This window comes from Manacus vitellinus, unplaced genomic scaffold (genome assembly GCF_001715985.3).
Source record: "Manacus vitellinus isolate BGI_N305 unplaced genomic scaffold, ASM171598v3 scaffold_67_pilon, whole genome shotgun sequence".
NCBI classification, from domain to species: Eukaryota; Metazoa; Chordata; class Aves; order Passeriformes; family Pipridae; genus Manacus; species Manacus vitellinus.
The window spans coordinates 1223269-1295357 of NW_021940737.1; positions in this window are offsets into that span (position 1 = coordinate 1223269).

The window sequence follows — 72089 nt, forward strand, 5'->3', positions numbered from 1 at the left end:
CTGCCTCTGACAGATTCCACAGCAATTAACATTTTAAACCGTGGGCAAGACCGAAATTATTTGACGGGCGCTCACTCCGGCCCCCAAATCGTGAGAAATCAACAAATTTGAGGGGTATTCTGATGAAGTGAATAGGCTGGGGAGGACAATGTACCTTTCAAAAACCCTGTCAGCGTTGCTTCATCTCATTACATATCACTATATCTCCAAAAAAAGGAGGGCTTCAATTGTGCGACGGTGAATCGCGAAACTTCACAAACATTCAAGGAACACACATGCCACTACAAATTAACCATTAGCACTGCCTGGTATTCATCCTTTCTGTCACACACTGTGGGAAGCACGCCTTATTAGCATGGAAGCATGGAGCAACAGCATCTCAGTGTGCTTAACATTCGCTTACCTTGGAAAAAAGAGCACACAATTGCAGCCTGAAACAAAACCCCCAGCCCTCAAAATGCTGCTGCTCTATTCCTCCCCACATTTAATCCTGGGATTTAAAAATTACAAAATTGAATCCCAAATCCTTTTTCTTTCCACTCTTCCAGTTCGCTGTTTTTTACAATGAAATGTACTTTTTGCATTTTTAATCAGCTTTAATCATAAACAAGGCAGCTATTGCAGGGTTCCCCCTTCACACACTCCTTTCCTGGTTTTGAATTTCAATAGTACCCTCGACTGGGGGTCTTCCTAGATCCCAGATGTCGAATTATATGGTCTGTCCTATTCTTCTTGGAGGGGCATTCCCATTCCCTGTTCAGTCTCACAGGAATCTGAGTAGCTATTCTGAAATCACCCACTTCTTCCTTAATTGTATTACAACTGAACTGAATTTTGGTATCTTGATTATTAAGAAATAGTTCTCCCGAACTTAACAATTTCTTAGAAATTCTAAAAAATATCCGTTCTTTGTTTCTTTCTTTTTGTACTGTGAAGCACCCTGTGCAAATCCTTAAAAAAATATCTACATTCAGCATCAGTGTTCCTGTTTGAGGTCCTGTGCGGTCTATAAAACCTCGAGAAAGGGGCCCACTTCCCATACCCATCCTACTTACATGCTGTTTTATTTAAGAATCAAGAGTACATTTTACAGCCACTTTGCCATGTTAAAAAACAAGAGAAACATAAAAGTGACTTTCAGGGGGAGGGTGGACTTATGTTTTGTTTCACTAGCTTCTTTCAGAGTAAACTTGTAAAATACAAAGATGTAAATGCCAAAGGATCCTGTAAAGGCTAATGCAGCGGGAAAGCAGAGCCTCCCGCTGACCCGGGAGCAGAACTGGGATTTTAAGGTTGCACTGCTTTGGTGGACATTTTGTACAGATATGGATTTGAAATTTCATGTTTTCCCAAGTGTAACCCAACACCAACATCTCAGAAATGACTCCCAGTTCAAACAGCAGCAGAGGCAGAGAAGGGTAACACTGTGTGAGGTGTTTAACCAGCAGAGCAGTTCAGGTATGTAACAATGCACCACAAAGGCAAGTCATGGCCCTTGGCACCCCTGCTAATATTATTATTAATTATGTATTTCCTCATCTTATTAGTGTTTGAATGGATGTAAAAAGTAAACAATGCTGCTCTGAAGGATATTACAGCCATAGTACAGCCTGACATCTTTCTGGGATTAATAAAAGAGGAACCAGTCCTACGAGTGAACTTTGTCTTGTATGTCCTCAAGACAATTTTGTTTTTGGATGGATTACATGGTCAGCAGTTATCTGGCTTTGGGAGGGATCATTTCTTCAGAGATACTGAGGACCCTGTTGAGCTACATGGCAGCAGTCATAACCTCCCTTGTTCTTACAAAAGAAAAAAGTAATCTTTTGAGGCTCAACCATATCAGCAACCCATTGAGTTATTGAATAATCTCAGGCTACCTGCAGACTCAGGCACAGCTCTTAGCATTCATTACACTGTGATTGTTGTTTCGTAATTTGCTTTCAAATTATAAAAATATAACCCCCTTATACTTATCATAGTTGTAAAACTATCACGTCAGATAAGGTAGGAGCTGAAGTTCATCTCAAGCTATCTGAACTCGCCTGTAATGTTATAGACCTGTAAAGTTCTCTGCACTTGTGCAAGAGTGGCAGCTCCCAACGTCGGGTTTCCCAAGCAGGCAGCTTTATTAGCACTATCAAAGGGGGGAACTGAACTCCCATTGTTCATGCTGCACCAGTTTACAGCAACATCTGCTGGGTAACCCAGAGCTGCAATAACAGAAACCCTGACACACTGAAGTGACAGAACAATATGAGGCACGGCCATGGGAAGGCGAGGGTTAGATAAGAGGATAAGGGAAGGCTTTCACATCAAAGACTCTGCTTTGCAGTGACACCTACCCCGTGCTACTGCCTGGGCCATTGATTTCGTGTCTGGGTTGCCAGTTCATCTACAAGGCTCCCCAGCTTATGAGGGTTTGTATCAGAAACAATAAAGTCAGGTGGCAGTTTTGTATGCCCTGGGGGAGAAAATAGATCTGTACGCTGGAGAAAATGAGAGAAAAGCTAGAATGATTTTACCCTATTCCACAGCCATTTATTGTTTCAGCTGGCATATAGTGTAAGTGCAGCTTATGACGTTAGTACCTCAAATTTGACGGTCAAAATTTCTCCCCTCCTTAAGAGGAAAAACGTTTAAAAAGCCACATTCCCATTAGTTAGTCAATAACAAGAATATTTGCTTTGATAGTCCTGTTGACCAGTGAGGCAGGGTTTGTTGTTTTTTTGTTGTGGCAGGAGTATCTTTAGGGCAAAATCTCTGGGAGAAACACTATTAAATACTTAGCCTGGACAAAACCTTCTTGCAGAGGAAATTTCAATTGCTTTTCAGCTGCACTGTGGTTTATTGTTTGCTGTAAATCATGCCAGAGCCTGAGCTACATACCACGGTGTCTGTTAAAAAATCATTATGGTGCAATTAAAAACAATGCTAAAAGTGGAATTCCCCCCCTCCCCTTTCTCTGTCCAACTGCTGCACGTTTCCTCTGAGCCTTTCATGATTATCTGCTGCAGCTCTGGTCAGGAGATACAGCTGTCATGAAACACTCAACAGATGGCAGTGCCTGGGTGATGCTTCATCCATTTTTGGATGCTCTACTGACATTTGAGCTCATGCCTTCTATAAATGCTGTCATGCCCCTGACTCTTTTTAGCCAACACAAGCCTACAGTGTGCAGTGACAATATTCATCTTTCCAAAGGAATAGAGATAAATTGAACTGCCCTTATGAAAAGCAATATAAAATACTTAAATTTAGTGTCCTTTAAAACTTTTAACCGTTATAGATAGATATGGCTAGAAAATAGATAGACTGATAAATTGGTAGATGGATCTCCTTTCTTACTGCTGTTTTATCCTTAAGCTATTTTATTCTTATAAGGCTCTTCAGAGATTGATTTAGCTCACAAAGAACAGCAATTTCTCTCCAGTTTTAGGAAACTGCCAGGAACTGGAGTGCTTTGAAAAGGAATTGATTAGCACAACTTCTTTAAAAAGAAAGGGAAACAGCCAAAAGATACACAATATCTTTAAGCTTCTCAGGTAGTAAAGGCTCCTTAGCCTTTTATCTAAAATTAAGTGTTAAAGCTTATTCCTACTGCATTTTTATATAGTTAGAGTAAAATTGGAAGAAGTATCAGCTTGTGGAATGGGAGATCCGACTGCCTTTGTGTTTGTTTTGGTTTCTGTTTGTTTTAAACCAGCTTTATAATAGTGCCACCTGATATAATTGCTCGGTACAAAGCCACTGTGGCAATCCCCACATAGGACACCACATTTCATGCTTCCCAAGGTTCAATCCCAGTCACCGTGGCTGCTGATATAAAAACAAACAAGAGATAAGAGATGGAGGGAGAAGAGGTGGATGAATTCATGTACTTAATCATAGGGATTAAGAGAGACATCTTGGGAATGGCGGGTACTGCTATTTTGTCCTGACCTAGGAGTGGTGGCTGAATTTTTCTCATGCTGTTTCAAGCACAACACACTCTAAATGCAGGATGTTCAGAGACTATCACTGCAAACACAGCTGATGGGTTTCATTGCAAACATTTGATGATGCCCTTCACTCTGAGGCCCATTTTTTTCACATTGTTAAGAACGATGTGCTGTACAAGTTAATTTATACCCTAACAGTGATGAAAGAAAATGTAAGGGTTGGTTTGCCAACAGCCCTTGCTGAGCACCCAGGAGATATTTAACCAAGCACTTAGGTAAGCAAGACACACCTTCTAGTGTGATGAAAAGGAAACCAAAGTTAGGAAGTATGATCTAATTCTTCAAGCCTAAACTTATATTTAGCACTGGAAGTATTAGCAGGATGATGCCATGGCAGTGTGGGGGTACAGTGAGAAGCAGGACTCACTTTTTACAGCTCAGCAGGAGATGGTATCCCCTGTGAAGTTATGCAAGTTACTGATATCTCTTAAATGATCTTAGTAGAAACTAACTCCCACAAACACAAGTCATTATTTACTAACACCAGCCATGTTTGGCTACTACAGAATACAGCTGACTGATGTAACTACTTACAGATTCCCAGTTAGTCAAAGGACCTCCAGATTGCTGCCTTTTCACTCTCTCAGGTTTAAGGGCAATGACTGGGCATAGGGTGATTTCAGTCCCTTTTCATACTGTATTCCTGTTATCCCTCAAGTTTCAGGACAGTAAGGGAAAGGGGCACTCTGTCTATACCTGAGCCTATAATTAATCAGTGGGATCACAGCCACTTATTTTCAACATAAACAACAGGGTTTGCCTGTTCAAAAGCTTCATTTATTGAATGTTTGATTCCCAAACTGCACCTCTAGAGACAGCAAGGTACCAAGAGAATCTAAAGCTGATATCTTAGCAGTGCCTATTGCTTCCCTGTCCTTGGGCTGTGCAGGCAGCATCCTTGCTCCATCAGGACAGCCAGAGATGGCCAACTAATCTGCACTAACACAATTCATAAGCCTTTGGACCTCAGAGAGCAGTAGGAACACACACTGTTCAGGCTGGGCACAATCACATATATACCTGTATGTCTGGGCACTGGAAATGAAAGAGATGCTAATGCTGGATTTTAGGGGGTTAATCTTCTCCCTCAGTGCTCAGAAGTCCTCTGGATCCTGTTTTCACTATGCACCCACACCTGCAGACAGTGATTCTCATGAGTTTCTGCCTTTAAGACAGCACACTCCTCTGGTGCCTCAGCAAGTATCAAAGAACATGTAATATATGCATTTATTATAGGTTCACATCCCCTTCAATGCTCTCTTACTTAAATAGTATTTATCTCATGTTCCAGAAAAGCATGTGCTCTAGCTGCAGCCATATCATTTGCTGTTTTGTTGATTTGTGCCAGGGCATTCATTATCTAATATATGAAGAGAGTGAAGTAAGAAAGTATGGTTCTTGGCAGCACTGACTGCAGCATTTAGAAGGGCTTTTGTACCAGTTGCAGACACTTTATCTTACATCAAGAAGAAAGAGAAGGATACAGAAGAAACTATGGCAGGATTTTGATCTGTAATTTTTCAGCTGTAGCTATGGAGAAGCCTGCAGTGCATCTGTAGGTCTGGACAGCATTACTGTTGCACGAAGCATTCCCCATCCCATATGCTTATCCCACACAGTTTCATGGAGATATATTAATGAGTGGAACATTACCAGTGGTTATAGTTTCATTCTAAGTTAAAACCTCAAGAACCACCTGTTATGCACTTCATACAAACAGCAGCAGAACACTGAAAGCTTTCACATAAATTCTAGCTAAAAGTCACCACATAAGACATTGATTTTCCTTGTAAAAAAGGGTAAGAGTAATCCCTTTCTTTCATATGTACATGGCTTTGCCTTATTTCAGCATCATTAACTTGGGGAGTGGGCATTTCACGTTTTTCCTGGCTTTTGGTAACAGATGAGGTTATAGAAGTTTGAGCCAAGAGTTGCATGGTAATGGTTACTTCTTTTCTTATATCATTCTTGACCATATGACAATATAAAATGATAAAGGACTGACAGCATAAACACTGGAAAAAGCAGTAACAAACACCCTGCAAACACACAAAACAGCAAAGCTGAGTAAAAAAAAAATCACACTGCAAAGATTCACAAGCCACAGCTGATCTGTTTGAGACTACACACAATAGGGAGCTTTCTACTACTAATCTGTTGTGACATTTTATAGAAACTAATTCTTTCACTCAAATAAAGGTCTAGTTTGGAACAATTTTTATTCAGGCCATCAACAGCATTCCTGATTTGACGTGATTCTCAAATAGCATATCTTTTTTTCTGTTTGTGGTCTTCACATTCTGCATAAAAGCAAGATAAAACCAGCAAATGCAGCATTCACGGGAAACCCAAGATACTGGGCATGTACAATTGAAACAGATTTTAAGGCAGGACAATCACATAACAGAGAGAACTTGGAACAAGAACAGAATTACCAATTTCTATGGATTTGATACATTTGTACGTCTATTCGCACATATGCTCGTGCAGCCAGAATTTTAACAAAACATTGTTTCATCAGTACTCCAGCTGCCTATAAGCTGATCATCAGTAACTGGGTGAAACCCTTAAAAAAAGAATGATGTTTGACAGGGGTTTTTTGTGTGTGGCTTGAGCAGTAGCCCTTCTGTCCACGTTTCACTGGGTTACTCTGAAGAGCAACTCTTTGCATGTGAGGAGGCAGATGCTGGTGACTTAGGCAGCCCACCACACCACAGCACTTTTACTCAGCTGATAGTTAATGATTTACCATTTAATGCAGTTCACATCTCCTAACCCTGGGTTCAAACAGAGGCAGCTGCTCTGAGGGGTGCAGGGATATTGAACTTGGGACCACAGGCATGGCAGAGCTGCCTTTAATGCTCTGGCTGCTGGCCCCAGCTGGCCCCTCACTTAAGCACTGCAAAGGAAGGAGAGAAACACTTTGCTTCCCATCAGAGAGGTCCTGAACAGAATGCCCAATTATTCAGAATAAAGGCTTTCCAATCAAAATTAGCTGCATTAACAGCACGTTCCCAAACTTTGGTGGATGCAAACAATTCCATCCACTTTATCATCTAAAGAAAACTCTGATGAAATTAGAAGCATATAAAAAAGAGAAATAATTTTTAATACCAACATCCCCCAAGACTGATCATGAGGAAACTAGGTCAGGGTTTCTAAACCATTTTCTTCTGGAAATGAAAGATTAATTTCTGATTTACCTCCACTCTTAAACACATAGGAGGTGAGAGGGAAGAGAGTTTGTAGGCTTGTAGGACATGGCAGAAGCTCAGGTATGGTCTCTTTCTAGTAGGAGACTTGCATTATTGAGGCAGGAGGTTTGCTGTTCCCCAATACCCCAGCTCCAGGTGCTTAAAGTAAAGTAGCATTCCCTTTCTCCAGCAAACTCTAATGAAATGTAAGCCTTTAGACTTGCTTTAAAATATTCTTTCCATTACTTTGAAGGAAGCAGCCTGCAAGTGCTAGGAATGTTATCAAACAGCTCACTTTAAAAAAAAAGACATCTTAAATAAAAAATCCTTTCCTAGTGCAATAATCTATTTTCATTTTTATTGTGGAGATCTGACAGAAAGTAGATTAAGGCAGAACTGCATTTACCTCCAGTTTCTATGAACATCTGTAAATTAGGATTTGCAAGAAAAGAAGTGGATTATGGACTTTCATTACAATTACAGAGCTACAGAACAACAACTGTTGCCTAGTTATGATTATAGCTAATCCTTTCATTGCCCACAGTGGACCAAAAAATGTTCATCTCTTAACTGTAAAAGTTGGTGTCTTCTGTTATCAGCAGCTTTTAAAGCAGAGATATCCAAGCCCAGATATCCAGAGATATCTGTGTCAGGACTTCACATCTTTTTGGTTCTTTCCACATGTAAGAATACAAAATCACTTTATAATTATTACAGGATTCAGTCTTGACATGGGCTATAATTTTGGTGTTACTATTTTTACTACTGAAATCTCTTCAGAGCATATGGCAACAAGCATTGCTAGAATTTATGTCCAAATGCCAAAATCATTTCTGGGTGGGTTCTCCTTTGCTTATTATACCAGATATTATTACTGTTCTAGAACAGTGGGAAAAGTAGAGCCAATTCACTTCCCTTCTCCATTAACTTGCAGTTTTTACTCCTTCCTTTTTCCCCAAGAATACTAAATCTAAATTGCATCATTTGACTCATAGATATAAATATTTATAAGAGACTTGGAAAGAGTTTGGCTAAATCTAAAGTTTATTCTGAAATATCAGAATATCTTTTTGTAGTCTAGGTTGATTCTCAAAGACATGACTTTACTTCAAAGTGTTGTTTTCCCTTAAAAGCTAAACAGGATAACCACACACAGCTCCTTGCCAAGCTGTACCAATTTTATATTTCCAGAATCAGGTTATGTTAAACTTGGACTCTTGTATTTTGTAAGCACCTCCCTGTCCTGTTTTTCCCTTATACTTCAACCTTCAAACACAGATACAAATGAACAATTGGGGAATCCCTGGGATGTGTTTTCTTCAAAGAGATACTGCCTAATAAATATGACATTAAATGCCAAGTAAGTTTATGAAGAAGTTCTATTCAGCATCCATTGTTTTTACTCTGGTAGCCTCCAAAACTCAGATGCTTCTTTAAATGCCTTTTTTGGTGTGATCAGTGGATAGCTGTGGTGCAAGAAGTACTTGCTGTGTTTGTAAACAAAGATTGCAGAAGAAAGCAGAGGCTCTCCCGCTCCCTGCTGTTCCTTGGCACCCCAAGGATCTCACACAGCCAATTCTCCCACACAAGATGGACTAATGAACACTTTAATTTCTGTTTTATAGTTATCCCTGTCCAAAGCTTCAAAACCTGCTCAGGTGATCCCTAGCTCCTGGGGCACCTCAAGTTTGGAGGCATTTTCAAGTTAGGCAGCAGAAGTCCACAGAGGTCAAAATTGTTGTGTTTTTTTCTCACCTAGGGCAGCCAGTGGGGAGAGCCCACACAGGGAATTGTGATCCTTCAGATTTCCAGTCAAGGCAACCCGTGAAGTTCCTTACAAAGGAGCTGAAATACCCCGATACCCTGGGGATTTCTAAATTTTCCTTATGGAGAAGGACTCCAAGTTCTGGATCCTCACGTCCTGATGCAACGAAATACCCTCTCAGTAAAAACCCAACACCTTTGTGCAGGATTCACAGAGCCTGGTTGCTTTGGTAACTGCTTAGCTTAAGGGAATGTTGGTATTTTCCAGGTTTTGCTAGCTATGATTAAGTGTATTTAAGTTGGATTTTCAAAGTAGGTACTTCCCAGCTTCATAGCTAGACAGGCCTAGTGGATTTATCTGTAAGAAGTTAGTTGAAAGGGGAATAATAAGACATGCCCTGATTATAAGTCACCAAAACATGTCAATGCTGAGGTCCAGTTATGTTGTCCTCAGCAGAAAGAGACAAGTTTTCACCTCTACAGCAACTTAAGAGAGCTTAATATCTCGTATACAGGGAGTGAAAAACCTGAAACTATTGGATAGGAGCAGGAAAGAAAATGCTGTAGGGATAGAAACAGTTTTGCTTTTAAGGGCCTAACCATTTAATTACAGAAGATGAATCAAGGCTGCAAATGCCATCTGGAAAATAGTACCCAGGACTGGGATTACCTGTTGCAAAGTAGGACATAAATAGATCCCTGTGACACAAGGAGGTGTCAGCTGCCAGGGAGCACCTGAGCATCAAGGTTTGACACACATACCAGTGCTGTCCTGGGCCACTGAGCAGGGGCTCCTCCTGGGCACATTTTATTCACACAAGCAGGCATTAATTTTTGTGATAGCATCAGATCCCACAGAGGGTGGGGGAAAGGAGAGGGAACACACCAAAGGCACCCAGGCTGTGAGCCTGGCACTAAAACCCACCCAGCCCCTGAGCCTGGCACAATAACCCACCCAGCCCACGATTCCCTTCCAACTGTGGGAACTTTCATAGAATCCCAGAATCAGCTGGGCTGGAAGGGACCTCCGAGATCATCCAGTCCAACCCTTGATCCAACCCCGCTGTGGTTCCCAGCCCATGGCACTGATGCCACATCCAGTCTGTCCTTAAACACCTCCAGGGACGGAGAATCCCCCACTTCCCTGGGCAGCCCATTCCAATGGCTGATCACTCTCTCTGGAAAGAATTTCTTCCTAATATCCAACCTAACCCTCCCCTGGCACAGCTGCAGACCCAGCCCTCTTGTCTTGCTGATGGTTGCCTGGGAAAAGAGACCAACCCCCCCCGGCTCCCCCCTCCTGTCAGGGAGTTGCAGAGAGTGAGGAGGTCTCCCCTGAGCCTCCTCTTCTCCAGGCTGAGCCCCCCCAGCTCCCTCAGCCTCTCTTCCAAAGCCAGGCAGTCTACGTGCACAGGCCTGACCCATCTATGACAGAGCAACTTATCTCTCAGGGTGCTTAAATTCTTCCTCAAACACCTTCTCATTTGCTGATGTATTCGCTGTGCTGATTAAATAGTTTTGTTGTTGTAACAGAGACACTGTCACACTTCCCAACCCCGCTGCACTGACACCAGTGTGTGGGCAGACAGAAATGACTCATTCCTTACCACATACTCAAGTCTAGCTCGCTTTTCACTAACCTCAGAGATAATAATTTCTTGAACCTTTTAATACTCTTGTGCTGTGTTTTATTTTTGCCAGATGTATCAGCTTTAACATTGTCCAAGTGTGATTTTTCTGCCTCTGTTTGAAGTTCTCAGGTCTCGTTCCTAAGAACTATTCCTGTCCTTAGCAACATTCATGACATTTTCCCATCAAATATATATTAATATAAACTCACAGGCTTTGCTATTATTCTCTCCTCATGAGAGCAAAATAAAATTTCCAACCCACCATACATCTTGTAAAGCCTTTCTAGAGAACTCTTAACCCTTCAGCCAGATTTCATAAAAAAATAATTTTTCATTATTGCATGTGATTTAGTAAGACTATTAAGTGATATAGTTCTGATTTTTGTAAAATACAGCCTCTGAAAACGGGCCAACACACTAATACAAGCACATTAGTAAATATATATATAGCATGGTTTTGTAAAGAACTCTGTCTTATTAACATTTTTTCCTTAAACTTCTAATCACATTACAATCAGGATTTTGTCCACTGCTTCACTACTTGGTCCTTTGTTTTTCTACAACTAGATACTAAACACAAGAAGTAGAACTACTAGAATCATTTGACAAGTGGCATACTTTTTCATTTTCTAGGAGAAAAAAACTGAGTCCTAAAATCAGCTCAAAGTCTTCATATAAGCACTGCCCCAAGAGTATATTTTCTTAAAATTTCTGCACACTAAGGTTCCTTCCAAAATAATTATCCTATATGCTAATTTTCTGCAAAGTTTCCAAACAAAAGAGAACTTTATTGATAATTTACTCAAAAAAAAGTAAAGACATAAAACGGTGTTTAACATTTTAACAGTTGGATATACCCTGCTCCATCCCAATAAATTTTCTCTCCCAAGTATTAATTACTGTTTCTGGTACTTCTCAAGGAAAAATTTTGCTCTGTTATAAGATTTCTTGGAAGTAAAAGGGGAAGTAGGGGTATTGAATTTTTTTGGCAATGTCACCTCTAAAGATTGACTGTTTGGATCTTCACTGTGAAGCAAAATGTGACCTTTGACAAAAATAATCTGACATCTCAGTTGCCACAGAGGACCTCAGTTCTGTTGTTACCCCCTCCAAATATTAGAATCAACCCATGACCTCAATTAGAAAAGTGTGGACACTGGAAGCAAAGATGAGCATAATTAAAATTGAGCATGTAGGGGAAAAAATGTGTGTCCTTAATGACACTTTTGCAAAGTGTTTACAGGCTGAAGAGACCACATACTTGTCTGATTCCTATCAGATTGTTTCTAAGGAAGAAGCTAGAAATATTTGTTTGGCAACCAGTTATTTTGTAATGAGGTCAGTATGTTCACTGCATTTGTTTTTCTCACTGTAATAGTCGCACACCTTCGACTAAAGGCCAAAGACTATTATTCCACAATATTAGCAAGAAGATTATGAAAATACTGAACAGAGGTTGCTTAAGACTATAATACACTGGACAAAGGCATTTGGAAACACTGAAAGTTAAAAGGTTTATAGATAATGGTAAGTATTTGATTATGCAAAAGAAATATTCTGTAAATATATGTTAGTTACTTGATATAGCTGTATATGGAATAATTTATATTGAATCTGAAATTCCTCATATACTATCCACAGCAGATAATAACATTGTTTGGCTACACTGAAGATCACAGCACTTCAGGAGAAGTTTGGTTTGTGAGTCTGCCTTCGTTTCATACACACAATTCCCGTTTCCAAGGACTCAGGGCGGTGTCCTTCCTCAGGGATGGAGGGACAATAACCTGCTTATCATGTGCATTTGGGCTGGGGAATGCCATTTGTGCAGAAGGAATTGAATGCAACAATTTTCATCCCTAGCTAACATTTTCCAAGGCAAAATGTTACCTTGGAAATACTGCAATGTGATAAATGTATTATTGGTCAGATGTGACTGGATAAAAGCAATATGGTCAGGCAGACTTTCAGAAGTAATATGAGTAGAAGAAAGGGGAAACCAAAACCAACTCTGAAGACTTTTTCCTCTCCTTGAACATCAGGTGTCAACCTCAGTGTGATGATCACAGGAAATACTTTCCATTTGTGATTGAATAACAGTGATATCTCCTCCTTTATTTAGGATCCTTTCATCTTTTCAGGTCAAGTGCTTTACAGGCTTTAGATGAAGATCACTCCCTCACATCCACCTCCCGGGGACATGCAGGCAGCCTCTGGGATGCCAGCAAAGAGTGCCAGCACTGCCAAAGAGCAGGTTCCAAAAGGGGAAGGAAAAAAAGGATTAATCCAGCTGAAACTACGGGGGAACAGCAGAAAGGACAACATAATGACCCAAAATGGAACTTGGCCAAGACACCAGGCTTAACAATCACGCGAGGAGCTGAGCAAATGCTACAGTTTAGTTTCGTGTCTCGTCAGCCACAACAAACCCAGCCAAAACACCGCCGATGAACTCATTTAGTCCTCCTCCTGCTTCTGCAAGTGGCAAGAGGTGTCATCTATTAATTTGCCAACAGCCCCGACTGCAACACCCAAGTTTCTATTGTTCTCCTTTCCAAGCCACGCACAACCCAGTTCACTTAACAGAGTGTGACAAAGTCGCAGGGCAGGATGGCTAAAGAGACAGGCATTTGAGAGGATAACGATCTGTCAGCAGGGCTGTGGCAAAAGGAATTTACAGGAAGATTAATTGATGTTTATGGCTCTTCTCATTCATGAGAACAAAGTGCTGTTCCTACCTGCCACCAATTCAGTGATTTCGAGAAGAAAAAAAAAAGAAAAAGAAAAAGAAAAAGAAAAAGAAAAAGAAAAAGAAAAAGAAAAAGAAAAAGAAAAAGAAAAAGAAAAAGAAAAAGAAAAAGAGGAGCTTCACTTTTTAGCTGAAGGATGGGAATATTGTTCTGTATACTGTGCAAGCCCCAGTTTTAGTAGGTATAATTCCATAGTTACTCTTTAGTGGTGGACCAATGTTTAACAGACACTGGATGCCTCATTTATACATTGCTTAAAAGTAATTGCATATTATAGTAAAGTTATCTGAGAAAAAAACCCAACAAACATACAGAAAACCCTCACCAACAAAAAACCCAAAGCCCCAGAAAACCACACTCACAATTTGCCTCCATGAGTTACAACAACTGTCATGATTAATGGTGGTTTGAGAATTGAATAATCATTTCTTTCAGAGTTTCTGCAATTCAAAAAAGGAAGTGAAAGTGACTTTTTAAGAGACGACACACAATTAGAGGTGATATGACAGAACACACAGCAAGATCTGTACAAAGTGGGATATAAGGAACTTCTTAATAACCTGAAAACTGGAACACGAGTTAAAAGAATGAACATATCGATTTCTACATCATATTTACAAGAGCTAGTGTTGTGAAATATGAATTATAGCTTCCTGTGCCAGGGTAAGCCCTGAGCCCCGATGGGATCCATCCTAATGAGAACAAGGGGGTCAACACTGCTGGCTTCATTCAGTCACTACCCAGTTAGGATGACAGATTTATACTCTAATCTACCTAATAGGAGTGACTCTCACTTATTCCTGTCTCAGTCTCCCTTGGCCAGAGCACCCAGGGTGGTGGCATCGCAGACATTAAAGCTTGCTGCCTTCACCCTCCCCTCCCACGAGGGCGGCTCTGCACCACACACTAACCTCGGGGTGGAGCAAACCCGGGATAACTCAATTACAGCTGATAAAGTTCCTCTAGCTCATTAAGACAGGAATCTCTCATGGGACAAGCCAGCGTGGAATGGGACTGATCTGGCATCGGCTTAATAGGCGGGTACGCGAGTTGGCAATTTCTGTGTTCCTGTCTGCCCCGCGGGGTTCGCGGCGCTGGTTGGGAAGGTCCCTGTGCCCCTGGGAATTGCCTGCGAGCCTCACCCGGCTGCTTCCCAACCGAGCAGCCTCTTCACCCGCCCTTCCCCGCGATAAACTCCTCTGCAAACACCGAGTCAGGGCAAAACAATGGCAAGTGACAGTGACTGAGCTGTATAAACATGTTGACAACTGATTAAGCAAAAATAAAACACGACTCAAATAGCTCTTCTGCATAATTCCCGATTTGCATAACCAAAAGGGTGGCAAGGCTCCAGCCACCGTTCCTTTCCTGCAGCAGCCAGAATAATGCAGTTTGGAGAGCTCCTTGGCCAGGAGGCATTCCCGAACTCTGATGGGCACAGGGAGCTCTGGGCAGAGCCCCTGCACGGTCCCAGGGGCAGCAGAGCTCTGTCCGAGCTGCTCCTTGGCAGGGTCCCAGCACTAAAGGCCACAGCAACAGCAGCAGAGATCACATCTTGCACCCCCGGCCAGGAGACAAACTGCAGTGCAGCAGCCCCGGCCAGCACTTCATCTGTGGAATGACCTCAGCCAAGGGAAGAAGGCATTGCGAGGTGTAATAAAGCAAAAACGTGTGTCTGCTGCTAGACAAAATCCTGTGAACTGCTACCCTTGAGATGAGAGGTTACTGAGATTATCTAATGCTACACTGTGGTCTCTAAAGCATCTCTACATTTCGGGCAATAATTGCCAGCTCTGTTCCAACCAAACCAAACAAAGCTGGAGGGAATATAATCGCTTTGCCTCGCCTATGAACTGGTTGGGGCTGTGCTTTCCCGCAGCCTTTGGTGTCTCCCACTCTCTTCAGTGAAGTCTTACCCCCAAGTTCACAGCTGTCAGCAGGGAGCTTTACTTTAGTAAGGCTTTGACTCTCACAAAACTGACAGTGTTTGGGGTTTTTCTGTTTGTTTGTTTGGTTTGTGTTTTGGGTGGTGTGTTCTTTTGTTTTGGCTTTTTTGTTTGGTTGTTTTTTTACATTACAATTTCCACACGTGGCATTACCATATCTAGAATAAACTGTTGCTTACAAAGCCACCAGGTTGTATTTATGATGATTATTTGAAAGCAGAATTTTAACTCTCTTTGCATATAGGTCCAAATAAGCTGAGCTGAAACATGACCATTTTTCAGGGTGTGCCAGTGTTGGGCCAAACCTTCTTCCTCCTTTAAAGCTGCTTTAAACTGCTTAGGAAGCTCAGTTCAACATAGTATTATTGAAAACTATTAGATTGATGATCTCTTTCCTACAAGGTAGTAGGAAAACATTCCTGCTAATGCATTAGAACATTTCAGATCCTCAAAATAAGGCAAGAACACGCCACTTCCTGATGCTCCTGACCACAGCAGAAGAAATTTGCAAAGTCACAACAATATAACAGTCTTGACTGCATCATTAATTCAGTTCTCCTGGACAAGAAATGAAGGATTTTTTAAATTGTTGTTGTTTTTAGAGAGGATCTTTCTTTCATGCATATTTCCAAGACATCTTTTATGTGAGAAAAAGGGAGCTGGGTTGAGTTTTCTTCCTCAGCCAGAGGCAATGTGTCATAGTAATCCTCTCCTTTTAGCTTTCTGGAAGCTGAGATGACACAATCCTGAAAAGAGTCTGGCTCCTTCCCATGCCTGCTGCACCGGTGCCAGATATTGAAACTAAGTTAAAAATAGTATTGGACTCTGTACTCCCAATCTGTACAGGCTGCTTTGTTTTCAGGTTTCTGCTTTTTTAGGAACTCTGCTAAAATTTAGGATCAGTTCTGTTGTGTTCCCAGTGTTTAGGTTTGTTGCCCCCTCTCTGCAGTGGCTTGTCTTGTCCTTTCCCTGGAACACACACCCCTCCAACCCTTGCACCCCAATCTCCAGCGCTTCACTGCTGGCACAAAGAGCTGTCTGTCCCCACTGCTTGTGCAGAGGGCTCCATAAAACCAGCCTGGATTTGTTCAGCTCAATGTTTCCCCCTTGTCCTTCCCCCCAGAGCCCTCAGCATAGCTCACCAGCCTTCCCTAGCTGGCTGGTTGCCTGTACTGTCAGATCAATCCCTGACAGCACCCACGTGCCTGCTGCATTCCTTATTTCCCTTGGCTGCTGATTTCTGAGGGGTGATCCCCTGGCACGATATCACTTTGTTATCCCACCTCAACTCCTGCATGAAGAGTCTAGACTTCCCTGGAAACAGGAAACACAGATTGCCTATGGGGTTTGGGCATGTGCACAGACACCACAAGTTCCTTGGGGTCAGCACAGACCCCACAGTGTGCAAGGAGGGCACTGACAACACAGGACAGCATTTGTTTGCCTGTGAACCCGCTGTGTCTCCTCCTAAACCACCTCACTCACTGGGATGGCCTCACATCCCCTGCTGCTGCCACCACAGTTGGTCAGAACGAGTGAGTGTCCTCTGGGATCACAGACCCCAACCCTGCTCTCTGCCAAATCCAAGCCAACAGCTCTCAAAAGGAAAGGGAGTGGGAAACAAAGAAGATACAGAGGGAGAGGGGCAATGGATAATCAAGTTCCTTGGAACTTCCTGCAGCCCCATCTTGAAAGCTTCCAGGCCCTCAGAGATGCCTTTTCCCTACTTCTATGGTTTGGTGTGAATTCTTAGAAAATGAATGTCAGAGCCCCTGCAGCAATTCAAACAAAGCCCTGAGATTGTGATAGTGGTGACTCACAGCTGGGGTAATGAAGATGCTTCCCTGAGAGCCACGAAATATATCCGACATTTCCTGTTCAAAGTTATCCTGAATGAGCAGTATTTCTGATGGGAGAGAAAGACAAGCTGATAATTCAACATAATTGAGGAAAATTGCTTAAACTCAAGTACTGAGAGTGAACTTCCCCAAGTGGTTTTATCAGTGGTCTGTCAGTTCAAGAAGAACAGCCATTAACAATGAGATAAGAGCCTGAGATAAGAGAGAAGGCAAACCCCAGTTATATTTACCTTGCATGTGTGTGCATTTGCACACCAGTGCATGGATGTATATTCTCAGACAACCCCCAGTGCAATAAAGTCCTGCATTTAGCACAGCTCTCTAGTGATGAGGGTTTTCTTCCCTTAGATTTCTGAGGAAAATGCACATTATTAGTGTCTGTGCTCACAGTTTGGAGTTTTTAACATTAATTAGTATGAAATCTTTGGACTCCTGCTTTCATATCTCTATTATTCAAACGTGGGAAGGAAACTGGCAGCAGATCTCTAACAGCCAAATAAGTATGACCAATATAAATTATTAGATTTCCACGTTCTTTACAGAGCAAAATTATTAGAGAAAGTTCATTTGGATTTATTTTAAGGAAAAAAAATAATCTCTTAAGCCATGAAAATGTCTGTTTATTTTTGAGCAAAGTGAACATATAATTTGAACTGTAAATAACAAATTGACTTTTTTACTATTTTTTTTTTTACCACTTTTGCAACTATTTCTTTATTTTGGAAAAAAAATTCTCAGAGGTAAGAAAGTGAAGTAATTGGAAAGTCTTGATTTGCTAAGAAACACCCCTTCTGTCATGGACACCGACTGCCTTTCTCTGTTTACACATTCACAAACACTTATTCCATTTCTGGATCTTACTCTGGCTGAAGAAGATATATGATCCATAATATAGTTTGTTGTGGTTTGACATATCACACAGCTGAATACTTTGCTCTGCACTGGCTAAGCCTGAAACAAATTATTGAAAGTTAATGCTGACTTTGATATTCTCCCTTTATATCCTCACCAAAGCCAGCACTGGCTTGAAGCTATTCATAGAATGCCCTTGGATAATATGATACAGCCTATAATCATTTGGAAGGCAGTAATGACAAAAGAAGGCTGTCCAGATCCTGGACCAGGAATTACTTTTCTTTCTGTTATTATTAAAGAAAACTGGCATCCAGTTTTTTCTTGCTGCTAAAATAGCCATGGAATAAATCACACAAAGCTGAAGTCTGGCTGTATATGTAGTGTACATTTACTGACCAGGGAGACAAATCCGAATCCAAACACACTCCAAGCCTATTAACTCTTGATAAATTAGCAAAATGCAACGATGATTTTGTTGATAACTTAAGCAATACTCTATAATTATTAATAAAATGGCTCAGTATTTAGTCTAACTGGAAAATAAAGATACAGATCCCAGTGTTATTCCTTACAGTTGCTAACACCAGGAGAAAGGCTTTGGGCCATCTTTGAGCTGCATCTTTTAGGAGAGGCAGCCCAGTGAGAAAAGAAGGGAAAGAGATCTGAGACATGTCCTAAAAAAGAGCTGTTTGTGTTTTCCTAGTGCAGAACTAAGTTAGCCCTCTTAAATTTACAGCAGCTCTGGAGGATCTTAAAAGGAAGTTTCCCACACCTCTGTGGCCAACACATCATTCCAAACACCCATTGTACCATTAGTCCCAGAGTAAGAAAAGGGAAAATACATCTTTTTTTCCCACTCTAAACCTTTGCTCTGGGAATTCAGGGCTTTGTGCACAGAATAGAACTTTTATAAAGACAGGAACAAGTAAAATAGAGACTATCTCCTTGTGAGGAAGAGTCCATACATAAGGCACAATTTGAACTGTTTGAGTTCAGATATCTGAATATTAACCATATGCAAAATTAAATTTAACCAAATAACATCATAAAAAAACCCCAAATTTTGAATTCTTTCATCTACAGAAAAAAAAAAAGATAAATTTGGAAAATGCCATTTGTTGAGACTGTACCCTCCTAGTCCATCCAGAACAAATACATTCACAGCAAACAGTGCAAGGGATAGAAAATACATGGCCTTTTTCTCCCAGATTTCTCAGAGAAGAAATAATGAGGCACAGGAAGACAGATTTACATTGTTTCATAAAAACAGTATTCTCTTTCTTCCTCTCTTAAATTTGCTTTACTCCTAAGAACAAGAAAAAAGTCACTGAAGAGTTGACAAGAGGTTGTTCACCAGATACACAGAATTAATCAGTGAACAGGACATAGGCTTGGATTTCAAGGAACCTTTTGTGGCAGTTATTTCACCTCTCTGTGCCTCAGTTTCCTCGACTGTAAGTAGGACTAAGTCTTAGATTTCACATCCAGGGAATGTAAAGTGCTATTATGCTAATAAGTGGAAGAAAGTTTTGACCCTTACATATAAGAAAAAAAAAATAAAATAAAAAAGGGCAATTTTCTGTTTATTTGAACATGACCACTTGGTACCTTTAGCATTCCAATAAAAATTGAGAATCAAAGCCTATTTTTGATACATATGTGGCATTACAATCCCTTGTTGCTGATAGCACTTTTTAATGTTAAGAGCCTGTTGGCTAACTTATGTTTCCTCTGGGTGCATTCCCATATTGCTCTCCTCTTTGGGAGGCAGGCCCTTGCTGCTGCTCAGATGTGTATCCCACATCTTGCAATCATTAATGTGCTCAGGGGAGAAGGAGGGGGCAAGAGGACGTTGTTTCAAAGTGTGTTCCTGCCCAATTCATTTTGGCTTCATCTGCAGAGCAAAGCCGAGCTGTCCCGAAGCACGTCCTGTCCTTCCTCAGCCATTCATCACCCTGCCCCTTCCCCACTGCTGAGCCCAGGCACTGAGCAGTAATAATGCAGCCCTGGGCAGATCAGAAAGTCATTTCTCTCCTCGTTCTTATCCTAATTTTTCTTTAGGTTTTGAAAGTTTCTCAGTTCTTACAAGTGCCATTGGATTGGCGACATAAAGGGAACAGCAGAATTACGAAGCTGCTGCTTTGTGTGGTAGCGAAATGTACACAGAGAATATTTCACTAATGTCTTTAAAGAGCAGGCAAGGATCTAACTCAAAGCTTCCCGGTACGGGGGGAGGAGTAATCAAAGGAAAAAAAATTCCATCCCTAGGATGATGGGATAGATTCGGTGCCAGCCAGTTCAGCCCTGATAAGGGTAATGGACAAAGTAGCTATTTTCCCACTCTCCACCCCCCCAGACCACTTTTTCCCAGTGACAAGTCTAGTTTTCAAGGGCTCTGGGACAGACAAAATAGCAGAGGCCTTGGCTAACTCTGCTTCCTCTGGAAACCTTCTGACCTAAGATACCACCTCCTTGGAGTTTATGGCCCTGGCCCTGGGAATAACTGCATCGGGAAGGGCTGAGAATGTGGCTGGGGGAGATTTTCAGTGCTGGGGCCCAAACAGCCGAGAGCAAAGCTCCAGAGAAGGGCAGGGCTGCCAGAGCGAGGGCACCAAACCACACAGACCTTCTGGGCTCTCCTGCTGCAGTTAGGAGGGCAGCTCCTGTGCCTGTGGTGTTTATTAACCTGTTCCCCCCAGCCTTGCTCTGTTTACCCTTGGCAATATGTACATCCCTGGAAAGAGCTGCATCCCTCTCATTAGGAAAAAAATATTGTTTGGCAGCGAGCTTGAAAATATCAAAGAAATGATCTTTTCAAGAAGACCTTTTCCTCCCTCTCTCGAAAACTAACGTTCTGCAAAGGCCTCCTGTAAAAGTTCCTGTTGAACGGGGCCTCTGTGCTCTTGTTTGCCAATAGATAGGCTTGTTTTTCTTCCCTTCTATGATGTGTTTATGCCAGTAACATGAAATATAATCAATAAATAAACCAGAGGGAGAAATTACAGTCCTTTAAATTAAACCAGAAAGATTTTACTGATTGCTTCTACACTGTGCACTGCATCATAGAAAACAGGCAGACTACCTTCAGAACATGTCTACTCTGAATATGGAGTTATTAAAGCTGATTTTATTTGTGCACTTTACTACCCGAGTGAATTTTAAAATGACTGACAATTGATTCTTACATCTCGCTCCGGCAGGTTTTTAGAAAGTATAACTGCATTCTTTCCATAAAATGTCTTGACTATTTCCCCATAAGGAGGATCTAATGTTTGGGATAAAAACCACAGCAATTACAAAGACAACAGGCTTACATCTCTCCAAATATGATCTGAACTCCTGACAATTCAAGGAATCTCCTTTATTTTTGTGTTCACAGTTTGTGCCAGATCCTCACTGTGTACTGAAACTTTTTACTGTTGGACTGGGCTTGTCCCAGACCGAGAATGAAACAAAGCAATAGTTTTGTGGAATTGCACCCCTACCCATTTTAGCTACTCCCAATGCAAAACACTAGCTGGCACTGTGTGGTACAGCTAACACAGCTGCCCAGCCCCCTTTTCCTTCTCCTTCCTGCTGTTAAGCTGCACCTATCTGCAGATCATCCAGTCTTTTTGGACTTGTAAAAAAGATTTGTGCCAGACTATGTTTCTTGGCTTTAACGCTCAGCTTCCCTTCCAGAATATACATGCTGCTTTACACATACTTTTATTACTGACATCATGAGAATACATCTCTGCCGTGGTTAAATTTGGGTGTTAACCTGATTTTGCTTCTTCCATATGTGAGTGATGTGAGACTAAGAAAGCAAATTAAGAAGCTGTTACCTGCTTGAGCCATTTCCCCCTGCCCTTTCACAGGGGAAGTGATAATCATCTGAAGCAGCAGGCAGCCTCTAGCCAGGACAGTTTTCCAGAAATCTGAGTTTCCATGTGTTGGAAACATATCACTGATGCACTCATATTGACTTTGCATTTTATTAAGCGATTAAAATATTGCTAGACACAAAAATAGTGCCTGTCCAACTTTGCTTGAGTCTCAGTTGGAGGTGCTAAGAAGCAAGTTTTCAGAAGTAACTATTAACAGTGGTAAGTTCTTGCTGAGATCTGTCTCATCAGGACTAAATAACAGATATTTCCAAATGTCAAACACATGAGGCATAGGGTGGTCCCCATTAATCAGGGCACATTTAAAACTATTACTGTTGCTCCCTATGAACTTCTTGAGCTATGAGAGTTTCTAAAAAATGGTCAGAAATAAGCAGTACTTTGTGTAAATCCACATTCTACTGAGCGAGTCCAGATGAGGGCTCAGGCATTCAAACAGCAGATCCTGGTGTTCTCAATGAGCCATAGGGGAAGGTTTATTTAGTTTATTCCTATTCAACACTCTCTCCACACAGACTATTTCTAAGGATCTCACTACACTTGCCTTGACTGGTGAGCTGGAATTGGATTGAGCTCCCAGAATGGGCCTTTTATATATCACTTTCTGCAACCACAAGAGTCCAACCCGTTTATTTCCCAGACCACATGATTTATGGGATCAAGCCTGGATCAGCCAGTGGAAGACCAAACTTCCACTTTTTCACAAGGGAACACTATCATTCTGTACAATTGGAATTTATTAAAAGCAAGAGATATTTTTCTTACTGTCCTTTGGAGAGGTACCCCATGAACATTAGGGACACAGGCAACTGGCTGTTTATGGTCAAACAAAGCCATTTCTGTGGCCATGATTAGACAACATGAAATGCTCGGCAGCAAAAATGGTTTAAGCTTTCTGTCATCCTTTTATTAACCTTTCTTTTTCCCAGCTCTTTGTTGTAAAAAATATTCTGTCAAAAAATCTAGATCAGTTCCCAGGTTCAATTCCCTCATGCTGATGCTGGTACAGCTGAGAAAAAACCTGCAAGGGCATAAACAGAAAGCAAAGAATAGCTAAAAACTGTTTACACTGGTATTGACTCCAAAGATTTCATATCAAAGGACAGCCTAAATTTAACTTCTTATCCAGGCTTTAATCTGAACCAGCCACCCTTCTTGTGTCTGCAGAATTACTCAGGAAATGTCTAAGATTAAATTTACTCCCACATAATTCTCCAACTCTCTAGCTCGCTCTGGGACAGGAGACCTGAAAAAGTGGCCCTTTTGACAATTCTTTTACATTTCTTTCTCCAGTAAATTGTGGCAGAGAGAGGTAGCAGAAGTATATGAAAACAAGGAGGACTCTTTTAAAGGAAATCAGGTTCTTCCCATAGACCTGAAACGAACGAGTGAGTACTGGGTTAAGTCTTGGAATAATTCTGCTCTGCCTGGCATTAATACCCAGGATTTTCTTTTTACATGCACCACTTTGCCTGGCAAATAGCCACAAATTTCAGTAATTCATTAACTTGTTTTCATGAATTTGTGGTGAGGAAAAGAATTTCATAGCAAGATATACCATAGAAATATTAATACCCAATATTAGTACTATGATGAGATTAGATTGCTGTTTGATGTTATGGATCCATTATACATAATATAGGCTTTTCATGGCAGGGTACCTGAGGACTGGGGAGCACCACAGGTGATTAGGGTATTAGGAGCTAGCAGGATCCCAAATACAAACCAGCTTATGGTAGGACTGGATGTTTGTGGTTCATGGGCTCTTGGCTGTAGTACAGCTCAGGAACAGACTGAGCCAGGACCAGCTGTGCCATGGCACAGCCTTTCTTTCCCAAGAAAAGTCCAGTCAGAACCCAGTTTTGATTTAAACAGACTGAAATTTGTACCCATTTGAGATCTTGCCACAAAGACAGAAAACATGTCAGGGAGCACCACGTCATCTTGGAGGTGTTGCAGTTAGTTAATACTGATCACGAGATGAGAGAGCTCATCACACAATTTAATGGAAAGCAGGGGAGTCAGAGTTCAAAGGACCAGGTTTGAAAGGATAAAATGAGATAATTCTTCCTAGTTATAATTAATGTACTGAATCTCAGTGAAATCACCTTCTGCACCAGGTAGGCAGCTCTCCTCTTTCTCTGTGCCACTCCTCCCCCTGCTCCCCTCAACACGAAAATGAAAAAAAGTCAACACAGAAGAATTCCTCTATATCTAAATTCCCAAATCCTGCAGCTTTAGAAGACCTTCAGCGTTTCATCCTTCTTTGTATTACAAACTCAAAGGCAGAACTAATAAAAAGAAATCAAACAAGATGATGGTATCTGCTTCCCACCGGACTTGGAAGTACTTCAGCTCAACCACAGACCCACATCACATTACTGGGCAAGGCATCTCAAATAACAGCCTCCTCTAGGGAGCACAGAATAAGTCTTCTGTTGCAAATTTACCTCCTGCTTATTTAAGGCAGGCTGCTAAACCCAAATATGCCCTTTTTTTGGAATGTGGGATTAGTTCTGAAATGCCACTCTAATATAGATAATTATTTCTTGCCTCCTTGAGGGTTTCTGTGCCAGGCTAGACACTTGGTTATCATTCAGCTGGTCTGCTGGCACTTGTGAGTGGAAGCTGGTGAAAATAGATGAGCCTGGGTTGCAGGAGAACCCTGGGGGAACAAAGATTATTGAACGGCATGTGAAAACTCAAATTTATGCCAAATCATTTTCAGTGTATGGAAAGAAAACCTGGAGCCAAATGTATGAACTCCAGTTCTCTAAAACTATCAAACTTCTATGTTAGCTGTGTCTCCTTTGCATCTCCTGTGAATCTTTAACTCCCCTGCCCCTAAGAGAAATCAGACAGTACCAACCTAGAGATAAAGTCTGAAGTCAGCAGGCAAATAATGTGCTGACAAATTGACCAGGGCTACTAACATGGCTTGGATTTTATCACCATCAATTCAGCAACTGGGAAAAAGCATAAAGATCCACAATAAAACAGCAATCATATTGATCTCTGCCAAATAAGGACTGTTTATTTTATCCAGACATTGCTCTTATTTGGGTGTGGAAATATTCATAATGTGTTGCCTTACCTTTGGGTTGACTTTGTGGTAAGACCTGAGATTTTTTTCCATCAAAACAAAATCATTTTGCTATAATAATTTGACTACATGATGCTGTCCTGACACTCAAATGCCAGCTATTTAGAAATGAAACAGTATTAAAATATTGCATGAGTTTTTTCCAGCATCCATGCACAGATCCTTAAAGCCAGCAGTTATTTACCAAAGCAAAAGAACATCACATTAATTAGGTCTGGAAGAGATCCATTTTTATACTAATAACTGAACCAAATGTAATATTATGTTGTATTGGGAAATTTGTGATAGAAATACACTTTCTGCAGAGTTAGAGAGAGGTTATTAAGTGATTTTACTTGTAAAAAACCTGATAGATAGGAAGGAAGTAAAATATTCTGACATTCAAGTGTCATGAATGGCTTTTAAAATGCCTGGAAAAATAATACTCAACTGTATTTCTAAAAAAAAAAAAGTATTTTTTGAAATACATTTTGATTTTGCATTCAGTTCAACTGTGTAAATGTTATTTTCCAATAATTAATGGCACTATGGAAAGTTATTTCCAAGAGTTGTAGCTGCTTCCATTACAAGCACAGTTCCAAGTTTCTGTATCACACCTGAAATGAAAGTTTGCCTTAACTGCTCTCCTAAAAACAGAAATTAACTGCTCTGATTGCAACTTTTATGCATCTGAACCAACCAAGAGAGTAAGTACATGACATTAATCTTGCCTGTCTGACAAAGCACACTTACCTTCTTTCACAAGCATATCAGGAACCAAAGCCCTGCCTCTTTTAACCTGGATTTTTGGACCAATTGCACATGTGGAACTCCAGAGAAGTCAGACCATGTGCATCTGTGGCTCCTCCAAAAATTAACAAAGCCTTTGAGAAAGCTTGACCTTAATCTTTTATGGGCTCTCTTCATGAAGTCAATAAATGGCAAAACTTGCACTTGTACTGCAAGCACTGAGGCACCCATAAATCAGGATCAGAAGCATCATTTTACTGTAATCATGGAAAAACTGACAGGAAAGCCTCATTAATATTTGGAGGCTGTCATTGCCATTTCTGAACCTCGGTGAAACAGGCAGCAAAGACGCACTAAATAAAGAAGAACTAAAGTTCCAGAAGTCCTAGAATAAGTTAATTTCTTCTAAGGCTTAAGATACTTTAAATACTTAAGGAGCTGGGCTGGCAGCACCCTCTGGGTGCTCCTTGCCACCCTGCTGATGGAGTGCAAGGGACGCCTGGAAAGCCTGAAGAGCTGAGAACTGACACGTGGTTTCCATCCCTGATGAAAAATCAATAAAAACATACAAATGGAAGCACTTCACTGAAACCCAGGATGTCCCCTCAAGAACAATTTTAAGGAGAATTTCTGTTTTAGTTTAATTAAATGTTGGTTTTCGCTATTTTAATGGAACAGTCTTTGTAGGTCTTATTCTCATTTATAATAATTTAAGACTATTTAGACCCTGAAAAACCTTGGTATATCACAAGAAGCCATGCTGATTCATTCTGTAAATGTCATAGATGGTACCAGTTGAACACTGTATTTATAAAATAAGCTGTAGAGATGTTTCCATGCAATAGTGTCGTTAGTAGGTGGAACCCTATGAGAAATGGGATGATAACTTCTAATTCCAACCCTTGTCACCACCTCCTTTTCAACTTTAAGTGTGGGTTGTGTTTGTTCCCCTCCATTTCTATTTTATTGTTTACCTCTTTAGTACCAGAATTAGTTCTCTAGAATGAATAATAGAACATGGCATTTGTTGATTTAATGTTAAAGGAATTACTTCACTTTTGAAAACATATAAAGAAAACAAAGTCTGAAAATAGAGCACAGAAAGGAAAATCATAATTAATAAACCCACAATACTATTTTTAATGGCTTCAAAGAAACCTGTAAAACAGGCAGTGTCATTTAAAGAGTCTTTTGAAAGACTTGTGGCACAACGTTGCTGAAGCCACTGTGTAAACTAGAGGTCAACTTTCTCAACGAAAGTGTTATTTTTCAAAAGCAAACAAAATCCTACGTTACCTAACGAGACTTGAACCGAGAGGGCACTGCCAATAGTTAAAGGAACTTTCAATTTTTGCAGGAAATTGCTGGCAGTAGCTCCAGTGTGCTCAGCATGCAGCAGCAGTCTAATGAACAGTTCTGCTATGAAGGTCTGTGACACAGATAATGTGGGCAAAAAGTATTAATCAGAGAAGATTGAGGCGTTTTTCCTTAAAGATGATTTTTTTTCTCTTTTGAACAGAATGGCAATGGAAAAGACTAAGCTAAGGGCTTAAGCTTTACCAAAATGGCACTTCCTTCTGCCCCATAACTTCTGTTACTGTGCCAAAGAACAATTTCTATCACACCATTTGACAGACAGGCATCAGTTAAAGTTATATATTCTAGAGACCAGCTAAATATATGGAAATATTATTGACTTATAGTCTTTTTTTGTTGTTTCTGGCAGGTATTGTGCAAGTGGTTTCTAAACCACTCTGTTTCACACAGAATAAAGGAAGTTATGCATTTCTTTTTCTGGCAGGTGAAAGTACAGCTAATGTTGAGAACAACTTCTTGGTTACATTTGGGGTGCAGAAGATGTCATGCAACCAATGCCACCCCCATCTGGTGGAAACCATCCAGGAAATGTGAAAAACCTTCTAGTTCCCAGTATCAGAACACCAAAGGTCACAGTAACAATGGGGACTGGAAAAACTGAAAATAGGTAACTCCAACAGGAAGCCTGGGCCATTCCTTCCTATATGATACATACTCTGCACTTGAACTATACACACTTCAGTGATGCTTTATTTAATGTATTTTTCTTCCATGCACTTTCTCTGGCAGTTCCCTTCTCCCTCCAGTCTGCACACTTTATTGGAAATAAAAATCAATTTAGTCTGCCTATGCCCTTCTCTTGGAGAAAAAACAAACATTCACACACGCATCCCTTCTTTCCTGACCTTCTTCTCCCCTGCTTCATACCCAAACAGAAAAAAAAAAAACAGGCATATGGCTTTTCACATGAACTGGCACTTTAGAATAAGCTCATCCACAGAGGAAAACTGCTTTCAGGGTTAGAACAATAGTTTTAGTACAGTGATGGATATATTCTGCCAGACAGAAGACACATTTGAACGCTTCGTAGAAAAAAAAAATTGTTCAGTCCCAAATGGATACAAGATTCAAGTAACAGAACAATTTGCTACTCTCAAGAACTGCTGCCTTTGACATGGGAGGTGGCACATTTTGCTTTCCCTCCATCTGTGACCTTCGGATAAGGTGTGACATAAGTGCTGTAAAAAGATTTAGCTGAATGCATTAATGCCTCTTTTTGAAGATTGCCATAATCTTTTTTATTTACTTCTTAAAATAAAAAAAAAAATCCAATGGCAATCAATCTATCAGCGAGTAAATTACGGTCTGAAAGTAGATAGTGAAATAAATACTATTGTTGCTTTGGAACATCTGGCATCTTAAGTGAGATGCCTTTTGCTTCTGTAAATCTTCACTTTAGCATCTCATTCTGCAAAGAACGAATGCTAGCTGCAAACTTTTAAACAATTATTCCACATTGTGGCTTCTTTCATTCCCTTCAGAAGTGGATAGCACAATTATTCTCGGTCTCAAAATACACAGCTATGGTAAAAAGAGCTAAATTAAATTTACTCTTGGTTTCTCCTTGTGATCTTTCTGTATGTACAATGTTTACATTTTAAAACAAATCTGTATTAATTCTCCTGGAGGGGGGGGGGGAAAGGTGTGAGAAGCTCATAAGCTGGCTGCTGCTATAGGTGAGAGCCAAATCTCTACCACTACAGCAGCGTTGACAGTACCAGCTGTTATTCCAGGAACTACTCCTGCAATAAAGCCATTTCTTCAAATTAGAGGAAGCTTACACTGCAGAGTGATCCTTTTCTCTAGCACAATAGCAACAGGAAAGCTCCACAGCAACTACAGATCTGGCCTGGCCATGGGATTGCTGAGTGTGGAAATGATTCCCCCAAAGCTCTGGGTTTACAGTCCACTGTCCAGGCCCAGCAGATCACTGAGTGTGAAAGCAGCATCAAAGTATACAACAGAAAAATATATTATTAAATGTAATTCAATGCTGTTTTAATTACATTTTAATTCCTATTCAAAATAATACTGTGACACTTAGGAGAGAACCATATTGCAAGTATTATAAAAAGTCTCGTGCCTCAGTTGTCTTGGAGCACATCACAATACAGACAACTAACCAACTCTTAGAGAGTAAAAAAGCACATCACAATACAGACAACTAACCAACTCTTGGAGAGTAAAAAAGCACATCACAATACAGACAACTAACCAACTCTTGGAGAGTAAAAAAGCACATCACAATATAGACAACTAACTGTTAGAGAGTAAAATAGCTGCAAAACGTGGATAACTTAAGGTACAGGATTTCTACGTGGCTGCAAACATTGAAATATGTAAGACTTTTGAGCATACATGTTTCCATAATTTCAGGGCTCCAGGGTTTAATGCTCCAAGTGCATTCATCTCACTCCTGAAGTAATTTTTTTCACTGTCAGTGTGTGTGGTCCCAAGGGCTGAAGGGGGTTGGCTGCTCAGCACAGCATTGCCAAGCCTCTCCTCAGCTCTCAGAGCTGAGACATCCTTTGGGCACCCAGAGGCTGCCCAGCAAAAGGCTGGTGAGAGAGCTCAAAGACAGGCAGGCACTTGTGTTCTACCAACTTTGCCCTTTGCCTCCTGAAAGCCAAGGCTGAGCCTTGTTACAGACTCCCCCGGGGGATTTCTCCAATATTAAAGCCCTTCATCACATCCCAAACTAAGTGGTTTTGACTGGCAGAGGCTGAGATTGAGCACCCGGGACAGTTTCAACACAGGGGTGTTTGTTGTGGAAGCAAATACAGAAAACATTATTCCTGCTTTTGTATGGTTAGAGTCCAAACTAACTGCAGGACTTCTGCAGGCTGGGCCAAAGCTGGGCCCGAATTTGTCCTGGTAATTATCAGCTGATCACTGTTACCTTCTGTAATCCTCCTGCTTGCAATACACTGGGAATTTCTGGCTACATTTATAAACATATACTGGGTGTTTTTACAAGATGATTGCTGGGCATACAAACCGAGAGGCTCCTTATTGACATTTTTGTGTTATTTACTCATTTTTTCCTTGATGATGCAAGGCATAGTTCTATCATTTGGTATTTTATGGACAAAATATGCAGTGCATTTTTTCTTTATGCAAAACTATTAACCCAACAATACTAGTGGCAGGAAAATCTTTGTGCCAAACGCTATTGAATTTAGTGTTCTTGAAGTCTGACTCATTGCCAACAAAAAGAGTACATTTCAAGCTTAAATACCAAAAAAGGACAGCTTTAAGGCCAAAGACTCTTTCTGACAATCAAGTCCTGACACTACATCAGCTCAAGCATCACTGAACGGTAACCAGAGATTTATGAGTACACATGTATCTATTCAGATCTTACAGTATATACTGACACGAACTTGGAAAGGAAAATGCAACACTTTGTTACACTAAACAAAAATAAGCAATGCTATGTAGACTAGGAGAGATCACAGACCAGATCACCAGGGTTGGATTTTCCTGTGGTGTGGGGGAGTAACTGTATTTAACCACAGCTCAGGACTGCAACCAGTCATTCCATCAGCATCCTGCTATCAGCAGAGACACAAAGCTTTCAGTGGGTCAAGCCATCTACTTCTAATCCCACCAAATATGTATATTAAAGTAACCAGCAAAATTATGTAATATTTCTTCTGAGGATAGAACTATATTAGTGTCCAGTGATATTACACAATAACAGGGCGAATTTATTATCATTTACTGCACCCAAGCAGAGATTCTTTGGGGCCTTTAAATATATGTTCATCTAACAAGTACTAAGGTGTGGGAAATCAGAAAGTGTAGCCTGGCCTTCCATTTCACCCTGAGCTTTATGACTGAGGTTTTTCCAGGGGATTTTGTGTCAAAGTCACGTTCTGGCCATGTACCACATTTGTGGATAAGCCAGGTGTTGGAGAGATGGAGAGAGAACAAGAAGTTATCACTGTTTTATCACTGGTCCTTATACATAAGGCACTACTTGCATTTAGTCCCCCACAGCTCTCAAACTTCCCATCCTTAGCAGAGGAATTAACTGCTTTGGCATTCCAGCTGTCTGCCTCTCCAGAGGAGGAAGCCAGCATTTGTTTTTAGCACTCCCAAGGCAATCTGGGTTTGAACACCCCTAGCTGAGTCACTCCTGAAGTGTCCATACACTGTTTTGTAAAACAAAGGCCTTCCCTGAATAAAAATACCCTAGAGGTGTTGAACATAAGCTATCCTACAGGCTTTATAAATACTAATTTACTCAGCCATATAAACTCCCTGAAAGGATTTTTAATTGCACTGAAAGAGCATAAAACAGGTGCTCAGGCAGAATCCAGGTGCACAGCAAACCTCTGGCCCAGTGCTCCTGCCACAGCCACATATCATGGCTAAAAGTGAGTCAGAGAACTCAGGGCAGTTCCCTTTGTGGTCAAAGCAGGAAGAAACAAAGAAACAAACAAATAAAAAATCCTTGAAATAAACTTCATGGGCACTATCAGTGTACCCAAGACTCTCATCCCATCTTGGCTTACTTCCCTGGAAACAGTGCTTGGTGTCTTTTTTGGCAGCTTCTCCATGTAAACTTTATGAAGCTGGTGATGTTCTGCCATTTCTTTTTTTTTTAATAAGTCACTAAATAGTAACATTAGTCCCTCAAAAAGTTCCAGTATTTCCAAAGCTACTCAAAATCCATCTCAATCATACAAATGCTGTGGTAAAGACTTTACTCTTACCATTTCTGTAGGCTGTTAGTACGTGCCATAAAGAGAATACTGTGTTCAGCTGAAATTAGTGATGCAAGAATTCCACTTATTCCTGAGAGGTTTGCACAATCAGATGACATATTGCAGTACCACATGAAGAGATACTTTATAATAGAAATGTGCTAAATGATGCTGTTGGACTTTCTTCCTCTCTTTAGTAACAAAAGTCTTGAGCTCCTTGAAGAGCAATTGTAAGTAATCTTCATTTTGATCTTGAGCAAACATGCATCTGAAATTCCAGGTAGTCCCCTTTCTTTGCCACTTCAGAATCAAAACAAGGTCTACAGTTTAAAACGATCTTTTGGGAAAAAAATATTTTGAATTGTGCTGCTGAAAAAGAATGCTGGTTTTCATCTTTGTGCAATTTATTATGTACGAGAGCTAAAAAGCATGAAAATTAAAAATTATCAGTAATAAAGTGTATGGGTTCTCTACTACAGCAGGGAAACAAACATCCTGAGAACACTGGTAGCTTAAGTTCAGTAACCATTTTTCACATGGAGGTGAAAATTATTTATCTGTCTCCACTTTTTAAAGTTATCAGTAACACATTTCTATTTTAAACAGTGAGGGCAGAAGTTTACAAATACTTTTTAGGCCTATCTACCTTCTCTTTCTCTTGTCTGATTTTAAATCATTCTTTTCTTAGTTTGGTTGTTTTCCCCAAAAGTGAGCCCCTACACTAAACACCTTCAGCTGTGTGGCTCAGCCTGCTGGGTGGGAATGCCAACCTTGGGCAGACCTTCTGGAAAGAGGGAGAACTGAGAGACAAAAGGATCACAACTCATAGGGAAGGGAATGACAGAGGAAGGGAAACCAAAATTAATGGAAGTAAGTCTCTAAATTTATATTTCACTCAGGAAAAGGATCTGGAGTAAACAAGTGCTGTCCTTCATTCTATCACAGGGAAAGAATTAAAGAGAAAAAGCCTCTTGCAGAGCTGCCTTCAGCACCTCCTCTAATGTCTTTCAGGAGAGGGTTTTTCAGAGGGAAAACACCGAGTTTTTTTCTTAAACCCTGTGTATTTTCCAGCAGTTCCCCCTCCCCGCCGCCCCAAGGCAGCTGCTCTCCCTCAGGCATTGTGCGGCCTCAGGAGCGCCCCGCTCGCACTCCTCCAAGGGCTTCCCCCAGCACATTTTGGGTGACATTACACCCAAAATAACAGAAAAAAAGACAACAACAAGACTCACTCATTGCCGTGGAAACAGCCGAGCAGCAGGCACGGGGAGCTCATCCCTTTTGCTGTGCCTTTGTGGCACAAAACCCGCACCCCAAATGCGGCCGAGGCACAGCTGCCCCTCCGTCCCCCTGATTGCTGCCCCTCGTTACCCCTGATTGCTGCCCCTCAGCCCCACCTGTGGCACCCAGCCTGAGGGAGGCAGCTTTTTCAGTGGCCTTCCTAATGGGAAATGATTTCTGTGGCTGCCCCGGGCAGGTGCTGTTTATAAAATGTGCCTTCCCTAAAGTCATATTCTTCCCTTAAAGCCTCTTGCTCTCCCGGACAAATTTATACCAAACTGGATTGTGGTTAATACAGCTCAGGTTCCCTGCTTTCTTGTCTCTAGGGTTGGTTTATCCTTCATATTTGCCTTTTCTAATGCAGTCACATAGTGGAAGACATCAACATTTCTTTTACAGTAATCTCCCAAATCTCTTTCCTTCATCATTATGCTGCATGTTTTTGTCATTTAATAGGTTAGATTTGCTTTTTTTCTGTTCTGGTTCACTGCTCCTAGACTTCATATTTTACATCATATACACTAAACTTTGTTTTCATTTCTGGCCCAGGCATTTAAAAGATGCCTCTGTCTCTGAAGCAGGTTGTGTAATTCCTCATTACACAAGGCTGACGGCTAGTAAAATGTCAAACATTAAAATTAAGTTGTTTTTACTGCTTTGGCAAGCCTGTCTAGATGCATTTTTCTGTATTTAGCTTACCAACAGCGTAGTCTATGTTTTAGTAACTGGGTAATACAGAAAATATCTGCTACCTGAAGAGTGGGAGAGGCACGTGCAGAGCCAGCTCCATCAGCCTACACTTAAAGCTTTGCTTGATGGAAGCTTTGCCTGATGGAAGCCAACTGCCACGTGCCATTTGATTACATCTGATTCCTGGGAGTTGTTCAGCAGAAGCATGTGTATGCTAGAAAAATGTAGGCCTACATTTTGGTTAACATGCAAACAAACAATAACAGCGAGGCTGGGCGTGCTAACAGACACAAGGCGTGGAGACTGACAGCTTGAATAAGTTTCAGGCTCACACTGATACTCTGCTTTCACTCAAAACTCTACTTGCAAACTGCTCTTTAAAGTGGAATCTCAGTCAAATTTTTCACTGCTGGATTTGGGACAGTGTCTCTGACTGTGGTCCCTCCCAGCACTGCCAGTAATAGTGATAAACTTTAATGCTGGTGCTGCTTGCTCAGTGATCCATCAAGGAACTATTAAAGTACTTAACCTGATACCCAGTAAACCCACTGTAAAAAAGCCTCCTCACATCAGTGAACCTCCCTACAATGCATAAAGATAAGCATGTGTGGGAGTCAAGTAAAATCCACATTACCTGAGGGATTTCCAAAGACAGGCAATGAGCTCTGTAATAACTCACAGGTTCTACAGCAAGGGTTCATAGTTCCAAATTGTTGCCGGACAATATTTTGAATCCTGAAATAATATCTGTCTTGCCTTTAAATGTGTGTAGTACCAAAAGAGACCCAAATTTAAAGTAGCACTTCCGGCCTTAAGCAGCCTTTAAGGAGTGCAGTGGGTGTTAGCTCCTGCACTATTTCTGAGGTGGGAACAAAAAGACTCTTCTGTTGTTTTAACTCTTGGTTTTCACACCTAGTTGGTGACCAAAGGGCTGGGGAGGCAGCTGGCTCTTTTCTCTGCAGGTAATTTTGTGGAGCAGGGGGAAGAGTGCTGCCTTTCCCCAGCCACTGTGGTTCTGCAGGCAAGGCTGGATCCTCACAAGGCAAAAGGAGTCTTCTGCTTTCTTTCTTCTCCCAGTTCCTCCTCCTCCTGCTGCACATTCTTCTTGCTCTATTACACATCTTTGAAATACTTCAGCAGTTTACAGTATTTTCTTATTATCAGTATTATAAAGAGTTGAAATGGTGGTGGTCATAATTTATCCAGACCTAAAAATGCAAATCAGAATATCCTTTTTCTTACCTTCTTATTGTCTTTTAAGAACTGTGAAGCTGTGGGTCTCTTTTAGAGTAAGGGCAACATCTGTTACAACACAAAATTAACAGATTCCTAACAATTACACTCGGACCATCCCATGCTTCCACCTGTAAACCTTACTGTTGCTCACCTACTGAATGTGAATGGCAGTCAGCAAATGACAAAAATTATCACTAAGACAATGTCCAATTCTGGGACTGAGGGTCTGCCCCTCTACTAAATTCAGTTTCTCGTCCACCTCTGTATTGGTACAAAAAAGTCCAATTGCCTGAACGAGCAGAGCTGCTGAAACGAGAAGAAGAGATAAAGAGTTGGTCTGTAGATCATCATGTTGCAATTCTGAAAGTCATTTATGGATTTTTGCAGACAAAATACACAGGGAAAAAGCATAATTGAAGATTGATGCCTGATGGAGTGTTTTCGTTTGGTTCTTTGTGATTCAAAGAGCTTTCCCTACTTGCTCCCTTTCTTCTTTGAAGTGTCAACCCAGTTCAAAATGGGCTCTGGAACTTCAAGAGACTTACAAGCTGATGTGACAAGTTTCACGTTCAATTAAAAAGATATATTGACATGTGCAACCTCTGCTATGTGGGAAAGTGGAGATTTAACAGTAAATAACGAAATGTGTTTAGTGTTGTAGGGGATTCTCTCTCTTTCCATCAGCTGCTCGGGAGATTGAAAAGGACTGTGAAAAGCAAGGAAAGAAAGCAAGACAAACAAATGTTTCCCAGTGCTCAAAGTCACAAGCAACTCTGGTGATGCCATGTTGAAAGTATTTCAGCCAGAAACCCTTCCCCCGCCGCCTTCTCCCAGCTGCATTTTCTCTCGTGAAGGAGTAGTTTACTCTACAAGTTATCAGAAAAGCAAACAAACAAGGAAGTTTACACAAAACTCAAGGGGAATGGAGCGATAGGACGACGACAGAAAACAACAAAAGCAAGGAAATGGACAGATAAACGTCAAAAGCACCCTCTGGACCCTTCCATTTGTTTTACAGCAGCTCATTTAAAAGACTCCTCCTTCCTTACTTTCAGGATGCTTCCTGCTGTGCCCAGGTTTGAAGGCATCCGATCCTATTTACTCTGGGTACCTGGGGTGGGTTTCAGCAGCACTGAGGGCTGCACATTCGTGGGGGGGAGAAGACCCTCTTCTCAGCACTTCTGGGGAGAGAGCAGAGCATGTCTGGGGCAGGGAAGCAGGTTTGTTGACCTGCTGCAAAAATCTATGATCCTGTTTTTAAGACTCAATTTTACCACAAAATTCCCACCCAGACCCAGATAATACACTTCAGCTTTTTCTGCCTAAACCCCCCATCTCCATACCAGCAACACAATTTATTTGCTCGTCCTTTGTGGGTGAGATTTGCAGCATCTCTGAGAATTAGCTTGAAACAGAGAGTAAAATCTCCCTGGATTCCAGCAGGAGGTTATTAGTTGTACACTTGGGTTTTCCCCACCTGCCTGCCTAGATCATGAGATGCATTTCAGGGTGTGTGTTAACCCCAACTCACACAGCACAGCTCTGATTTTGGATGGGTGCTCCAAGCACGGATGAAAAACAGTAATTGAGAGGAGAGTGTGGGCTATTGTCTTTAAGCCAGGAACCTGAACCTGGGGGACTTGGTTGGGTTGAATCTGAATCAAAAGCAGATAAATTTAGCCTTGGATTCTTTTATTTGTTTCTGACAGGATCCAACATGCAAGCACTGACTAGGCAAATTCCTCTACTCTTTTCTGAATAGTATTGTGGAAAATGGGAACAACTTTGTGCTGAAGGAAATTAATGGGCTCGGGATGTTATTTTCAAATTGTTGTAAAGTTTGTCATAACAACACTTCTTTTACAGTTTTTTTGATTGCTCAGGAATATTACTTTTCTTCTTTAGTGAAAGGTCACACAACTATATGCTGTCTCTTAAAATCAGTGAATGCATAATGGCTTCTGCTGCTCTAACAGGAATCATTAAACAAATTCATAAATCAATGAAGCACACCGATGCATTACTTTAATTATAATTTCTGTTCAGATGGTTGGCTTATGTAATGTGATTGTTTACTATGTCTGAGTATTACTCCAGAGAAGCTTGGATGGATCTTCATTTCAAAATCTATTCTAATTTCTTAAGCATTTTCATGACATTAACAAACACTAGGCTATGGAGTAGACTGAAGAAATTTGGTTAAAGGAAAAATACACCCCCCCTCCACTCCCGTTTTGCCATTTGTTATGAGATAATTTTAAGCATTCTTGTCATTCTGTGTGTTTTCTTGGAGATGAATGCTGTCCTTAAGTTTGTCACTTAAACCTCCATAACGGTCTTTTAGGCATTACAGAGCATTACACATCATTTGGTAGAGAGAATTTATGAGTTGGGCTTCAGTTTCTGAGTTGGTATCAACAGTACCACACTCAAGGTATTAGACACGACCAAACAGAAAACAGGCGACATTAATAGCACGAGGAGCACTGACATTTTTCTTTGAAACACAAGGAGTAATGGGTTAAGATGAAATATGATAAAATTCATTTCCTTGAAATAATATTTTTCCTAGCAGAGTGGCGCAGAATAGCAAAGTGTTCAACAATTATGATTTATGCTTCTAGCAAAATCAAGGGCTTGTCTCAGAAATAATGAGATTAAAACCCCTTCGACAACTATAATTTGGATTCTTATTTATTTCTTGTGTTCTTAGCTTTTGGGGCTTGTGTTATCACGAAGAAATGAAACTCCCATAATCTGATAACCTCAGGCACTGGGGTTTTCAGAATAAAATAAAACTAAGAATATCATGAAGTCCCAGGGATGGGATTTACAAGTGCCCAATGGCCTGGATGAAGTTAACTCAGGCAGCAAATTAGGGCCCTGCTGAGGGTATTGAACTGCAGGAAGTGAGGATATTCCTCAGCCAAACAGACTTGGAGAGATCTGAGCCAAAGACCAGGATTTCAGGGGAGTGTAAAGGGAAATCTGGGCTGGAGGAGGGAGGCTGAGAAAGGCTGTACAGGTACAGTGCAGAAAAAAGGACTGTATTAGGTGAACAGATCACCTGGCTGAGAATGAGCTTTGCATTTATCCCTGAAGACAGTATCAGCACAATGCTTTTGTACCCTGTAGTCTCTCAAATTGGCTACAGTAGGACAGTCATGATTTTCAGGCCTTCAGTTCTGGTTGGATTGAAAAGAATCTGTGATTTTTCTCACCACCTATCTTACAACCTACATATTCCTTCAATGTCCAGGCATGAGAATGCATATTTCTCTCCCATGCCTTTTTGAGTAAAGAGTAAAACTGTCTTCAGTTTATTTTTATTACATACAAGGCGTTTAAATGAGAAATGTTATCTAAATTTCTCTCTGATGTTAACTTGAGAATTTTCCCCAGGGTCTTACAAACTTCCACTGTTCTACATATGTCATGTTTTCTGCTACTACTGGCATGTTGCTTTATACATTGAATTATACTATTGCATAGGCTTGAGATCTCAGGGTGGTCTCTAGAGGCTGGGATTTGTCTTAAAGAACAACCATTGGCACAAGCTGGTTCAGAAACTGTCCCTCTTGAACCTCAGCAGGACTTAGGATTTAGCAGTCTGTTGAACTTCTTTCTTGTCCTTGCCCTTGCTGGAGTGACTTGTGCTGATCTGTATCAGAAACCAACTGAGTTGTCCAAACACATGATGATAGGAAAGACAGAAAATTGACATTCTGCTGCACTAACAGGCTTCTGCTCCAGGATGTGAATGACTGGTATTGTACAATTTCTTTGTCTGTGTGAAACTTGAGAAGTACTGTAAAGGAGTTCTTACTATTTTTAATCATTTGTGGAAATCTAATCAAAATCACAATCAACTGCTGAAGTGTTCCATGTAATCTTAATTCAGAAAAATGTCAGCATTAATTGCGTTTTGTTAGCAGTATGAAAGGAATCTTTTCAGCAGATACCAGATCATATATATCAAAGTACTTGGGACCAAAATAAAATAATGTACCACTTGAGCCTTAATACTTCAGAAAGGTAAAGGAAGTTATTTGTATATTTACTTATGTCTGGTTCTGCTGTAAGGTTATTCTAAATTAGTCTTCCACACACCTTTCTCTGTGAAGTATCTAAATACTCCTGGACCTCCAGAAAAAATACCTGGCCTCAGTCCAGCTGTGTCTAGATTTAAGATTGTGTGGTCTGTCTCAACAACAGCACAGACCTCTTTTCCCTTTCTTATAGGGGAAACTTCAGTGAGAGGTTTTGGGAGGGACATGTTCATAAGACAGATGGATTTATAACTCTGTAGTGAAACACACAGCAAAAGCCATCTTATGAAAGATAACGTTATAAAACAAAGGAGAACAAAAGTTGTGCAAATTAGAGGCAACATGGTCAGTGACTTTTTCAGTGCCTTTTTTAGTTATAAATCTTTACTGTCATCAAGTGTCAACAGAGTCCATTCATGGATCCAACTTAGAAAGATACAAAATGCTGAGGACTTGAAAGGGGTTGAAAATTCATCGCAAGTAGCAAGAACACATTTGTTGGTGCAATTTGACTGTCTGCAAATTAAACAGTTCACTGTTTATCCTTGATCTTTATACCAGTTTCATCAGCAGAGATGGGTTTGGCTGTAGAACAATGTAACCTTGGACCATAAATTAACTACCTGGCTTTATGTGCAGCAGTTGCAACGAGCTTTTCAGGGATGGGGGATGTGTGTTGGTGGTGGTGTGTTCAGAGGGGGGGTTAAATATAGTTATTTCTTCAGCATGGCCAATGTGATCAAGGCTGTCCCACAGGACTTTTGTTCTTGGATGGTGCAGATCAGGCCCACAGGAATCAGCCTGCTGATTTACCATGTCAGAACAGATTTTCCCTCCTCCTTTACCCTGTTAGACTGTAGTTCTTTATCTGCAGAGGCAGTTCCTCTCCTCAGTGAACCAGGCAGCAGCATCACCATTCTCTGCTTGAGAGAATGGTTCCTGTTGAGTCTTAACTCTGAACCAAAGCAGGGAGAGAAATACACGTTATCCTTATTATGATGGTTCCATCTAAATAGACAGCCACAGTCCTGGAGAAGGGAATGAGAGCATGGCCCATCCTGGGGAGGGCACTGCTGCCAGGGCACTGCACCCCTGCAGTGGTGAGCTCTGTGTGGCACTCACAGCTCAGCTGGGCACCCACATTTGGGGGAGTTTGCTCTGTTTTCAGAACAGGTCCATGCCCCGAGGGCAAAGCCAGCTCTCCAGATGGAATCCAGTGAGGTAACGGGGCTTCAGCCACAGACCAAACAGCCAAATGTCTTCTCCAAAGCTATCCCCATTTATTTATTTTTACAAGGTTTTGATTCATTTTGTTTGAGTGAAACGGCTGCTATTTCTGCCTTTGCTCAGTTTGAACATGTTTTAATAGAGGATTAGTCCCCTCGGGCAGGTGCAAGGAAAGTGCTTACGGGGTCCGACAGTGAAAAGAACCGGCCGGGAGGGAACAAAACCTCGACACTTTGTGGTATAATGAGCCCATTTAAACAGGAGTGAATGTTTGACATTTACATTTCCCTGTCTCCTGTACAAGGCCAGAACAACGTTCTGAAAATATAAAAGGGGTGGAAAATATTTTGCTTGAAACAAAATAGAAAAAAAAAAATAAAAATCCCTTTAATTTATCGAGCCTCCAGCCCTGACAAGTTGTCATGGGAAAAACTGGGTGCGTTTCATCCCTCGGGACAACTCTGCTTTCAGTTGTTCCACGGATCAGCTCTGGTGTCACTTCGGAGAAAAGACACCTGCTCCTTTCTCAGCCAGTGGTGAAACAGCAAACTCTGCTTAAAAATTAACAAAAACTTAAAAGGAAGAGAAAAAAAAAAAAAAAGAAAGTGAAATGGATGAAAATTAGAGAGTGGGATAGGAGAATTATAAGAGAGGCAAAAAATTAATAAAGCCTACGTTATTTATTCTAACTTTCTAAAGCCATGACTAATGCATAATTTAAATATGTTTAATTAATTAAGCCAGTAAATGGATACCTAGCAATTTCAAGGAGCTTGCAAATAAGCTCAAATAGATTACATTATCAGAACAGGCAGAGAGCATGCCCAATAATATCTGAGCTAATTTGTCTGTTAAATAACACATCATTGTTCCAGTTCAAATTCCTCCTTAAGACCTCTTTGCTCTGTTGCACCTGTGAATGGTAAGGCTCATGGTTTGCAAAGAATCCTGCTTATTATGGTGGTGAAATTTGTCTCATTGTCTTCTGATTTGTACTATTTGTGCTATCTTGCACTTACACCTAGCACAGGAATTTTTTCCAACCTGTTTAGAAGGAGTTTAGTTCAGTAGGCTTCTGGTAAGAACAAGGGCTTGTAGACAGCACACTAATATTACTAAAGAAATTAGTAGAAAGAATGGCACTGAGTAGTGGTTTAGTTCTTGAAAGTCACAGTCATAATTAAAGATACATTTTCTACTTAACTTTCTAAGAATAGCAAACCATAACAGAGACTTTTCATCTCCATGATAAATATTATCTGCAATATTTTCATTGTCTTAACATTTTTTTAGGAAACTTATGAATACACTAAAAAAAAGAAAGAACAACAATACAAATTAAAGACTTGATATCTATATGAACAAAACTGCTTAGATGAAACAAAAGCTGGTCTGGGTGTCTGCCAAAACTTATATCTAACACAGATCCCTCTAGGCTCAGCTAACCTTGGTTTTGATGATGGAGAGAGAAAAACAGGACAAAAAAAGGCAGGCATAGAGCAGGAGAATGCAGTTGTGTGGCAGCAGAAGTGATGTAAGAATTTGTACAGGAAGAGGTTTGTGTCATGGGGAGAACTGCAATGAATGAGAGTGAAGGTGAGGATATCTGCACAAGGGTGCTTTTTGACCTGCATAGGAGCCAAAATGCAATTCATGAATAAGATGACAAAGGAAAGTTTTATGTCAAAAACCAGTGAAGACTTCACAAAGAACTCTAATCCCATCTGCCTCTCTCCCAGAAAGATTAATTCAGAAATTATTTTGATCCTTCTATAAAGTCCTAAACCTTTTCAGTATAACTCAAAACCAATCTTGGCTTAAATTCAAAAGGCCACTGTGTATTTTTCAGTCGCTGACATCTGAATATCTCATTAGTGTGTTGAAATTATCACTCAAATGACCATTTTATTTGCCTAAGTGCTGATTTAATTGACCAAATGCAAGATTTGGCAGTGTTCTAAGGCACCCATGTTTGAAAATGGAGTGCTGACTTGGAATTATATGTGATTATCTTTGTGCTGCTGTTCAGTGCAAGCAAGAATTCAACCTCTCCATCACTGCAGTTCTTACATCAAAACCTGAGGTACTGTAAGGAATCAACCCATCAGGTGCTACAATGCATCCAGGTTTTGTCCTTGGCTTCTGTTTGGTTTTGTTTGATTGCTTGGGGGTTTTTCAATTTATTTTCCAGGAAAGCACTGCACGTCGTTATTTTTTATTTTTTCGTTTTTAACTGATTTTAAAGCTTTTAATTCAAACTTCAGTTCCTGGGTATAACAGCTGATGTGAGTTTGAAGGAAACAGTCCAGAGAACAGCTCTGTAGTTGTCAGAAGCAGCTAGACCAGAAGCTTAGAGGGTCCAGAAAGGATGAACAAAGGAAGGGTTAAGGGAACCCTGAATGGCACCCTTGCTGATGACAAGTGCATGATGACTGATGAAAAGCTGTTAGATAGCCACCTTCCATTGAATCCACATTCTACAGATAGGAAACTATTTAAATGGCAGATGTTTAGGTTAAAATCTCTCTCATTTAACCACTGAACTGACCAATCTGGGAATTTTGGTTAGGCTGTGTCACTAAACATTGAAAGATGCATTCCAAATTTAAAAGAAACCCCACAGCAACAACAAACCCCTCAAGACCTCCTGTTATAAGAAACTCATCTGATATCACCAGATAAAACTGTTTGAAAATACAGATGAATTGTGAAAGGGAGCTCATTTGGTTAATAAATGGGTTATCCTTGCAAGAGTTTTATAGTAACGTGGGAGAGCTCTGTGAGACAGAAGGATCCTCCTTCTCTGTGGCTTTTCTATTGCTGTTCACTGCAGGCACACAGAAAAGGTGCTATGTTTGCACAGTGTTATTATTCAAACCTATCAATGCTAAAAATCCTTTTTAGCTAATCTGTCCTCGCTGCTGGAAACACACTGGCATTTCTTGAAGTCCTGGTGTTTTCTCCAGACAAGCTCTGGCATAATTCCAGCAGGGATGCTGACCCTTCAAAGCCCTGGGACTTCAGTTAAGGCCAGTCAGTCCCACCAAACTGTGACAGGTCTGTGGGGTGGGCAAACACCACAGAGAGGCTCTGATGCTACCCTAGCACTCATTTGAACTGATTCCCACTGAAAAGTCTTGGATCACATTTGCAGAGCAGCATCCCTGTTTTGTTAAAGAAAAAAAATAAAAAAAGGTATGGTTTATTATTGCATAAGGATGCCCAGTGCAAAAATACCTTCAAAAAGTGAACAGATCTGTGTCCATATGAACCCCAGTCACAGTGGGAAGCCCAAACAGATATTTGAGTGTTCAAATATGGGTGTGCAAAAGCAGAAGGAAAACAGACATGTTCTTCAATGAGACGTTTTTATTTTTGAAATTGATAGTGCCTATTACATGCAAACTGCTTTGCATTTTTACAGTTAGCAAATGTCAATAAATCCATGACAGGTAAAAGGGCACTGCTACTATGGCAGTTATTGGAATTCTATACTTTGTCAAATATATGTACCTCTTAATTCAATAATCTTTAAAAGCAATACTCATTGTGGTTTCAAGTATGACACCTGACCTTTTGTTAATGTCAAATACCATTTTACTTTAGCATGGGAAATTATTATATTTCTATAAATATAATCATTATTCTTGGGAAAAATGTATTAAAGAAATAGAATAGGGAACTGATCAGCTAATCAATTCTTTCCCATGACAGTGATTTTATGTATTGTTGTTGACATTTCTGTAAGTACCCTAAGAAAGCCCATGATATAAAAGAAAACAGTAACTCTGAGTCAAAATTCTACCTGTAATACTGGCCTGCTAGCTGAGAGCAGAGAAAAACCCAAAATTCTGTTGTGCTGATTGGCAAGAAGAATGTAGCATTAAGTTGTTTTTCCAGCCAAGCTCGATAAAATCTCTGGCAGCAGTTGTACAATGTGTGGTTTGGAACTTTTCTTAAAGGTAGCTAAGTTAAGTACAATTTACAAAATACCTATTTAGTTGTCATAGATATGTCCAGTTCTGCCTTAAAAGCAAGCCAGCAGCAGGGGAGATAAAGAATTCAGTTCCACATCATTAGGAGATACAGAATTTCTTTGCTACCCTGAGCAAATACACTTGCACTGAATGAAACGTGTCAGTTCAGCTCCAACCTGGTGCTTGACCATTGTGTTCACACAGATTATCTATCAGTGTGTGCTTTGCTTTTCACCTTGACAGGATAAATCTCACTGATTCATGGGAGCCTTTGTGTTAAAGGGAGAGCGGGGTTTAAAAAAGGACTCTGAAAATATGTGTATTTTTCACTTATCTCTACATATGTAAATACAGCCAGAGATGCATTTCTGCTGAGCAGCTGGGTTGTGCTGAACAACCTTGCACAGAGAAGTGCATTGTCCTTTCTGTTGGGACAGGCCAAGGCAGAACTGTGATCTGTGCAAGAAAAGCAATGTACATTCTCTTTGTTTATGATGTGCCTCCAATGGTGCTGCATGTGCCAGAAAATTACTCTTTAAATAGCAACCTTCTTCACCTTCCATACTTGGCATTGACATTGTTTTCTTTATGAGGTAAAGTGCAGAAAGATACAACACAGCCTTAGCATGGCTCAGTAAGAGAGTAGTGCCAGATTTAGACTTTGTTTATGACATAGTTCTTCTATGAATATGCAAGCAAAAATCAAAAGACTCTCCAGCTTGCAAAAAAGAATTCATTATAAAACCCCACAACAAACCTAATGAGAACTTCAACGATTCCTGATTCAAACATTACATTAGAGGGCAAAAGAGTGGCAAAAGAGCAGCAGGGATGAATCAGTTGCCTTACTGATGTATGAAAAAATGGAGTTCATGAGTATGGAAAACATGAGATTATTTTGGAATATTTATGTGGACATTTTAGGTTATCAAGCTTTCTGAGTGCTATTTATAAGGAGGAAGATGGGTTAAAACCTGGGAGTCAGAATAGGGCTATTGGAAAGGGCCTTTCACCTCCAGGAGTCTCTTTGCTAAAGATAACAGAAGACTCAGTCACCTAGACAGTAATTTTTAAAAATGAACCACCATCTAAAGAAGAGGGAATTTTCCAGAGGCAGCATTTTACTACTGCTAGTACAGACTTTGCTAAATTTGGCCTGGACATTTTGCCCCTCGACATTCAGTAATTGAAATGACCAATAGAGGCTGTGGCCACAGCTCTGAAAAAAGCTCTGCTGCCTACTTGTAATTCATTGCTGGTTGCTTAACTCCCCCTAAAAGTCAGCTCCTCATTTACAGTTGATATAAGTCTCTCTCTAAAGGCTGGAGGAAAGGTAATGTGACTTATGAACCTGCTTTTCAGGACACACACACACAGAAGTCTTCTCCAAGATCTCACTGAATTGGTTGGTGCTGTTTTCCAGCACGGGAAGAGACTCCCCCAGAGCTCTGGGAGGGGAAGGAGGTGAAGGCTGGCACTCAGTGGAGAATCTTCTGCAAAATGCAACAGTTAACTGACAACCAGGAGTTGCTAATGGAAAATTTAAAACCAAAAAGTGAATGTTCAATTCAAATCTTACACCTGGATATGCAGATATGAAAGTGGGTGGATTTCTACCAGATTTACTAAGAGATATATTTGAAAGTAAATGCCTTTGAAAAACCTAGGTATTTAATGAAAATAAATTAATTAATGTGAATAAATTACAAATGCCAGGATTTGCTGGAAAAAAATCAATGAAATCTCTGACATTCTCTAGAAAAATGCATGGAATATCTGACAACTCTGGGTCTATTTGCTGAGCACTTTCAAGGACTGAAGGACAACAGGGAATAAGAGAAACACAGAGAGTGCTCTGGAAAAGAAAAGACAGAGTGCACTGTACATTCTTGACCACAACCTAACAAACCAAGGCTGTTTGATGTTACAGGAGTGGCTGCAGAGTCTTTGGACAGAGCCATATGCATGCATTTAATTGCAAAATCAGGTTGAAAAACAGCTGTTATTTCATGAGAATCTTAAACCTACAGTTTTGTCCAATAGGCCACTAAAGCCTGTATTTAACCTTTACTACATGAATCGTTCCATGCCCTCTCAGCCTGAGGAAATGAGGTGGTTTCACGGCCTTTAAGCCAAATTATGAAAACTCCTCAGGCCCAAGTACAGTATTACAGGTGGGGAGCACTAATTTTAAGGTACAGTAACGTGCACCACACAAGGATCTTGCACATGTCATCTTCTCTTTTCAGTTACAAATTTATCTCTTTTAATGTGAGACAACAGAGCATGGGAAGAGTTAAGGAAAGGAATATGACACTGGGAGCCTGACTGGTTTAGCTGAAAATTCAGCAGCACCTCCTGCTTTGCTGAAGGAATGCAACCTGCTGGTGACAGCAATCGTGGCTTGACAGAGGATCAATCACCAGAGTTACAAGTGCTTTGCCCTTTTACTGATATGTGGCAGTTTTGGAAAACAGCATCCTAGATAATCCCCCGGGGAACAACTTTTTGGATTATCTCTGGTGACCCCAGTTTTCCTACCCAAACACGTGTGTGCTTCATATTCTCAGCCCCAGTTAGGATAATAGCCTTGGTAACAATGGAGTGCAGAATAACTAAGGAGCTTTTCTGGGCTTGGCAGACACCAAAGGCACCTTGAACAAACAGGATAAAACAACAACAACCACCACAGAAGTGTAAAGGTACCTGCAGCTGCCCTGTGCAGCTCTGCTGGGAACAGCTTTACTGACTGGGAGCAGTTTGATTCGCTCCTTGCATTTCTTCTGGTTTCAGCCAGCAGAACTTTAGTGAAATAGCCATTTTAATTGCCTTCCAAAATTCACACTTACATTAGTTTAAAATTGGAATATCAAAGCAATGAGCCAGACCCCTTTTATTTGGCCAGTGTTCATCCTGTAACTACCCAAGTGACTCCTGCATTAACAAAATCTCCCATGTCCAAAGACTAGAGGAAGATTTGAAAGATTAGGACACACAAAGTTTTTGAAAGGATTTGCCAGGTTTGGCATTTGCACCTGTGTAACTAGCAAAGGACAAAGTTTAGCCCTTAATATTGTTTTATCCTGGCAGCATTTGAATATATCCTGGTTTGATTTTGCATCAACTCCTAACTCCTTAACAGTTTTAAATATGGTTGTGACTTCCCGCTGGGGTCACTGAGCAGTGTTAGCTAAACATTCAGAGTGTGATATTTTATTACAGTTAAGCTTTCCCAAAGCCAAGAGGAATGCATGAGTAAAATACTAGAGATGGAATTTTTAAAGTCTATTTGGCTTTCAATTCATATGACTTATTAACATATATTTTAAGGATATTGATTCCAAAGAAGAAACACACCCACCAAGAGAGACCCAAGATAAAGGCTAATGTGTAAATTGCTTTAAAAACTGTAGTTACTGTAATTACATGGAGCATTTTACAAGCAGCTAGGGACTGCTTTGGATAGATGACTCAAATTTAATCAGTATCTGGCACAGATTGCCTTTCTTTCACACCTCACGTTTCTGAAGTACCATTCTAGGGGAACCTGCTGGAATTGTGAGCTTTGTTATCACATTTCTCTCTCTGTTCAGCCTCCAAAAGAGTGACTTTCCCAGATCTCACAGGAGATATGGGCCTGGGTCCTTTTTTCAGGAGTATATGTCTTTCTTTTCATTTTCAGGCAAACTCCATTCAGCTACCCAGGCCAGGTTTGTAATCACGTAGAAAATTATGTGTGAAATACAGACAATGTTGGTTTGTTGATGTCTCTACCTCAGACTACAAGATAAAGGAAGCACTCAAGGCCCCTTGTACTCACAGGACATAAACACTTGTGCTAAATCTTTTATAAAACGCAACTTATTTATTCCATGGGCTTTTTTTTTTTTTTAAATTATTATTATTTGTATTAGCTGTCAAGAAAGTGTCAGTTAAAAAAAGGGCCCCCCAAATGATCTATGCCTTTCAAAGCCAGAAAGAAACAGAAAATAATTAGATATAGTAAATGTGAAAATTGATCTATCTGAAGAGTGTGCAGTTTACAAGCAAGGAATCAATCAGTTTACACCATACAGATTAAAATCATGTATCATTGTTCTTAATGGTCCGAGTTGTAAAGGTCTGAAAGTCTAAATAGAATTCCTGATGATTACTTTTATTAAAATCCTAAGTATTGGAAGATATACAATGACTGTCTAGATTGATTACTGTATTATCTGCTTTGTAGAAAAATAATACCCTTTACTTTTTGCTTGTTGCAAAAATCCTCATTACTATGCCTAATACACTCTGTCCCTGGAGTAAATTAAAGAATTTCCTTCTTTTGTGCTATATTTTCCTTAAAGTTGGATTCCTAGAAATACTGGGACTATGCTGTGACATCTGAGTTCTGGAGATCAATTTATAGCTGCTAAAGATCAGGAAGAATTGCCCATTAAAACAGTTACTATTTGACAAATAACAACATTTGTGTTTAGCCTGGATATTTATCAAGCAGACAGAGCACTTATTCCTGATGTCTGAATGAAGGTCTGCATGAACAAACTTATTAATCAGTTAGATTCTGCTTTTAAACCACGTCTTATTTAAATAGAAACCACCAACCTGCACTTTTACATATAATGATACTTCACATTCATATTTTTCGCTTCTTATTTTAAAGTTCTAAACTAAAAATGGGCTTTGGGCAATTTCTTAATTGTTGGTGAGTGAAGACTTTTTTTAAGCAAAACATCTTGTCAAAATGAAAATGTATCCTTTTAATTTTGTGTCATATAAGATTGTGGTATCAAAAACCTGTAAACAAAAATCATTTCTATATAAAGTTTTGTTCTGAAAACATCAATATGTTACCAGTAGCCCTCCTGGTTTTGTTTCCAAAGCATGCATTGGTTAAATTGACACTATTTTGTGGAATTTGTCAGCATTGATGGAAATGTATTCTATGGAAAAACTCAGTTCCATCAAGGTGTTCCAAGCAGCTTAGAGATCAAACCCACAGGGGGAAAAAAAAAAAAAACCTTTGCATAGGTGTCAGTTACAAAGAGTCTACAATTTTTAGTAGAATTGGCTTAACTAAAATAAAGAGGTGTGGATAAGACAAAAGTTTCTAAGGAGAGCTTCGTGGTCCATCATCCTACATAATTTCCTTGTGGATTATGTAAGAATTATTAAATGTTGAGGATTTCTGTTCAAATGGATCACAGCATGGGACTACTTCATTTCTGTTTACTGTTCAAACTACTACAGGTACAGCATGCATTTTAACAGCAAATTATGAATTTGGCCCCTGTATTTCATTTTATGTATTCTGAATGCTGTATCAGCTCTGGTTTTTGAGGACAGGTTCAAAATCCACGTGACTCATTTCAAGAAGGAATGAATAATAGACACACCATTTTCTTCCATGAATAATTATATTCTGTATTTACAAAGCATTTATTTTTCAAAGCTGCATACGAATATTAGCAAAACAATCACCAGAACATCCTTGTGTGCCAGGTTTTACATATAGCAAAAGAGATAGAAAATACAGTGCCTGGCACTTTAGTCCTATAACTAGGGTGTCAAGCTACTAAAGTAATGCAAATAACAATAATGGTATGGGAGAAACCTTTCAAGTTTGAGTCTCTAACTGGCTTGATTTTCATAGGTTTAGACTTCTGAGAACTCACAACTCCCTTTGAAGTCAATTGAAAATGTGAGTGTCAGCACACATTAAAATCAGACCACTAATTTGGATGCTTAAATGTGAAATTTAAATTCACAAGTCAAAGTTTGGAAAAATTCACCTGGGTGACTTTTCCAAAGGTACCTTATAAACCAGTGTCAGAACTAGGAGATTCTTGGTTTTCAACAACTTCTTTTCACAGAGATTCCAGCACGGGCACAATGGACTAAACAAGTCACTGTGTGATAGATCTGTGCATCTAAAGCAAGTTGGAGTGGGAAGGGCACCACAGTCCAGATACTGCAAGGGCAAGAGAACATTCCCTTCCTCTCAGAGCAGCCTAATGGCAGATTTCTGATGCCACACTGCTTCGTGGAGAGGGCTCTGAAAAAGTCTGGTCATTTTATATAAAATCCTCCTCTCACCTGCCTGAGTGTTACCTCCTACTTTGCTCCACAGAACTGACTGCAATAGCAGTGTTATTGGCTCCAAAACTCCTATGGCTGAGCTTTTTAAACACTTTTTAGAAGTTATGCCCCAGATTGTCCTGCCCAGTGTCCCAGGTCGCCTCCTCAGCCTCAGTGGAGCACAAGGAATTTTTCTCAGTTCTGGTTGTTACTGTGCAGAGAGTATTAAGAGAAGAGAGATTATGAGGAGCAACTTCCTCCTCAGCTGCCAGCCCCAGGAGGTGGGCACAGTGCAGAAAGAGTGTTCCTTCACCTGCATCATCTCCCAGGTTTAATGAGGCAGCCAAAGTTACCTTCTGTGGCAGGTCTGCAGCAAGACTCAAGAACTAATGAACACACTAAGAGCTCCTAATGCTGAAATAAGGGCCAGAGCTGGTGAATTCTGTCTCATGTCTCAGGATATCCTCCCTTAGTTGTTTCATCCTTTGAATGCTCAGGAGCAGATACTACAACCTCACTCACTAAAACCCCATCTGAGAGTCCTGTTCATACCCAGCTGACATTCAAAGGATGAAATAATGGAGTAATGCTATTGCTGTACTAAAACTGCATAAAATCCAAACAATACTGTAAATAAGGAAAGCTTACCACAGTTTAGTGTATCTTCTTTCCATTACATTTTGTGAGAGAATGAGGCATATGAACACCAGAAAAGAGTCAGCTTAGACTGTGATTCTTGCAGCTTTAATTATGAGCAGCTCCAAGTCTCCATGTTTACAGAAGAGAGATTACCTACATGTTATTTGAAAACCATTGGGTGTAAGTTTATAGTGGTAACAGGCAAGTCTAATTTTTTTTCATACTTAGGATTTAATAGGTACAGAATGCTGCCCAAGGGAAAAAAAAATGAACAAGTAGTAACTTGATATTTATTCTACACAGACGTGAAGAAAGCTTAAAGAAATACACAATGTCTGAAACATTGACATGTATAACTATTTTAATTGTAATGTTGCTTTTCTAATAGACTTTTCTGCTGTGGTACAGGTTGAAATAGTTGCAAGGTTTTCCAGCCCCAAAAAAACCCCAAAACAAAACACCCCAAAACCAGTCCCCAATCCCCAAAAAACATGGCAAAAAACTGTTTGAAAATCCAATCTGAAGTTGAGAACACAGCATTAAACTTTGGATAAATGATGCTGTCTGTCCTAGGCTAGATTATTGTAAATAAGGACTCCTTCTACTTCTGATATTTCTCATCTGTCCTGGAGAATATTTCTGAAGAATGCTCAGATGTTTTCTAGTGCAGAGATTCCCTAGATTTTGAAAGCCTGACTTATCACAGCTTCTTTCACGTGCTTGAGCTAAAGCCTATATGAAACATAAAAGCCATTATTTTAAATTCACTTACCTACAGTGGATAATTTTTATTCCATTGATATTTATATGCACAGTAAATTTATTTGGTGCCTCGGTTCCTTTTTTAACTTTAGAATTGTCATTTGTGTTACATTTTAAGCCAAATTAAATTATAAAAATACTCAGTTATGTAACTGCCAACACCACAGTATTTCTTCTTATTATGGAGACAAACACAGAGTATATTGGAAAAAAAGTTGTGAATCTCATTTCTGATCCTAATGAAGCAAGTAACCCATTATACCAAGGTTAATTTGTTGACTCATGATTTCCACTTATCCAATGATATAGTGAATCATATGAACAAACCTCTACATCTAATCAGTTTTTTTTATTGAATCCTGACCTTTTATACACCTTCTTCTTGATTATGAATGACAGTGACCTTTATCTAATTTAAAACACACATACTGATGCAAAAATATGCAAAGTACACATGTAAATTCTGAATTAAGATGAAGATGTGCATAATCTTCCAGGAAGAAATTGCTTTAGAGAGAGATGTTTATATTAGGGCCAATTGAGGGTATGTGGGGAGAAAAAGTGAATTAGTCAGGACTCAGATGGGTTTGGAGGAACAGCTGCAGAGATACCCAAGTCTGTTTAGATTTTCTCAGCTTCTATTTAGAAGCCTGAAATGTCAATATAAATATCAATTTTTATTATGCTATTCAGCTTTTTATGGCATCCATGAAATGATCCAAATGCAATGAAGTCAGACAAAACACCTCTTCACCTCAGGTTTGACACACTCTACCTCAGTATTGCATTTATGTTTCACTCAAAATACATAATAGTCATTTTCCACAGTACAAATGCTGGGTCAAATTCACAATATTATAAAAGCTGCCTGGTTCACTTGGCCATTTTTCTCATTAAAAAGGAATGGTATGAGCATCATCTGGAGATGGTCTTTTTAATTCAGGATATAATTAGGGATTGCTGTAAATGCTGAAAAATAAATAAACAAATATAAGAGGAGTGCCTCCTGTGGAAATAAACCTCTCCAACTTTGCTTTTGCTTTTTTTCTGTTTGTCACTAATGGGTCTGCACTGAAATTACTAAAGATGAACCCAGCAATGGGCACAGCCTGAACCACTGTGTAATCCTATAATCCACTCTCTCTTTTCACAAGTCATTCCTTTCTCTGAATTGCTGTGAACCCCAGTTGTACATCAGCAGCTTTGCTCCGGCCTCTGCCTTGAAAAAATACATGAAAAAAAATATATATACACAGAAAATTTGCAAAACTCCGTGTAAAGACTGTCAAAGCACAAATCTAACAAACACATTCCTCTGAGAGACTCCAAGCAAACAGTACCTGGCATTAGCATGTACTTTCATGATTAACAACAGGGGGTTGTCAGACTGCTATTTCTGAAATAAACAGATTTATCCTGACAGATAATCAGCAGTTTGCACTACCTAATACATGTTATCATCCGCCACTGACATCATTACATTAAAAGCACACTTAGTATAATCTTTTGTAGGAAATTAAACAGGTTTTATGACACACTTTTGGTGGGTTTTTTTGTGGGGGATGGAGGGGATCCTGGGGAAGGGACTGTGAGTTTAGAGAAAAGGTTCATGGCAAACCACCCAGGAAAGACCCCTGGGAATGCCATGCTGTATTTGGGTTTTCACAATCTAGCAACGTAATTTATAAATAAATTAAAACTAAATGTTGTGACTGTAAACCATGTCCTGTACTTTTAAGCAGTGTTTTATAATGTCCTTGGCTGTCCCTCATGTTACCTCAATACTCTTCTGTGTCTCTCTGTATCTGTCCTGCCAGTTCCACATAAAAACTCGCCAGACAGCATCTATTTGTGATCCACTTGTGATCTTGCCATTTATAGACATATTTTTTAGGCTGGCAGGTGGACTTTGGGAGACCATTGAGCATTGCCTGTATAGTTTTCTGGCAAGAACAACATTTATCTTCTTTAAATTTCAGGCATCTCTTCATGGACCATCTCTTCCTCCCTTGAAAGAGGAGGCACAGAACTTGCTGGACAGGAAAAGCAGAAACCTTTGGAGCTCTGCAGGAAATGTGGACCAAGGTCTCTGCTCTTGGGGTCTCTGTGGATCCTCCCTCCAACCAGGCTGCTCACTGCTCACTTACCTGGCTGTTCCTGCAGTGATCAAGTTTGGACTCAACAAAGACAATGAAATTTTAGTAAGAAAAGCTTAATATACCTCCCTTATATACATACACACACACACACACAATATATATATGTATATATAATGTTCCTACCCTCCTCCAAGTAAATGATTCTTGCCTCAGCTGTAAGGGTGGTGGGAGTTATATATTCTCACATTCCCTGAGCAAATTCTGAAATTTCTTTCCTTTTTTAAATTTTGGATTGCCAGTTAACATTATACTGTTACCATTCTGTGAACTCACGTAACACAGCCAGTGCCCAGACTAGGTAACAAAAATTGCATGGGGACTGTCACTTGAGTTTAACAAGTATTTCATCTCCTTCCTCAGAGGGCATTTTCTAAGTCACAGACTTTCCTGGAGGGGCAAGGCAGATATCAAAGTCCTGGCTCCAAAGGCCTGTTGTGTCAAGTCTTATTTCTCCAGAGGCAGAACCTGCATCCCTCTCTCAGTCCTTTGTCTCACATGGAATGCATTTGGTCTTTCCTGCCTTCTGCCTTCATAACTTGGCAGGAGGAGAAGTAAGAAATGGTGACTGGGGGATTTGTATCCATTCCCATCCGTGCATGTTCATGTACCATTCCCCCAACACCAAAAAACCCAACAGCCCCCCAACCAACACAGCACAACTCAAACAGTGGAGGGCTGAAGTCCCTTACATTGCAAAGGTAACCTCTAAATAAAGAAGTGGCAGCACCACATACCTTAAACACATCTGAATTCCTGGGTACTCTTTGTCTCCTATAAAACCTAACCCTTGACAAATATGTATGTATTGATCAAGCACCTCTTACCCTCCTTTCCCCCTTTATTCCTCTCCCTAACATTTCAGTTGTAGTTGTTAAAACTAATGCAGAATTTTGCCACAGATCTTTTGCTTTAGGTACGCTGGACAAAACTGCAGCATCTGATGCTCTGATGTGGAATAGAAATAAATGTTAATCTGACCAAGTGATTTCAGTGGTTTATTTTGTTTTCATTTCTAAAAGTGCTGAATTTCTACTGACCCACATTCTGTGTATTTCTTGTGCTCCGTGATGTTTGAGGGTGCTTAGATTTTCATTTGCATTTGCATTAGATACTATTTTGTGTCCAAAGGTCAAATGAGCATTGCTTTTGAGTCAGATGCCTACTGGCTGCATTTCTAGTAGTTAATCTTTTCACACTGAGAAAAATAAGAAGTGGGAGGCAGTTCAAGCTATCCCAAATAAACAGACAGAAGTAAAGCAACAATTACTTTTCCTGTGTGGACTGCTCTTGCTCATTTCTCCTCGAGAGATAACACTCACTGACATAATGTCAGATAACCATGTTCAGTGTTTCACAGACTTGCCATTTAAAGATTCATTTCCACTCCACTTATTTTCGTTTTATCAGCTCCTCTTTTGGTGCATTTCATCTGTGAAAATTTTCATGTAGGCTCTCCAGAGCAGGTATTTGGGAGAGAGGGAAGCAAAGGGGTCTCGTCTCACTCGACTTAAAACACCTCTAGAAATCATAAAGGGAGTGAGATAGGACAGAAAAACGAGAAGTTCTCATGAGAATAGTTGTTTGCATAAAATTCTCAACTGTTACTAAAGCTTCAGTGCAGTTCCTGGGGAGGATGGATATGGAAAGCCTCAGGTTAACTTCAGTCATTACTGAGCATTTTACATCTGCTGAAGAATTCCAAACACATTAAAGGTTGTCAATCTAAACCTTTAGACCAAAATAAATAAATAAATAAATAAGGAGCAACTCCAAAGGCAATCAGTAGGCAAGTTACAGATCTGATTCAGCTTTTAACCCCCAGAGGTATAAGCACACTTTATGTGCAAAAGATATGCAATGTCTGTACTCTGCAACGTTACATTTTAATAATCTACAGTAGAAGGTAGTGATAAAAAGAAGACTATGACATAATTGTGTATGCAATTTGATGAGAAGCTGTAGGGAACATATTCTTCCTATGCACTTATAGAAAATACTAATGACAAATCACTGGCTGAGGACTTTGTTGACAATTAAATTTCCTATTCATAGCTATACATTTTCTCAAAACCTCTACAACTTACTTTTTAGGATCTTTTTTTTTTTTTCCCCTCTCTAGAATACTTTTAAGGTACAGTTCAGCTTACAGCTCCTATAGATCCTGCTGCAAGGCACCCTACAGTGGAGGATCAGGCAACTCCTCCTGAAGAGGTGTTTGCTGAGTTCCTATAGCAATGGAGAGTTTGCAGAGCAGGAACCACCCCAACAGGAGAAAGGAACTGCAGGAGGACACTGACAGGCTGGTCTGGAAAACTGCACAGCCTAAATTAGAAATGAAACACGGGGGTCACTGCTTTGAGTTTGCTGCAAATAGATTCAGAGGCCTCGATGATAAAAACACCTGATTTCGTGTCATTTATTTTGAGGGATTAAACTGAGCTGTGTCAGGCAAACCTGGGGAACCTTCGAGGAGACTTGAGTACATAATTGGGAAGTGACTCCATGAAATCCTGCTGATGACTCACCAAGGAACACTTTTGTCCCTGTCAGACATTGGTCATGGCGTGAAAGGTGGGAAGGAATCAGGAAATAACTGTCCGCGGGGAGAATATTTTAATCCACTTACAAAAAACCTTCCTTGGAAAGGCCTTTTTCTCTCTTTTTCGTATCTCCAGTGGTGAGTCATCTAATCTCATCTCTGTATATTGCTAAACTCCACAGGGATCACCTTTACTTCCCAACTTTACCCTGGCCAGAGATTCAGTCAGACAAAAGATCCTTAATGTCTTTCCTTAAGTTCAGCTCACTTCTCTAAAATGCATTCCCCTTCTCTTTCACAAAATGAAAGAAGTCTTTTTTAAGAAATGCCTTTTTTCTTCTCTCTCCTTTTTTGTTTGCTATTTTTTTTTCCTTCTGGGGGAGGCAGGATGCCTGTATCAAATGTCTCTTTTCTGTAAATCAAAATCGCTTTGTGTGGAGAAAGTTGAGTTGCTGGGAAGAATACATTTTTTTTCTCCTGTCCAAAAAGGATTCTCAAATTTTACTTTTAAAACCCACAGATCAAAAATATGTGTTTTTCTCCCTATCTTATATATATGCTTGTTCTCTCTAACATTAATTTATTCAAAAAACTCTGCACTTGAAAGAGTTAATAAAAATTCTAATTACAGGATAAGAAAGAAAGGTCAGACTCCACTTACATCATTGTGAAGGGCTTTTATTACACCCTGCTATAAAACATATTTCTTTTTTTCAGTTGCCATCCTCACAGGATAACCTGCATACCAATAGGATCTCCAAAATGCCATGAAGCAAAAGATATTTATCTGCTAAATTCTATGTACAGTAACCTTACAAATGCCAGAGAAAGAAAGATTGCCCTCTGCACAGTAATACTTGTGTAGATGTCTTCTTTATGCTAACAATGACAAGGCTCTCTAGGTTTGTACTGTACTCCAAAACAAGAATGCATTTTTTTTTCAAAAAGCAGAAACTGTATATCAAAAAGAAAAGATGCACATTTTAGGCACTGAAATAATACAGTAAGCAAGTACTCTCCTGTCTAATCTCTGTCTAATCCAGAAAGGTAAAATGGAAATGTATGACTCAAGTATTCTTGAAGAAATTAGACAGCTTATGTTTGGGAGCATCTCTCTGTCCTGGCCGGTCAACTAAATTTTCATTTTAAGCTCAGTTTGAAACCTCCCAGACCCGTTACTTGATTAACTCGAGGATGTTACACAGCAAGTTATACAATAGCAGCCTGGCTCCAAATCTAATTGCTGTCATTTTTTAACTCCAGCTGTGCAAGACAACAAACAAGAACTTTACTGTGGGACAAACGCGAGTCAGAAAAATTCTAATTTTTGCAATATATTACTCTTCAAATCCATTACTTTGATTTAACGTGTCCAAAGTTGTCTATATAGTTATTTCAATTATTTTCAGCTCTAAATTCTGACAACAAATTCATAGAAATACACATTAATAAATGCAAGATTTACTGTCTGCTTTCCCAAAGACAGTGTGTGCTGTCAGATGCACCAGTTCAATATCTCATGTGATGTATGCTCGAAGTTAGAATGTAACTAATGACGTAGGGACTGACTTTCCTTTTCTGAAGGAGTTTTTTAGGAATCACATTCAAATAGTTGCTTCAGAGTTGCACTTTGTTTGCAGGGCAAGCACTGCCTGTCCAACCTTTCTGAACAATAAATATTAACAGAGAACAGTGAAGGTTCCATTTCACCACTTCTGCTGGCAATTTTATTAACTATATGTTTATCTTGTGGTCTAAATTTATGACAGGCCCATTTGCAGTGAGGCCTGGAGTTTCCTTGTTTACAACACTGCAAAGTAAAAGGTGACCTTTTTATTTTTGTTTAAAACCTTTCAACAGTTTGTTCTGCTCCACAGATGGCACCTTAATAAGCTCTCAGCCCAGAAAGCTCTCGTTTTCCTTTTGGGGGGTACAGGGCACTGCATTGACTCACACAGACATTAGAAAACATTTTTAAAAGAGAACACAAACTTGGTTGAAGATCACGTTTGTCGATTAGAAAGCTGCTGTGCTGAGATCATACCTGCCATTATGAAAAGGGAAAGAAAACCAGGGGGTAAGGGACACATAGCTGGCTAAATAAACAGTAAATGAGCTGTTTAAACAGTTGCATCTATACACACAAGCGACAAAAGCATCAAGCACCTGGCGCAATTCTATTAGGACCTAATTCTGGCAACAATATGCATCATTATGGTGGGATCTGATAACGAGCAAACACTGGAGGCATTACACGTCTTTAGAAGAATCAGACTTCCTACCTTAGCAAGAGTGATAGAAGGTAAGTCCCCCTTTAAAGAAAGTTGTAAGTAAAGCCAGGCAGCAGTTGCAGTAAATTGAGTCCTTTCAGTCACTGTACACATGCAGCAGTTCTGCAATAAGGGAAAAATATAATGGGAGGAGCAGCTGTGAACGAGTGACCTCCCGGAGCTGAGTTCTCTTTGTGAATCGAGCACCGGGAGCCAGTGCCTCTGATTTGCATGGATTATCTCCACTTGAACTGATACATTTAGATTGACTGGCACAGGGGCACGGGGACGAAGAAAAAAAGGGATCAAAACCAGAAAGGCCGAGCGAGGGAGCGGGCGGAGGAGCGCGGGGAGCGCGGAGCGGAGCGGAGCGGGCGCGGGGCTGTGCGCGGGCTCGGGCAGAGCCGCGCTCGGAAGAGCTACAGCTCCCTCTTCATGTCGCAGCCGTAAGACGAGGAAAGCTGTCATCACGGCGGAGTTTAAAACAGATCCCCCCCTCCCCCCTCCGCCCCGGCTTGTGATGGTCCATTTGATCAGATTCCTATAAACACGTAATAACTCAGCCCGACGTGCGGCCGGGGGTTTGGGCGGCGAGCCTCCAGTGATTATAAATCTGCTGGACGCTGCTGAAGGGTTTCAAACACAGAAATGTTTGGAACGTAGGAACTCGTTGGGATGTTTCCGAGTGTGCAGTGACAGATTTATCATTTGCCAGTGTGCAGGTGCCTTTAAAATAGTGAAGGGATGGTGGCATTCAAAGCTGGCTGTGCAGGGAGATCACCCACAGGATGACGGGCTGTGCTCCACAACGTTATCCAACATCCACCAAGACAAAAGAGAGACAAAAAAATTTGCATTCAACCACTTCAGAATTCCTCCCTTATTACCATAAATGCCACAAACATTACCTGTTGCACGCTCCTGATTTGATTTAAATGCAGTACTTAAGCTGATTAGAGAAATATGAGAGTACGTTCAACCCTCTTGAGCCTGCGCCCAATCCAAGAGGATCCTGAACTAAACTTTGTTTCTTTTGTTTAGAGTATTTCAAATAAGTTGTTTTTGCACCATGGTACAGAATTTTGCAAACCTCTACATGGATTCATTCTGCTCAGAAACTGGACCAAAAGTCATGAAAGGATGAATGGCTGACTACATGTTCTTTCATCAGTGTCTGAAAACAGGAATGGATGCAATTGCATTCTTTGGGAATCATTAATGGATGAGATTTGGTGGCATAAAATGGCCTATATTAGCACTTAAACCACCAGAATGTTGTCTTGTAAGAAACATATCTTGCTGTAAAATATTGCTTGTTCAGAGATCAACAGAATGAAAATGTCTACAAACACAACCATGGCTAAATTCTGTCTCCAGCTCATTTGCAGACCAAGCTGAGTCCAACATGAGTCTGTTGTGTTCCTATTTCATATTTCTGGGGTAAAGCCTCGGAGTTCTTTTTGTAGGATCCCAGCATTTACTTGTAACAGAGAATCTGGAATGGTGCCTCTTTCTGAACAGAATACAGGGTAAATACAGTACTTAATCTAGTAATGCTTCTTGGAAATATCACATTTACAGTAAAATTTGCTACAGATAAATGATCCCATGGGCATTGGACAAAGTAGTGGAGAATATATTTGGATTTCTAAGACATGAAACACATTCATGAGTTGAATGAGAAACACAACTGTGAGACAGTTATTGGTGTAGCCATAAAGTGCTTGCTCTGAGAAATGCTCTTGGTTCACTGGAGGTTTGGGTGTTTGATTATTTTGTTGTGAGAGGGGAAGGACCCTTCAACTAGACTCTGTCTATCTAAATATGTACCCAGATGTTATTTAACCTGACTGAGTCATCATCTTTCCCTGTGCACTCTCCAGAACTTCTCAACCATGTTCTTAGGTCATATCTTACTTGTGTGTTGGACTCCAAATTTTATTTCTTATTTTCTCAATTGTTCTTTCTCCAGTGACCACTCACCAGGTAATAACAGATGGATTTGACTCCAGCAGGGCACTCAGAAGTCTCAAAATCAACCCTGTATATGACAGCTGTGTGAAGCAGCCTCCTGGTTGATAGATGGCTTTGAAAAAGATGAACCAAATTTGCTCTCATTACTCTGCACCCTGCAATGCACTCCTCAGTCAGCCTATGCCAGGCTGAGAATGGCACAGCTGTTCAGTGCCACTAACCTGTGTGCCACCAGCAACAGGGAATCCTAGAAAAAGAAAGGAATGTCCAGCAACAAGAGAGATTTTCACCTTAAAGGTGCAGGTGAGAGGAAATGTCTGTGTGAAGCATGGAGACAGCCATGGAGGGCACAAGGAACATGACAGGGATGAGGAGAAGTGGATGCAGGAGCTGTGGGTGTATCTTATTCTCTGGGAAGATGTGTTTGTCTGCAATGTCATCTGCTAAGGTCATCAAGAGAAGACCTCACTAGAGATGTGCCTGGAGGCAGTGTGGGCTGAAGGTGTGGATTTGAGGAGATGGGGTAAGAAAGGGCAAGGGGAATGGGCAGCTGGAGATTTGTGGGCACCTGTTGAGCGAGAGGCCATACAAGAGGTACCTCGGGGGAGACTGGAGAGTCAGGGAAGTCTGCAACAAAAATAACAGGAGGAGCAGTCTGGGAAACAGAGGAAAGCCAAAGAATATGCTTGCCATCTGGGAGACTAAAATGTACAGCAGACAGAACCGAAATAGAAGGTAGAAAAGAAGTGGAAAAGTTAATTCCAGCAAAAAATTGTAGGAGACTAGGATCCAAAGAGGAAGGAGAATGTTAGAGAAGATAGTGAAAGAACAAAAGGAAAGATCCTCTGTGAACAGAAGGCAAAATGGACTAAGATAAAATAGTGTCTGCATGAACAGGGAGCCTATGTTAATGAGGAACAACTAAATTGTCACTAGATCAGTTCCACAGAGCAGGATGTGAGGTCATTTCTCAAGAGGGAGGATGTGGGATGTGGGTGGAAAAGGAAAAAAAAGCATTCTGCTAGGAATAGGGAAGAATCTTTTTTTAATTTAATTTTCTTCAACTGGAAAGTGATGCTATAAAAATCCCACTGGAATAAATCAAAGATGATTAGACTAAATAATTTCATTTTAAGTAGGAGGGAAATGCCTAGAAAGTGAAGACTCATGAAAATGGTACCTGGCTGAATAACCATGGAAAAAAATTGAGTCTGAGATCCACACTATTAAAAAAGAACCTTTAGAAACACATGGAAACCTTGGTAGAGGTTCATGTCACCCTCGTGTCTTCTTACTGTACACAACAAGAAGAAACTCTGCTCAATGAAAATTGAGCTGTGGGTGAGGAAATACCAGTGGATGATCAGGAAAGAGAAGGTAAAATTGCATAGTGGGACCAAGGCACAGAAGTGCACAATCCACTCAGGAAAGATGGGAAGAAAGACTAAATAAACTTGCCTAACTGCCTTCTGTACTCTGATAGATCAGAAAGGAGAAAGAAAGGATGGCATGAATCAAACAGGAGACATTTGGGCCCAACTAATGCATGGATTAACCAGTCAACAGCCAGCAAGAGATGGAACTATGCCCTTCTTCTAATAATGAAAACAGATACTATGAGAAAACCAGTACACAACCAAATCGGGAGTTAAACTCATTTAAATGAAAGGGAACAATCAATAAACATAAGGCTTTATGGCTCAAAGGGCAAATTTTGTTAATCTGAAAGATCTTGTTAATGAAATTTGACTGTTCAAGGCCTTGAATATGGAAGACCCTTGGAATTTCTTTAAATCCAAGATATGTGGAATGTGCAGCTGATGAAGGGGAGAGAACACATGGAAAAGTGGTCAAGATGTTCCACACAAAGGAAGAAGCCCTTGAAGACTCCGAGAGACAGGCAGGGCACAGGACAAAATCAAAAAGATGTATCAGCAGCCAGATGGGTATTAGAGGTCAAAATATAAAGTGAATAAACTGTCAGCAGTCAAATTGAACTACAACTTGAAGGAATATTCAAACAAAGAGCAAAGCAATCTTCATGCAGATGAGACCAAATGAAACATGGCATTTCAATACAAAGGGGAGGTGAAGAAAATCTCTTTACAGTTAAACACTAAGTGACTAATTCATGTATATTTTCAGAGAGGAAACAGGATAAATAACAGGAAAGAAGCTGTGATGATAAGAATTATCAAACTGGAAGCAAAACTAAAAGTCCAGTGTACTCAGGACAGGGAGAGGTATCAAATAAACTCCATTCCACAATCTGACAAGAAAGGGAACATGAACTCCCCAACCTGGTGAGAAGCAGCTCACACATGATACTGGCTGACTGGAGAAGAGCAAATGTATTATCCATTTACCAAAGGGAGACCTATGCAGCTACAAACCCATTAGTTTGACCTCAGTTGCTTTAGAAGAAATTTTGAAGGAAAAAAAATAATTGAAGACAGGGAGGTAAATGGAAAATGGGATAACACACAAAAAGGATTTACTGAAGATAGCTCGTAGCCAGTGAATTTGTTATTGCTCTTTAATAAGATAACTGATTTTCTAGACAAAGGATTTGTGATACATCTTATCTGTATCTGTGCTGCATATGAGACAGCATTACATAGGAAACAGGGGATTAGAGGAAGAGTTGTAAAGTGGATAAGAGATTGTCTAATGGATAGATGGCAACAGGTGGCACTGAGAGAAGCAGCATCAAACTGCAGGAAATTTACTGGCAGGAATTCTCAAAAATCAGTCTTGGGATCAATCTTTTTTTTAAGATCCAGGCATGAAGAGCAGAAGTATGAAATCTAGAGTTTCCATTGAGCTAGAAAAAAAAATGTTGTTACAAAAAAAGTAGCAGTGGGGTTTTTTTATTACATCAAATACGCGTGCCTGAATATTGTAGATGCACACATGAAATATAGTACTGTATTTCTCTGTAATAAAAAAAGAAATATTCATGCCATTTAAAGACCTGGGAGCGTGGTCTTATCTGAAATTCTGTGTGCAGTCTTTGCACTGGATGTCAAGAAAATATGCTAAACCTGGAATAACTGCAGAGAGGTACAACTGCAGTGGCTGCAGACTGGAGAGCCACCACTCAGGGAGGAGAGGGAAATGCTTTGCTGCTTTTGTCTGACTCAGCAAAAAGCTGAAAGGGGATATGACTGTTGTGTGTAAATGTATTTATTAGACACCAGACTGAAAACCAGCCAAACAGAGCTACAGGACAAGGCTGACAAATGGAAAAGCAGCTCATGCTCAGATAAGAAAAGCGGAGATGATTCCAACCATCAGAAAAGTGAATTTTCCGGACACCCAACAGCTGTAGTAGGGGTAAAAAAACCCAAATTAACTGCATTTTAATTGAGATTGATTCTTCTATTAAAGATGCCCTCTCACTTGGTTGCCTGTGCAATTAGAAGACTAGACTTGAGAGATCCCTTGCCTTTTGTTCTGTGTCTGTAGTGTACTCCACTGAACTTGGTGACCTGTCATGTGTCTTCTCCCTCCCCCTTTTTAGTGCCAATCAGTGTCTGTGGGGCTGCTGAAGACTCGAGCAGACTCAATGGTGTGTCTGTCAGGCTTCAGAACGTGCTGTCTGGAGATGCACTGTGCATTCTTCCCACTTCCACTCTTCATTTTGAAACCTGTCTGATAAGGAAAGATTATGTCATAGATATAACAATTATTTGAGCATCCGGGACAGCGTTTGTAAGGCACTCCATCCACCCAAGATAACTGAGAAAAAGAAAAAGGAACACAGAAAGGAACAAGATAATCTTAGCAGGAAAAGACAAGGGTGCAGTTTACCAGGAAAATGTTGCTGGAGCAAAAGAAGTGAGAAAAGGATATTAACTTTGAGCATGACTGAGATCACAGAGCAAGTCAGGCAGAGAAAGTGAAGGATGAAGAAAAGATCAGAGAAAATGGACAAAGAAATTCAAAAAAGAGGTTTTTTTTAAGTTTACAAGAGGCTTGATTTTGATTCACGTATAAAAGAGGGCCCTTTGATTTATTTAAATCCACCTGAACAACCCTGCTCTGCAATTGTACACCCTGTTAACAATTCTCTGTTGATTAGACAATGGAAAAAGCAGAAAAGAACCAATCATGGTTATAACAGCAGAAAAGCCAAATACATTCTAACAACTGGCTATCACGTTGATAGGACATTGCCACAGCCCAGAAAGGAAAGTCCAGCAGATATAGCTCAGTACCCACAAAGTCAGATTAACATGCAAAAGCACCAATGTGATTGCTGTTGGTGCTATTTTTGCTTATTCCCATTCCCAATATATTCCCAAAATTGCTTATATCCCATCCCAAGATGTGAACATGGTCAGCAACCAAGCACACTCAGATAAAGAAGGAGCTCCTGGATTTCTCATAACTTACCATAAATGCATTTGCAAACTGCAACTAAACCCCAAACATTCCAAATAATCAATATCAAAAGGTTCTACTGGAAGTGCTTTCATCAGAGCCGAAGCTGATTAATTCCAGAAAGAAGAGCCTATGATCTGGTTTCCCAAGGAGAAAAGCAGAGGAAACCAGATCCTTGGTGACCCTCTAAATGAAGCCTTTGAAGGAGGCCAAGCCAGTTCAGAGATTTTCTGGCTGAAGAAGTTTCATTGAGAAAAGCTGCTTTGTTAAAGTGGAGAACCTTTGACAAAGTGTTGTGGATGCCAAGGAAGGCTCTAAGGAAACCTTTGATCCCTCCCAGGTCTTTTTGTGGAGGTGAAGAAATGAGATGCAGCAGCAGTGCAGCTGCCTGGGAGTTTGGCACCTTGTTTTTCCTGTGTCATGCATGTAACTACAGGCAAGATATTCACTGTTCTGCTTCAGATAAACTCACTGAGAATAGCAAAGGGGGGGACAGGAATGTAATATTCATTCAAAAGCTGTAGAGTCTAGAAACAATAAAAAAAGGTACTTCTATTAATTTAAATCCATTGAAACCCCTATTAAATTAAATTAAACCTCTATTAAATTAAACAAAGAAACAATACTCTCTTAATCCTGTGAGGCAGATGCCCTGCTTTTCAACTATCTGCTGTAAGTCCAAAGGGTCTATTCTGCAGAGAATTGCAAATTCTGCTGGTCCAAGACAGCAAAGAATCCAATTAGAAAAGAATCCCACCTGAAGGAACCTGAAATTTCCAAAGGTTTTTCTTTTCTTACCCCAGCTTGTAACAAAATCTTCATAAAAGACAAAAACTAATCACCTCAGAAACAACCTGGCTGAACAGCCTCCAACCTTCAAATTTTTTTTAACCTGGAGGAGGCTCAGATTTAACCCACCAAGGAGCTATTGGGTCGTACATGTGGAATTCACCCCTAGCCCAATCCACTCAGAAGGTGAGAATCCACATCCCAACAAAAATTGAATTGAAAAAAAAAAGCGTTCCATAGGTTTTTCACAAAATGTGCAATCTGTGAAAAAAGGAAAGTTGGTGCCTGGTGAGAAACTATTTCACTGGTAAATTCCTGTATGACTTTAGTTCTCCTGTATGCTTGTAGACATGTATGAGGTTTTCCTTAGTTTAGACACAATCTCTGAAGTAGTTTCATAATACCTATAAAAAAATGGAAAAACTGATGTTCTGAACAGTTGGAGGTTTACCTGTGATGTCGTAGGTGATCAAATTGCTATTTCAGCCTTCTAAACCCCACACAAAGAAATGACAGAAAATGCATTTCAAACATATTTAGTAACAGAAGAAAAAAGGAATAAAATAAAACATTCCAGAGAACATCGAAGTAATTGCTGGTATTTTACTTGTAATGACAGCTTTCCCACACTTTATACAAAGCACAGAGTGCCTGTTAGGCCAAAATGTGATGGATAATCTTTATGGAAGAAGGGTGAAATTTAAATCTGGACTCTTAAGACTGTGTAGTGTAATGAGCAATAGACAGGCTATGCATTTAATTCCATTAAGTGAAATGTATTTCATTAACAAAAGTGTTAGCAGAATTAAAACCTCACACTAAAGGAATGTGAAAATCATCAGTGGCAGCCAAAAAGCTGTTGCAATATGGCCCATATTGCAGAACAACTGAGGCTGATGTGGGATTAAATACATATGAAATGAATAAAAAAAAAACAACAACCTGACAAAAGTGTAGCAAAATTTGAATGCTAATTTATGGCACCCAGTGAAAGAAACAGGACAGCAGATCATCTGCATGTAAATGGCCTCAACACATTTCTGGTGCCAGCCTGTTACTCTGCTTTTCAAAAGGAAACAAACCACAGTTTTTAACCAGACTAAGACAAGAAATGGTCAAACAGGAGATTCATTAAGTTTCATTGGTTAAACAGGAATAATTGTATCAAAAGATTTTTAATATAGTTCAGTAAAATTAAGTAATGGTAGAAAGCAAAGTGTGGAATAGAGAAAGCGAGAAAAGATGGGAGAGAAGAAATAAAATAAAATGACACAGTATATATAACTCCATATTAAAGGTAGAATGCCTTCACATAGACACCATGTTATGCATAATCATGTTGACTGACCCTGAGAAACAGTTTTATATCTTGTGAGGCTCTGAGCATCAACAAGGGCTCTGAGGAACACCACACAGGGAAACCAAAACTACCACAAACACCAGGTGACAGAATTAGGTGTAATACCATAGACTTCCAAATAACAACTCCACCCATAAACATTGTAACTGCAGAGGCAGAAAAGGCAATATCGGAAAGTTTATTCTATTAATAGTTTTATTCTTATCCACTTTCCAATATTTTTTAAAAGCAAATTGAAAATAAATATTGCAAATATCTCTGGAAATTAAACACACCTATTTTTTTAATTCTTTGAAAATAAAAAAAAATTAGATTTTGATTTTCTTTTCATGTAACTATTCTATCTTTATTATCCACCTCAGAGAGCCAGCTACTCCTCGCAACTATTATATTAAATTTCTAAAGTGTCTGAAGTTTTTCTGTTTTAGTTGCATAAGTGAAAATTTGCATGCACATAAATGTGTTCAGCAATAAAGAACTAAAAACCAGCACGTGAACTGACGAATGGTAAATAAAAATTGCAAGACATTTGATTTGTTTAATGTGAGATTCTCTTTTCCCATGATTAGCACAAGTTTCAGAAGCCTTCTATTTTAGAAGTGCTATCTACTACTAGTATTCCAGATTTTTTATCAGAATTCAGTGAGTCCTTTAATACTGTAATCATCATATCTGATTGCATTGCTTGATATTACAGTGTAACATTGGGCACAGCTCTGTCACTTTTTTTTTCTGAATGGGCAACTGCAAAAAACCACTTCTGTTAAACCCCACCAAGCAGAGCCAGCAGTGAGTTTTCATGTGAGTGGAGCTGCACTTTCAAAGCTACTTGGGGCACCTTCCACTTGTGTCTTATGAGTATAATGTCATCAAACAAGACAAAAGAGTTAGTCTATTGTCATTGTAAAAGATCAAGTGTCTCTTCTCTCTGTAAATCCATCAGTGTTCCTGCCTTTAATTGCTGCAATGCTTCGAGGGCTGTGCTGGATGGCTGAGAATTCCCTCTCAGTCTGAACCATCACTCAGCTGAGGATGTTCCCATCTCATACCTTGATTCCTGAAAGGTTTAGGGATTGTTTGGTTTCCTATTTTCTCTCTCTAGTAATTCAGTGTAACTGAATGTATGTTATGTGTGCAGTACATAACATTAATCTTTAAACAGCAGCTTCACAGGCATTAAAATTAACCAGCTCTGGGGTCCCTGTATAAGGATCTTTTGAGTCCAGAGGAGGTCACAGGGATGATCAGAGGGCTGGAGCACCTCTTATGCAGACAGGTTGAGAGAGTTGGGCTATCCAGCCTGGAGCAGAGCAGGCTCCAGGGAGAAGCTGCCCAGAGAAGGTGGGGATTTCCCATCCCTGGAAGTGTTCAAGGACAGCTTTGAGCAACCTGGTCTAGTGGAAGCTGTTCCTGCACATGGCAGGGGAGTTGGAATGATGATTGCCTTCCAACCCAAGCCATTCTATGATTCTGTGATTCTAACATTTAATGAGATTAATGTCAAGGATGTAAATAAAAATATATTTTTTAAGATCAAGAATTTTACTTTCTGGCTAATCCTGGAACATATTAATAAACCCCAGCATTAAAAACTCAATTAAAATACAAAGTTAGGAGCCTCATCTTTCTAACCATCTGTATATTCAAGAAGGAGAGAGAGGTAAGCAATTCCTTCAAAGAGCAGTCAGGTCACCTAAAGCAGGCAGGACCTAGAACTCCTCCACCTGGGAAGCAGCAGCAGCAAGTTTCTAGAGGAGATGGATTAATTAAATGGATCTGTGGTCTTTTATTCCAGCTGAGGATCAGGAGCAGTGCTGGGATTGCAGGGTCAAAGATGAATTATTTTGGGATCTTTTTCACAAGCAGCCAATGGATGTTGACACCATTTACCATCACAGTTAGTGACAATTGGATGTCTACAATGACATTGTTTTAAGAATTGAATAGAAAATCTAACTACCACTTTTTAATTTTGATTGTTTGTTTGTTTGTTTGTCTCTCAGGGACTCCTGTCTCCCGAAGTGTTTTTATTACTTCCTCTCACTTCTCGTTTTCTTGTTTTAGCAACCCAAATCCTCTTCTCCCTTTCAGAATTGAATGAAAACAGTTTAGGCAGCACCTGGATGAATTAAACTTTTCAGTTCTCTTGCTGCCCTTGGAAAGCTCTTTTTCATTAAAACTGATTTGCATACTACCAAACTATATTCCCTTTAAGTCTGAATACAAGCTGATTTGAAACTGAGGGCTGATGGGCAAAAATCAAGGAAATTGCTAAAGGAGAGCTAATAAGGTCAAACAAATCAGCAAATGGGTCTTTAAAGAAATCTTTCTAGGCTCGCTTTCTGTTTGCTCAAGAATTCTGGCAAACCTATTCTTCATGCAAGTCTTACTTTTTAATTCATCGCATTTATTTTTGCAGAGAAGCAATATTGAAGATTGAATTTAAGCAATCACTTTGCCCTTTTCCACTGGGTTATGTAATGCAAAGAAATTACTCCATGAAGAGTGGAAAGCTCACCCAGCTCCTCCTTACTGTGCCACTCTCTCGTGACACCTTGTTGTGTGCTTTGTCCTGTTATTAATATTAATGATTTTATTACAGTGCCAGGTTTTATAATTTGGCAATAATGATTTTATTACTTTATTCAGCAGGTCTGATTTATGCAAACATGTCACCTCCTTGGAAAATCCTGGGAAGGGGTGAGCAGGATGATGTCCATTTGTTGCCATCTAGAACCCTCAGATATATTTATCACTGCAAACACGATTTGGGTTTTTTGGGGTGGGATTGTCAAAGATGCTCTGTCTTTTAGGAGAGTTCTGAGCAGCTGAAAGAGGCTGAGGGCAGGTTCAGTCCTGTCATATCTGGGGGCTCTTCCAAGCTCTGGAGAGCACGTAGGGGAGCTCTCTCCTCTGCCAGTCCTGGCTGGGGCTGAAGTCACAAACCCCTGATGCTTTCCCTCATCTAGAGCTGTAAGCAGGTCTTTGCTACTTTAGCGTGTTTAGCTCCAAAACTCACAGTGCAGGAACTTTACCAAGTTCTATTTTTTTTTTAAAAAAGAATTTGAAGTTTTAAAAAATCTGGTTTGGGAGGAATCCCAGCCTGGAGCGTTGACTGCTGAGGAAAGGTTGGGACAGGAGGGGAACACTTGGATGCATGGAGAGGGGACATAATTTGTTCCATGATGATGACAGGGATTGCTGTCACAGGCAGCCAGGTCCCACTTTTGCAAAAGAAAGAATTCTGGGGAGTATAAATATCACCTGCCCCAAAACAAACCCTGGGAGACAGAGGCGTGCACGTGGACTCAGCCTTTGTGCATCACCCCTCACCCTCCAAGGGACCCCTAAAGCCCATTTGGGGTTTAGTGGGAACAATTGCATCAATAAAAGCTGTTACACTTGCGTGGGAGAGAAGGGAACCAAAAGATGAACCACATGCAACCTGTCACAGGTCTATCCAAAACCACCAAGGCTGCCTCTGGCAGTTGGCTAAACTCAATATTTGTTCTATTCCAAGTATTTCCTGGGGTAATTATGGAGAAATACAAGGAAATACTGTATTTCTCTGGCCTGTGCTGAGAGCTTATTCATCCTGAGTCACGCTGACATGACTTTATAGGACAGATAGAGGGATGCAGAGAAAAACCTGTGACGTGGGGAGGCAGCTCTGCTGACTTCAGTGGGGTGTCACACATCTGAATCAGGCTCAATTTGTTCTTGCAGCTCTAAAGACAGACTCTACGTAAAGGGAAGAGGTTACTGAAAATCAGCTGGAAAATGGAACAAAAATATCTGTCATAATTAAGAAAAAAAATTATTGTTTTGCCAAAAATAGAAATTCAGTCATATTTTTCCTGCAGTCGCTTCTACCAGACCAAAATGGAATAAAAATAGTTTTTATTGTGGTTGTTTATGACTTTTTTTCATTTAATGAGAGCTAAGACTGAAATGCCTTGGAATTTTATTTATAGCTATTTCTATCTTCCTTGCCACACAATTTTAGAATTCCTTTTCAAATGTATCCATGTCTGTTCAGTACCCCTGAAGAAGGCATTAAAGCAAGGCAAATTCCCTCTCCTCTTTCAGTAGAAGTATACTACCAGAAGAATGATAGAATTTACAGTATGATCAAGTGCTATCAGCTTTCTCCCATGCAAACTCCAAATTGTTCCCTCAGAAATGGAGAGAACATTTTAAAAAAAGTTTTAACATTTTTTCAAACTCAGTTACTCTTTTCTGGCCAGAATCTTTTACATCTTATTTGATGAGAAAGACATTCATACTCGTGACTATTGTGTAAAATTCATTAACATCTTTATGAAATTGCTGTCAGTGGTGTTAGAACCTGACAAAAAGTGAACAACTTTAATTGGAAACCTTTGAGCATTTCTCATCAGGTTTTTGGTGTTGATGTTAAAATGTTATATGAATAATATAGTTAATAAAATATATTTTGAAATAATATCAGGGAGTTTATTATTATATTATGTATGTGTACATAAATAGATTGTTTGGGAATGTATTGTAATACAAATGTTATGTATGTACACCTTTCATAGAACACTTTTCTTTGGAATTTCTCAAACTTGAGAATTTTTTGAAAAAATAGATCATTAGCATCATTATTCCCTGTCTATAGGTAGGGAAATTTGGTATTTAGAAAAGGCCTCAACAAGTATTGTCTACACATCTCAAATTACTTTACTCCATGAAGAATTCTGGAAATGATTTAGCATCATGACTAAATTAAACAACTTTAAAACAACAAAACAAAAAAATGGTATCTGTTCCCATAATCTTATTAAGTAAGTGAATTACAGGGAAAATTCAGGAGCAGGGGTGGGGACCTTTTATCTACATAACCC